Source organism: Arachis stenosperma, chromosome 10 (genome assembly GCF_014773155.1).
Source record: "Arachis stenosperma cultivar V10309 chromosome 10, arast.V10309.gnm1.PFL2, whole genome shotgun sequence".
Classification (NCBI taxonomy): Eukaryota; Viridiplantae; Streptophyta; class Magnoliopsida; order Fabales; family Fabaceae; genus Arachis; species Arachis stenosperma.
In genome coordinates, this window is record NC_080386.1 from 3918298 (window position 1) to 3990386 (window position 72089).

At 34.1% G+C, this 72089-nt stretch overlaps 5 protein-coding genes across 6 annotated transcripts in view; 4 read left to right on the forward strand and 1 right to left on the reverse strand.

Moving 5' to 3' along the window:
- The first annotated feature begins 11400 nt into the window (after positions 1-11400).
- On the forward strand, positions 11401-14772 carry LOC130955940 (receptor-like serine/threonine-protein kinase SD1-8). Of its 2 annotated transcripts, XM_057882954.1 has the most exons (7): positions 11401-12776; positions 12872-13000; positions 13124-13296; positions 13404-13614; positions 13789-14026; positions 14118-14268; positions 14371-14772. In XM_057882954.1, exons 1-7 carry the CDS (start codon positions 11510-11512, stop codon positions 14680-14682), a joined length of 2481 nt encoding a protein of 826 aa, XP_057738937.1. In that variant the 5' UTR covers positions 11401-11509; the 3' UTR covers positions 14683-14772. The 2 variants fall into 2 exon arrangements, with proteins under 2 accessions (XP_057738937.1, XP_057738938.1); XM_057882955.1 differs by lacking the exon at positions 14118-14268 and having other exon boundaries at positions 13404-13643; positions 13789-13842.
- A 15087-nt stretch (positions 14773-29859) lies between these two features.
- Positions 29860-34885, forward strand: LOC130955939 (receptor-like serine/threonine-protein kinase SD1-8). The gene is made up of 7 exons (XM_057882953.1): positions 29860-31233; positions 33036-33152; positions 33237-33421; positions 33515-33725; positions 33823-34060; positions 34144-34294; positions 34388-34885. The coding sequence occupies exons 1-7, from the start codon at positions 29952-29954 to the stop codon at positions 34697-34699; spliced, it is 2496 nt and encodes an 831-aa protein (XP_057738936.1). The 5' UTR covers positions 29860-29951; the 3' UTR covers positions 34700-34885.
- A 1257-nt stretch (positions 34886-36142) lies between these two features.
- Positions 36143-39524, reverse strand: LOC130955931 (receptor-like serine/threonine-protein kinase SD1-8). Its single transcript, XM_057882937.1, has 7 exons — positions 38153-39524; positions 37895-38065; positions 37640-37803; positions 37343-37553; positions 37019-37256; positions 36786-36933; positions 36143-36697 (listed from the first exon to the last, which is right to left on the reverse strand). Exons 1-7 carry the CDS (start codon positions 39438-39440, stop codon positions 36389-36391), a joined length of 2529 nt encoding a protein of 842 aa, XP_057738920.1. The 5' UTR covers positions 39441-39524; the 3' UTR covers positions 36143-36388.
- Positions 39525-52756: 13232 nt separating this feature from the next.
- Positions 52757-54786, forward strand: LOC130956597 (uncharacterized). The gene is made up of 3 exons (XM_057883635.1): positions 52757-53081; positions 53574-54569; positions 54653-54786. The coding sequence occupies exons 1-3, from the start codon at positions 52757-52759 to the stop codon at positions 54784-54786; spliced, it is 1455 nt and encodes a 484-aa protein (XP_057739618.1).
- Positions 54787-69478: 14692 nt separating this feature from the next.
- Positions 69479-72089, forward strand: part of LOC130956598 (putative serine/threonine-protein kinase receptor) — a 10187-nt gene continuing 7576 nt past the window's right edge. Inside the window, exons 1-6 of the mRNA XM_057883636.1 lie at positions 69479-70764; positions 70874-71002; positions 71159-71283; positions 71371-71581; positions 71701-71938; positions 72029-72089. The exon at positions 72029-72089 is cut by the window's right edge and continues 90 nt beyond it. Of these exons, the coding sequence (XP_057739619.1) occupies positions 69483-70764; positions 70874-71002; positions 71159-71283; positions 71371-71581; positions 71701-71938; positions 72029-72089 (2046 nt within the window). The 5' untranslated portion in view covers positions 69479-69482. The remainder of the gene's footprint in view (positions 70765-70873; positions 71003-71158; positions 71284-71370; positions 71582-71700; positions 71939-72028) is intronic.

Below are 72089 nucleotides of genomic sequence, written 5' to 3' on the forward strand. Positions count from 1 at the left end.
AGCTCCAGAAAATCCACTTCGAGTGCAGGGAGGTCAGAATCCAACAACATCTACAGTCCTTTTCAGTCTCTGAATCAGATTTTTGCTCAGAACCTTCAATTTCAGTCAGAAAATACCTGAAATCACAGAAAAACACACAAACTCATAGTAAAGTCCAGAAAAGTGAATTTTAACTAAAAACTAATAAAAATATACTAAAAACTAACTAAAAGATACTAAAAACATACTAAAAACAATGCCAAAAAGTGTACAAATTATCCGCTCATCACCTTCCTTTACCGAATGATCATCTCGATTATCTTGTCTTTGGGGGTCACCTTCCCTTACCGAAGGATCATTCCTTTAGTTCTTTAATGCACATAAGATTGTTATTATAATGCATATGAAGGAAAGAGACATTATATCATGATATGTAATGCTAACATCTATATCCAAAAACATATAACATATGAAATATAAAAATTAGCATAAAATCTCCTACCTCGAGTGAAGTTCCGATAGGTATTTCGATGCAAATAGATGCGGTTTGTTAGTGAAGAGAGACTTGTTTCATGGCTAGACTTTGTGTATACTATAATGTTTTGTATGGAAAAAGGAAATAGAATGAGAAGGGAATGATCAAATAGCTCTCAGGTATGTGTAGATTATGTTAGGAGGCATTTAGGTGAAATCTTCAATCTGAATAGTCACTTTGTGAGCCTTATAACATTTTCTACGTTTGGAATTTGGAAATAGCTATTAGAGACAAATTTATAGAAAATTGAATTAGATTTAAAACTAATCTTAAATGAAGTCAATCGAATAACCACAACTTGAGATATTTTCGAAATACTGTTAGTATATCAGGCTGGCTGATAAAAGCACGATTTTCTACTATAAACTTGTAACAGATTTATCTACCTAATTTAATTTGAATTTGATTTTATACTGAACTTAAGGAATAGAGCTAGTTTCTTATCTTTTCATATAACTATATATCATTCAAATCTGATAAATGTAGAATTAGTTATGACTATATTTTAAAAGGTTGTTTATTGTCGGTTAGAGATTTACTACCACTAGTGCTTTCATATGTTTAAATTTTAAATTGAAATCTTAGATCATTACTATTTTAATTAATTAATTAGTTATTAAATAATGATTTGATTCAAAAAGTTGGGATGTTACAAGTATTAGTTTGTTGGTATTATATTCATTCATGAAGTTAAAACAATATGATCAATGTTATTACCGGTTAATATTTCACATTTTATAACATGATTTTCAAGTTTCCAAACTTATAGATTTATGTCACTATAAAAGCTATTAGATTGATTAATATTCCTTAATAATATTACCAAAACACTATCGATGAGTATTAGTTTATATGAAAAAAAAATCCTAATAACTTTTATTAGTCAATATATAATTTATTCTATTGAAAAACAAATTATTTTTTTCTAGATTGATAAATGTATTTTCTCCTATTCTTACACTAGTTTATTTGACAATATTTACCATTATAAAAAAATAAATAACTACACTATTTTATAATATGATATACAAAATAATTTTTTATTTAAAATTAATTCTAGTCAATAAGATAAAATTAAAATAATTTTTTTATACAAATTTAAATTTGACTTTAGAATTGATTAACAACTCATCTTTTTTATTTTTAATAAAAAAACAAAATTAATTGGCTACAAAAATTTGGTATTTAATAATTTCAATCATTTAAATTTCACTTCGCAAAAATTGAGTTAGAAATTAATTATAACTTAATAATCGATTATATATATATATATTAGTATGCAAATAATAATATCTAATCTATAATTTATTTATTTTTTAACAGAATTAATGTATAATTTATTGAGAATTGATTTATTATCTAAATTTTTTTTATAACATCATAGTATGTGAAAATAGTGATCTTATTTTTTTATTATGATTTGAAAAATTATTCATAATTTTTTATTATATAATTAACTTAATTAATAACCTTTATTATTGTTTTTCTACCAAAAAGATCATATTTATACTATTTATATATTTTTCTAATACTAATAAATAAATTGGTATTTATACTATTATACTTATTGTCCTAGATAATAGCTTAAGTTGTATGTTAAATAATATAAATTATATTATATTAAATTCATTATTGAATTTATCCATATATATTAATAAGAAAAAATTATATAATAAATAATATGTTATAAAATGAGTTGATTTATCCATAAATTATCTTTATTAAAAATAAAAAAATAATTTATCATATATAATAATTCTTAATATATGTAATATCATGTATATATTAGGATGATCGATCTATTTTAATTACGTATATTATTATTATTATTATTATTATTATTATTATTATTATTATTATTATTATTATTATTATTATTATTATTATTCACTTTTTTATTACGTTAGTAAATAGTATTTAAGACTAAAAAAGAAAAAATATAATTAGAATCTTTTTATTTTGATTAAAAAATTTCTTATAAGTATATCTAATTTTATATATAGTAAATGTAATAATATTTAATAGTATAGTATTTATTATAGTAAGGACTAAAAATATGAACTCGAATAAGCAACATTAACCTAGGTCTATTGGTCGAATTCCAAATCCGAATTAGGTTCATTATCTTAGGGCTCAATACAAATGAAGTTAACGTGTCTCATCTCAAATTGGCTCAAATTGAATTTCTGTTTTTGGTTAGAGATGGTAATGGATATTCGTGTGTGTGCGGCAGACTTTCTTTCTTGTTCTTTACGCCTGTTTTAAAAAATATCTTCCGTCCCTTCTCTATCTTTGTCGCAAATCCCTATTTAATTAATTATCCTCTTAGAGAATGTAAATATCTACAGTTATCTATAAATATTATTTGATTTTTTTTTTAAATTAACAAAAAAGTTATAATATAACAATTATAAAATAATCAATTCAATATAATTCATAATATATTCATAATAAAAAATAATATTTTAAAATTAAAGACACGAGAGTGTTAATAGTAATTGAAAACTTAAAATTATAGGTAAGTAAATTAAAATGATGTATTTAATGTAATTTACAAGGAAAGTTTCTCATTATTCAAGTATAATATACGTTTTATTATTTTGTACGAAATAATATTAATTTTAATTTATTATATCTTATTATTATTGGGTATTAAAAATAAACCATGTTTGTATTATTGGTATTTTTCTTACCTTTCTCAACTTTAGCTGTGATTAAGTTTAAAAGCTCACTCACTTCGTTAAAAACAAATATAATCTAATAAATTTCTATGAGATAGTGTTATACATTGGGATAATTATAGGAGAATTAACTTCAAGGAGTTAATGCATGGTATGGTGTTTAGTCACTACAGGATTATTTTTATACAAAATTATCAATTAATTATGTATGACTTCTGATGAAAATAATATATTTAACATGAATGTTGTTTATTAGGTAGAAGATAACAAATTGACAAAGAAAAAATTTATTACAATGGATACATTCATTTTAATAAATATTCTTTTATCCAATGCTATAAAAAATACACTGATCACCCTAATTACTACAATCTAACTTTCATCGACAACAATAGAATGCTTAAATTGAGTTATTTCTAGGTCAAACAAACAATCAATTAAACATTCATCCATACATTCTCATTTTGAGAATATTTATACATAAAAGAAATTATACATAAAGGAAAAAAAAAAAGAGTTGAAATAGCAAGAGTCATAAAGATGATGAATCTTAGAGCAACTCCATAAAGATCAATTTTAGGTATCAATTTTGACCTGTATAATAAATGAACTGATTTAAAATTGAAACTTGCATTGAATATCATTTTTGAAATAAAATTAGTATCAATAAAAAAATACTGTATCACTTTAAGAAAAGAAGAGTAAAATATTGTCACTTGTCTAAATCTATCCATTAAATAAATGCTAATGATGTTACTGTAATGTTATTTTATTATAATATTGTAACAAAAACTCAAATAAAATTTATTCAAATAAATTAAATGTGCTTATTTATACTCTATATTTTATTACTTTATTTTTATTATTTGATCAATTTGATAGAAAAATGGATCCAAATCAATTTAACGTAATTTTTTAAATTATTTATAAAATTCTAATTTTTCTCTCAATCTAAATATAGTATATAATTATTAAGTTTATAATTTTATTTTAGTTAAACTTTTACAATTTAATTAAATTTATTTAAAATAGTAAAAAATGATTTAAAATTTAAATTGAAATGAAACCAAGCATTAGAGTGATAAATTTTACATTAAGTTCAAATCAAGTCTTATTATGATATATAGTCTACATATATTTATGTGACATTTTATGGACCTAAAATAAAATAAAATTAATACCATGTATTAGAGATATTATTTGACCATCTATATATAAAAGACCAAAAGATTATAATTATCTAACAAAAATAATTTATATTTATTACATTCAATTTGAATAAGTAAGAAATAATATTATTTTAATTCGGTTCTTAATTCACATGATTTGAATTTGACCCAATATTTCAATAGATATGATTTGATTTGATTTGATATGATTATTAATTAAAAATATCTCGGTTGCTTATTTTATTCATAGATTTATTATTTTAATGACTAATAAATTAATAAAATCAATTAATTAATATCCATAATTAATATAATTAATTTGGTTTAATAAATTAAAATAAATAAAGTAAAAAATACTAACTAATTATTAAAAGAAATAAATTAAAAAATACTACCAAAATAAATTGATATAAATTATAATAAATTGTGTGATATTTAAATATCTAATCAAATTAATTAGTTGATATGATTACTTTATTGTAGTAAATTATATTTAATGAGTTAAAAAAATAAAAAATACTCTCAGAAGTATGCCACATCAGCTCCATCATTAAATGCAAAAATTTGATTTTATATAATAGAATAGATAGAATAGATTTCTACCAAAAAGATCATATTTATACTATTTATATATTTTTCTAATACTAATAAATAAATTAGTATTTATACTATTATACTTATTGTCTTAGATAATAGCTTAAGTTGTATATTAAATAGTATAAATTATATTTTGCATATTAAATTCATTAAATTTATTCATATTAAGAGAAGAAAAATTATGTAATAAATAATATGTTATAAAAATTAGTTGATTTACACAAAAATTAACTTTATTAAAAATAAAAAATAATTTATCATATATAATAATTCTTGATATATATAGTATCATATATACATTAGCATGATCTATTTTAATTATGTAAATTATTATTATTATTATTATTATTATTATTATTATTATTATTATTATTATTATTATTATTATTATTCACTTTTTTATTACGTTAGTAAATAGTATTTAAGACTAAAAAAGAAAAAATATAATTAGAATCTTTTTACTTTGATTAAAAAATTTCTTGTAAGCATATCCAATTTTTATATATATACTAAATGTAATAATATTTAATAGTATAGTGTTTGTTACAATAATGACAAAAAATATTAATTCAAGTGAGCAACATTAATCTAGGTTCATTGCTCGAATCCCAAATTTGAATTAGGTTTATTATCTTAGGGCTCAATATAAATGAAGTTCACGTGTCTCATTTCAAATAGACTCAAATTGAATTTTTGTTGTTAGTTAGAAATGGTAATAGATATTCGTGTGGGTGCGGCGGACTTTCTTTTTCGTCCTTTACGCATGTTTTAAAAAAATATCATCCGTCTCTTTTCTATCTTTATCGTAAGTCTCTATTTAATTATCCTTTTAGAGAATATAGATACCCACAGTTATCTATAAATATTCTTTGAATTTCTTTTAAAAAATTAACAAAAAATTATAATATAACAATCATAAAATAATCAAAGACATGAGAGTATTAATAGCAAATGAGAACTTAAAATTATATATAAATAAATTAAAATAATGTATTTAATGTGATTTGCAAGGAAAAATTCTCATTATTCAAGTATAATATACGTTTTATTGTTTTGTACGAAACAATATTAGGTTTAATTTATATCTTATTATTATTGAGATAAGTCTCAAAGTGGTCTCTGAAATAGCATCGAGTTTCATACTCTGAACTTAAAAGTTACCCATATTCGTCCATGAAGTTGCATTCCGGGACTCAGATTTGTCCTTCCAGCACATTCCGTCCATCTGGCACCACCGGAAAGCTGATCTGGACTCCTCCGTAACACGCTGGCCAGGTAACGGCTAACTGATGTGGATTAGTAAACGTTTATGGTGCAATTTGGTCCCTAAATCAAAATTAAAAATTTTAGTTCCCAAATTTAATCATCATTCTCTCCAGTAATCCCTCTTTTCTCTACAGACATAGATCTTCATATCCCAAATTCACAAAATTTTTCTTTTTGTTTATTTTTAGTTGAAGTATCTTATAACAATAACAACAACAACCATTATTTGAACAAGTTTAACCACTTTTATCCCATCTTTCTTATAAAAAAAGGTGAGATTATAACATAAAAATAGTTATGTGATATATATAATTAAAGAAATAATGCAAAGTTTAGTTTCTAAAATTGTGAACACTCATAAAAATTTGTTGAATTTTAAAAATGACTAAATTGATTCCTAAATTTATAAATTGTGAATCTCAACTCATCTCTAATGCTGATATAAAATATTAAAATATCAGCATAACATTTGTAAACAAAAAGATGATATGATTAATATTTTAATATGATCAAATTAGTGTATTAAATTAGTTAATTATATTAGTCACCAAAAAATTAGTTAATTATATTTATTTTACTTAATTAATTTTTTATTAATTAGAGACTAAAATAATAAATATTAAATTAGGTAAATTTTTGTTATTTTTTTGTTTCTCTAATATTACCCTTAATTAATTTAAAATATCTATTCAATTATAATAAAATTTTAGACACATCATTTTAATGGAGATGTCATACGATTTGAAATGCTATAATATAATACTTTTATATTAATACTATGTGAATGACAGTTAAATTTAAAAAAATAAAAATTTACTATTTATAAATTTAAGGATCAATTTGATTATTTTTTAAAGTCAATGACTATTTTAACAATTACTAAAAATTTCAGTTACAAAATTAAGTATCACTTCTATAATTAAATTGAATAATTTATCTATAATGACCACTATATATAATTAAAATTATATACATGATCCTAAGTTATTATGTTGTAGCATGATGCATGGTTATTTTAGAACAGGATTCGAAAGAAAATGTAATGTAGTATATAATAATAACGATGTAACTTTTTAATTTCGTAAATACAAGAAATAATTTTTTTGTAAAATCATATAAAAATATAAAATTAAATTTTGTAAAACATTTTAATTAAACTAGAGTTAAATGAGTGCATAAAATATTAAATACAGAGATATAGTATGTGACTTTTAATTAACAAAACATATGTGTGCTTTCAATGAAGTTGTACTTTATAGTTTCTTTCACATCCATATGGAAAAGAGAAGAGAAGAAAAGAGATGAGTTACTACTGTAGAGAAGAGAATAATAATTAAATTTAGGAATTAAAATTTTTAATTTTGATTTAGGGACCAAATTGCACCATAAAAATTTACTAATCCACGTCAGCTAGCTGTTACTTGGCTAGCATGTCATGGAAAAGTTTAGATCAGCTTTTCGGTAGTGACAGGTGGACGGAATGTGCCGAAAGGACGAATTTGAGTCCCGGAGTGCAATTTCAGGGATGAATATGAGTAACTATTAATTTCAGGGATTACTGTGAGTTTCGAGTGTAATTTCAGGGATCACTTTGATACTTAACTCTATTATTATTGGGTATTAAAAATAAGTCGTGTTTGTATTATTGGTATTTTTCTTACCTTCCTCAACTCTAACAGTGATTAGATCTAAAAACTCTCACCTCATTAGAAACAAATATAATCTAATAAATTTTGATGAGATAGTGTTATACATTGGGATAATCATAGGAGAATTAACTTTAGCGTGTTAATGGTACAGTGTTTAATCACCACAGGAGTATTTTTACACAAAATTATCAATTAATTATGTATGACTTTTGATAAAAATAATATTTTTAACATGAAATAACAAATTGACAAAGAAAAAATTTATTACAATGAGTACGCTCATTTTAATAAATATTCTTCTATCTATCCAATACTGTCAAAAACACTCTGGTTACCCTAATTACTACAATCTAACTTTCATCGGCAGTGGTAGAATACTTAAATTGAGTCATTTTTAGGTCAAACAAATAATCAATTAAACATTCATTCATACATTCTCATTTTGAGTACATTTATACATAAAAAAAAATTATACATAAAAAAAAGAAAACAAAAGCATAAAGAAAAAAAGTAAAGAAGAAAAAAAGAGTTGAAATAGCAAGAGCAATAAAAATGGTGATTCTTAGAACAACTCCAAGAGGATCAATTTTAAGTATCAATTTTGACCTGTATAGTAAATGAACTGATTTAAAATTAAAACTTGCATTGAATATCATTTTTCAAATGAAATTGGTATCAGTAAGGAGATACCGTATCACTTTAAGAAAAGAAGAGTGAAATATTATCACTTATTCAAATTCATCTATTAAATAAATACTAATGATATTATTGTAACGACTTTTATTATAACGTTGTAACAAAAACTCAATTAAAATTTACTCAAATAAATTAGATGTGCTTATTTACACCGTACATTTTATTATTTTATTATTTATTATTTTATCAATTTAATAGAAAAATAAATTCAAATTAATTTAATGCAATTTTTTTAATTATTTATAAAATCCTAATTTTTTCTCTCAATCTAAATATGACATATAATTATTAATTTTATAATTTTATTTTAGTTAAATTTTTACAATTTAATTAAATTTATTTAAAATAATAAAAAATATTTAAAATTTAAATTAAAATAAAACCAAGCATCAGAATGATAAATTTTATCATTAAGTTCAAATTAAGTCTTACGATATATAGTTGACATATATTTATGTGACATCTTAGGGACCTAAAATAAAATAAAATTACTACGAGTAATGCTACGTATATATTAAAATCAGTCATTAAAATCAGCCACAAGTATAAAATATATGTTAAAATATAAATATATATATTGAAAATAAATTAAACTACATGCATTTATATATATAAATACATTAGTGGCTAATTTTAGTGGCTAATTTTGGTATACAAATAATATTTTTGAATTAATACCAAGTATTAGAGATACTCTTATAAGTTTGTTTGGCCATCTATATATAAAAGATCAGAAGATCATAATTATTTAACAAAATTAATTTGTATTTATTACATTCAATTTGAATAAGTAAGAAATTATCTTATTTTAGTTTAGTTCTTAATTCATATGATTTGAATTTGATTCAATACTTTAATATATATGATTTGATTTGATTTGATTTGATTTGATTATTAATTGAAAATATCTCAGTTTCCTATTATATTCATAAATTTATTATTTTAATGACTAATAAATTAATCAAATCAATTAATTAATATAATTAATTTGGTTTAATAAATTAAAAGAAATAAATTAAAAAATACTACCTGGATATAAAAAAATAAATTAAAAAATACTAACAAAATAAATTGATATAAATTATAATAAATTGTGTGATATTTAAATACTAATTAAATCAATTAGTTGATATAATTAATTTATTGTAGTAAATTATATTTAATGAGTTATAAAAAATAAATAAAAAAATACTCTTAAAAACATGCCACATCAGCTCTATTATTAAATGTAAAAAAATTAATTTTTATATAATAAAATAGATAAATAGATAATATCATTTTTATATTGAAGTTAATACTAATTAATTCTCTATTTTTATATACTAAAAATATTAACGCCTAATATTCTCCTAAATTTTATACTAACCAACAGATAATTCGTGGTAATTTTTTAATAAATTAATTTATAATAATAAAATAAATTTAATTTTAATACATTAATAATATAAAATATTTTTACATAATTATTTATAGAATTAATGTAAAATATAATTATTTTTTATAACGCAATGTTATATGAATGTAATTTTTTTTTACATTCGAAACTGTGTATTAAAATTAAATTTTAATTGATTTAGAATAAAAAAATTACAATAAAAAAGTATTAGCTAATTGAATATGAGTTTTTTATCCAATCTAAAAGAACTAAGAAAAAATACAGAAAATTAACTTTTAATTAGTTAAATTAAATAACATTATTTTAAAATTTAAAATTAATATTTAAAATAAAAAATTTATAATTTAGAATCTAAAATTTATAATAATTAAAATAATTGTTAAAAAATTAACTGACTAAAAAAAATTTCCTAACATTACTTAATAATTAATTAAGAAAGCAATAAAAAAAGGAAAAATCATGATTATCAATTAACTATCAGAATTTATTATTTTTAATTATTAATTAGTTATCAATATTTAAAATATGAAATAAAATATGATTTTAGATTATTAAATTAATAGAAGAAAAAATATAAAAAACCAACTCATTAATCAGCCAACTTTTTAAAAATTTAATTTAAAATTAAAATAAAAGAACATTCATATGAATCACTGATTATACTTAAAATCAAAGAACACCCATAAAAAACTACTAATTAATTAATTGAATCAGGAGCAGCTGTGCCGCGAGAAGAAAAGGAAAAATTCGATGCGGTCGGATGGTCGAACGAAGATGGCTACAGGACTTGAATGACAGTGAATGACAGTGGAGGTGAAGATAAACTGCAGCGGTGAAAATTGGGGTTACTCAAAAGTCAATGATAATTTCTGAATTATGGTGAATTAGAGCTGTTATGGGTAATTGTAAATGTTTGTTTTTTTATGTAATAAGCTCTGGTGTCTAATCCAATAAGAGTTAGTAGGAGTTGATTGAACTTTTTCTTAGTTATCGAGTGAAATTGTTAAAAAAATTAGACTAAAAAAGTGAATTAATGATTAAGTGATAGAATAAAATAATAAATTTTTTTTATTATAACACGAATAAGTCTAATCATATAATAATTATATAAAAAAATCTAAAAAATCAATATTTTTATTAAAATTTGATTAATATTTAATTAATAAATAAAAAAATAATTTTATACTATTAAATATAATCTCACATTATTAATAACTAATTAATAATTATAAATTATAAAATTTGCTGTTACCTAGCACTCTTTTAATTATGTTTATGTTGATGTAGCATCATCAACCGAAGATAATTACCTTTTGAATTGCGGAAGACGCTAGCTCTTAGTAGAAAAGTCAAAACAGATATATGATGTAAAGGAATATATTAAAGAGGCAAATGAATGCCGGTCAGCTTGTTCTGCTTCCTTGATGAACAATTCTATCAAGAAATTAACGAATTAGTCAACAGCATTAGCTTCTTCTATACTATCCTCCAACCGATCACGACAACCATCAATCACACACTACTCTTAACTTTCCACCAACATGAGAATCTTCTTCAACCACCTTAACTACCTCATCATCATTCTTATTATCACTCCACCAGCCTCTTCCGACACTTTAACGGGAAAACAAATCCTCAGAACTAACCAAACTCTATTGTCACAAAACCAAACCTTCGTGCTGGGCTTCTTCACAGGTTCCAACACCAATTATTACCTCGGAATATGGTACAACAACATCAATCCTCAAACAATAGTTTGGGTTGCAAACAGAGACAACCCCATTGACAACTCTACAGGCTATCTCAAGATCGGAGACAAGGGAAACTTTGTTCTTCTCAATTCATCCGGGAACCCCGCATGGTCCTCCAACCAAACCAACGCCATGAATCCAGTTCTCCAGCTCCTCGATACAGGTAATCTTGTTCTCAAGGATTCATCAGACACGACCAATAGTAACTACTTATGGCAGAGCTTCGATTATCCAACCGATACCATGTTACCGGGGATGAAGCTTGGTTGGAACTTGGACACAAGAACAGAGAAGCACTTAACATCATGGAAGGTCGCAGGTGAAGACCCTTCAAGCGGTGACTACACTTTGAAGATAGATTACCATGGTTTACCAGATATTTTCATCAGGAGAAACCAAACTATAATATTCCGAACTGGTGATTGGAATGGTGAGAGATTCACTGGGGTCCCAGGGATGGGAGACAACATAAATGAAATCAAGTACAATTTCACTTATGATGAGCATGGTGTGTGGTACTCTTACTCCGTTACAATAGCTTCCTTGTTGTCGAGGTTAATCCTGACATCTGATTCTGATGGCCAGTATCAACGCTACATGTGGATACAAGGAACATGGAGCAAGTTCTCGTACGTACCAGCGTATCAATGCGATTACTACAGAGTGTGTGGTTCATATGGAGTGTGTGACAATGATGCTTCGCCGATTTGCACTTGTGTGCAGGGGTTCAGGCCTAAGAACCAAGAAGCTTGGAACTTGAGAGATGGGTCTGATGGGTGTGTGAGGAAGACGGTTTTGAATTGTTCGACTGACAAGTTCTTGCATCTTGAGAACATGAAGATGCCGGAGACAAGCAGCGTGTTTGTGAATAAGAGTATGACACTTGATGAATGTGGGAGTTTGTGTAAGAGGAATTGTTCATGCACTGCATATGCAAACATCGACATCACAAATGGAGGAAGTGGCTGTGTTATGTGGCTTGATCAACTCTTTGACATGGTTGTCTTCCCTAAGAATGGCCAAGATCTCTATGTCAGACTGGCCGCTGCTGATATAGGTATCTATCTATCTCCCCATGTAGTGTTAGTTATACCCTTTAATCATCAAAAGAAAGTAACAGTGTAACACATGCATCAATTTGGTGACACACAGGATCTACTAGCTCCAACAAGAATCATAGAGTAGATCTGGCTATTGGCATCACACTTAGTGCACTTGTTTTAGTTTTGGGATTGGTTGCTATTTGTTACTTAAGGAAGAAGAGCAAACAAAAATCAAGAGGTAATGCATATATAATAATCTCCCCCACATGAATTCCTATAAATAGAGCTGTAGTGTATATCATTTTGGTATAGCTAGCACAAATAAATTTGCCTTGGTTATTATTAATAGCCACTGTTCCAGGTTTTGTCCACAGAAGTCATGAATTCTTAATGAATGAGGTGGTGCCTTCTGTTGAAAGGAACATGGATGATTTAGAATTGCCAATGTTTGATTTTGATACTTTAACAATGGCTACAAACAATTTCTCTCAAAATAATAAACTTGGAGAAGGAGGCTTCGGTAATGTTCATAAGGTATGTTGTTTTAATACTTTAATTTATGCACAGCTACCATTATTACTAAAATTAAGTATTAGATCATATCGTAAATACACTTTTATCGTTCTTATGATAATATTCAGGGTAGATTGGTTGATGGTCAAGAAATTGCTATAAAAAGATTATCAAAAGACTCTGGACAAGGAATAGAAGAGTTTAAGAATGAAGTCAAGTTAATTGTCAAACTACAACACCGAAATCTTGTTCGGTTGCTTGGTTGCTGCATTGAGAAGGACGAGAAGATATTGGTTTATGAGTATATGGAAAATAGAGGCCTGGATTCCGTTTTGTTTGGTAACTTGCATTGTGTGTTTCAATATTGTGTATGTTTAGGCTATTTTTTCTTTTTTAATTTGGTTGTTTTTGTTTGTCTATCTATCATTATCGTTATTATATATACTTATTTTTCATGTTATCCTTAATTAGTTTATATCTATTAACAATAACTAATAATAATTATTGTTGCAGACAAATCAAAAGGACCTTTGCTTGATTGGAAAAAACGTTTCAATATTATATATGGTATAGCTAAAGGGCTTCTATATTTGCATCAAGATTCAAGATTTCGAATTATTCATAGAGATCTTAAGACAAGTAACATATTACTAGATAGTGAAATGAATCCAAAGATATCAGACTTTGGGATGGCTAGAATTTTTGACGAAGATCAAATGCAAGCAAAAACACGTAGAATTGTTGGAACATAGTTAGTATTCCATCATAATTCACTAGATTATTTCTTGAAAAAATCCAATATAGTAGCTACATTATAATTTATGCACATTTCTATTTTGTAGTGGTTATATGTCTCCAGAATATGCTATGGACGGAAATTTCTCGGTAAAAACTGATGTTTTTAGTTTTGGAGTTCTAGTATTGGAGATCATAACTGGAAAGAAGAATAGAGGGTTTTACATTGATAACGATGAATTGAATCTTTTGGGAAATGTAGGTGAAAAAATTACTTTCTGAAATAGAATACTTTTTAGATAAAAAATAAACATTCTAATAATTGATATATTCTATTGATTGCATTATATGTTCTTGCAGGTATGGAGGCATTGGCATGAAGGAACTGTATTGACATTGATTGATCCATCCATTGGCAATTCATACATAGAGTCTGATGTTATAAGATGCTTACATATTGGACTTTTATGTGTTCAAGAACATGCAGAAGATAGACCAACAATGTCTTCAGTGATCTTCATGTTAAATAATGAAGTTCCATCATTGTCATATCCTAAAAATCCTGGATTTTTTGCAAGAAAAAGTCATCCAGAGACCGATTCATCTTCAAATAAACAAGATGAAATATGGAGTGTGAATCAAGTCACAACGACAATGTTAGATGCTAGATAATTAAAGAAAAAGGACATCATCCATGTTTACTTTTGTATATATTCTGATCTCAAACTTTAAAAAAGAAAATAGAGACACATTCTACTTCCATTTAAGTTGTTGCCTGTTTTATTCTTTAATCAAATTAGATTTGACAAATCAAATTTTTAGTGATAAAAATCAAATTAGAAAGATTCTATTAGAATACAGAGACAATATTGTAACTTTTATTTTGATACCTTGCTACTCTGGTCTTGTTTGATTGGTATAGCATGTAAGAAGAGATAATTTCATTAGTGAAAGAAACAAAACAGACATAGTTATCTCACTTATCTGTGTCTAGCATTCCCATTCTTCCCATGACTCCTAAGATCCTACTTTAATGCAATAGTTCACATACAATAAAGTAAATTAAAGGTTGCAGACTAGAGTTCTACTTTATGGGGTTGCCATTAAGGACAATAGAACCTTGTCATAAAATCAATCCACACAACAAAATTAGTTGTTGGCCGGTAAAAGATGGAGAAAAAGAAGGAAAAAAAATTAAAGAATACTTTAAAAATATCAAAATTAAAAAAACTTGATTTTTGTATTTTCAAATGATAGTCAAAGTTGATATTCTACGTTTGACGCTCTCTACAATCGGGACATTGACCTAGCTAAGTCACAAAATTTAAAGGTCATTAAGATAATGACCTGATAATAATAGCGACAAATTAAATATTCTTTTTGATAGAGAAATGCTTTCAGCATTTCTTTTTATATATTACTAATAAGGTACTTACGGAAATGGATCCTCTCCAGTTTTTTCAACACTTGATAAAATATAGTGCAATCTCTTACCTTTGATTTTAATAGTGGGACCAAAAATAAATAAGAGAGAGAGTGGTGAATGGTTAGATTAAACACTGCACACCATCCAGTTTTTTATTCACTGGAGAGGATCCACTCCCGGTACTTACAACTTAAGTATAAACAATTAAGAATTTTAGTTACACTTATACATAATGTCTTTGAGATTTTTTCATAAATAAATTTACAACAATAATAAATTACTATATTTGAAAACGAAAAAGAAAAAACACCCACTATATATGTCTTTAAGTCTTTTAGTTTCTAACACTATACGTACTTTTACATGTTCTATGAACTAGACTTGCGCATTATCCAAAATTTAGATGAATATATAAATTAATAATATTATTTTTTACACGACTTTTTTGCATTGTACTTTACATAAATTTGTAGAAAAAAAAAAACAAAATTCTCTCTATAAATTAATATAAACTTTAATACTATCATAGAAAATTATTTCTCTATAAATAAATAATTTAATTTGGCATTTTATATGACATTTATATTACTTTTTTTCTACAATTATCAATTTTAAAGTATATATTTTTTTTTACTTTAAACTCTTTTAGTTTTACATGATATATGTTACAGATTCGACCTCGAGTCCCGTGCCGAAACGGCCTCCGACCCGAACACCCGGATCCGGGTCGAACCCCCTCTTTCTAGAAGGCTTAAAACCGGCGGCATCCACATCTCTTAATCAATATTCAAACTCAAATACGTACCTCCCTTATCTTAGCTAAATAAGATAAGCTAAGATAACTTTCGCCTAGGGGTGTACATGGGCCGGGTGAAACCGTGTTTGATGTGACCCAGATCCGACTCGAAATATATACTGGGTCATTTATGAGATCCAAACCCACCCTAGACCCGATGAAACCTATATACTTTCGGGTCACGATTATACCAGGTAAAAATCAGGTGAAAATCGGGTCGTCAACATTACATTACCTTGATACCTTCTTATAAGCTAGCATGTGAAAATATCCAAATTTTCAAGACTCCAACCATTATTTGACATGGTAAAATTTACTTAGAAAAATATAACAAGAACCAACTTTTCTCTCAAATTAAAGCATAACCATAATCAATACTAATATTGTCTAATAACACCAAATATTTAAATCAATACAAATAACACAATATTATGCATTAATTAGTCTAAAATCTTATGCATTTTAAACATAAAATATTAACTTATAGTCTTATAATAACTAATAATACAAAATATTAAAGTTTACAATACTTAAATTTCACATAAAAATAGCTATCATCCATCACTAATAACACAAAATATTAATTCTGTATGATGACCAGACCACCGGGCTGATTTTGGGTGACCCGAGTCATGGCCCGAACCCGACCTGAAATAATGACCGGGTCTATTTTTGAGACTCTTACCCGGTCCTAGACCTTGTGAAATCACACCAAATTAGCCCCTAAAATGTTCGGGACTGGGCTGGGTCTTCGAGTCGAGCCGGGCCATGCATACCCCTACTTCCGCCAGCTATATAAAGGAGAGTCAGAGGCCCCGTCAGGTATTTACTCATTCCTCACACCTTATACCTCCTGAACCCGAGCCCCCGACGGCCTGGGAGAAAAGGCAGTACAAATAATCCAGGATCTGTACCTCCGGGTACAAGACCTCGAGGGACAGGTTACGACCAAAGAACGGTATGACACAAAAGACGGAAGCTATGTGACTTCCAGGACTCGATCTCACTGTGAAGCCAGGTACAACTGCTCACCCGAACGGCGACACAGCAAAGACACGACCGCATCGTTTTTCGAGACCCAGAACGCCGACATAAAGAAGATGACCAACGGCACCACCGGGAATCCAAGCGGCCAAGAAGCGAACATGTGATAATGGGAGCCACCCCTTTCATTGAAAAAATCTTACGAGCCAAACTTCCAAAGGGCTTTGACAAGCCCACAGACATGAAATACCACGGGACCAAAGACTCCCAGGAACACTTAACAGTCTTCGAGACTAGGATAAACCTGGAAGGAGCTACCGACGCGGTCCGATACAGGATCTTCCCAGTAACCCTAGTAGGTCCCGCAATCAAATGGTTCAACTCCTTTTCGAGCGGCTCCATAACCAGCTTTCACGACATCTCCAGAAAATTTATGGCCCAATTCACTACTAGGATTGCCAAAGCCAAACACCCCATAAGCTTGCTCGGAGTTACCCAGAGACAAGACGAATCTATGAGAAAATACCTCGATAGGTTCAATGATGAGTGCCTAACAGTCGACGGGCTCATGGACTTGGTCGCCAGTCTCTGCTTGACCAACGACTTCATGAATGAAGACTTTCAAAAATACCTTACTACCAAACCGGTTTGGACCATGCACAAAATTCAAAGCGTCGTAAAGGAATACATAAATGACGAAGAGGTAAGCCAAGTCGTGGCCGCCAACAAATGACAGCATGGTAACACGGCACCTCGCAATAACCCGCCACCAAAAGAGCACTCTAAGCCATCAAATGCAAACCGACAACCCAGGGTGGGAAAGTTTTCAAGCTACACCCCCTACCGGCCCCATCACAAAAATCTACCACCAAATAACAAAACGGGGTATCCTCCCGAAAGCATGACAACTGAAAGAGCGGATAGGCGGCAACAAAAGCCCATATTATGATTATCACTGAGGATACGGACACAAAATCCAAGACTGCTTCGATTTAAAAGACGCCCTCGAATAAGCCATCCTAGACGGCAAACTCCTCGAGTTTGCCAAGATTATTCAAGAATCAAGAAGAACGGAAAGGAAAAGTTCACCAGACCACGAAGGTCACAATCCAAGGACACTATGACAAACTCCACAGGAAAGTCCTGAGTCCAACACCACCATAGTAGTAAACATCATCACGAGAAAGGAGACGCTAGAAAAGTCAAAATCAGCACTAAAAAAGGACCCTAAAGTCCTAGCCGAAAGAAACCAAGCTCCAACACCCCCGGCCATAGAGACAATTACATTCTCCCCCATGACTGCCAATACGGCACCTCGACAGAAGACGTCCCATTTGTCATCTCGGCCAAAGTCGTGACCAGACTCGTAAAGAGAATACTGGTGGACATCGGAGCAGACTCCAACATCCTCTTCAGAGGAGCTTTCGACAAGCTAGGCCTCTAAACAAAAAATTTGCAAACTCACCGCAATGTAGTAATCAAACTCGGGGACAACTTTTCAAAACTAGACGGATCCATAATGTTACCACTCATTATCGGAACCGGGAGCCAAAAGAAGACCATACTCTCCGAGTTCATAGTCCTTAAAGACTCCACTGCCTATGATATCATCCTCAGAAGGAAAATGATCAATGACTTTTTCGCCGTTATTTTCACCAAATTCCTCCCCATGAAGTTCCAAGCCGATAACGGCATCATCAAAACAATTCACGGAGACCGGGAGGTTACGGTAAAATGCGACAACACCAGTTTGGCCCTTCGCAAGAGGTCCCGTAACGCGGCCGGCATCTTCCTCGCCGACCTCGACGCACTCCTAGATGGCCAGCCCCGACCAGAACTGGAAGGAGACATGGAAAAATTACAAATAGGAAAAACCAAGGAAGAATACACGTTCATCAACAAGAACCTACCCTATGACCTGAAAAGAGACCTAATCAAACTTCTAAAGCAGAACAGAGACTTGTTCGCGTTTACTCTGGCCGACATGCTGGGCATAGACCCCAATCTAATGTCCCATCATTTGCCCGTGGATCCAAAGGCCAAGCTCGTGACCCAAAGAAGGAGGAAAATGTCACCAGATCGGGCAGCCGAAGTTAGGAAGCAAGTCAAAGCCCTTCTCGAATCAAGCTTCATCCGAGAACTACCTTAAGCAACCTGGCTAGCCAAGGTCGTATTGGTCAAGAAAGCAAATAGCAAGTGGCGAATGTGCGTTGATTACACCAATTTGAACAAAGCCTACCCCAAAGACGCATTTCCCCTCCCAAACATCGACGGACTCGTCGACGCCGCGTCGGGTTATCAATACCTCAACTTTATGGATGCCTACTCGGGATACAATCAAATACCTATGCACCGGCCCGAAAAAGAAAAGACAGCCTTCGTAACTCCCGACGGCACGTACTGCTACACAGTCATGTCATTCGGGCTAACAAACGCAGGAGCGACATACCAAAGGCTCGTCATCAAGATTTTCTAAGACCTCTCCGGAACCATGTTGTAGTTCTATAATTGATATGCTCGCCAAATCCCAAACCGGCGAAGAGCTCATCAGTGACCTCGAACTCGTGTTGAATACCTTAAAGAAACATCGGATGTACTTCAATCCGACAAAGTACGCGTTCGGGATGGAAGCCAAAAAATTCTTGGGTTCATGATTACCCAACGAAGGGTTGAATCAAACCCAAAAAAATGCAGAGCCATCCTTGATATGAACAGCCCGACAAGTCTCAAGGACGTCCAAATTAACTAGACGACTAGCCGCCCTGTCCCGTTTCCTTGGGGCCTCGGCCCAAAACGCCATCCCTTTCTTCAAACTCATGAAAAGGGCATCAATTTCAAGTGGAAAATCGAGTGCGAAGAAGCCTTTCAACACTTCAAAAAAGTACTGGAAGAACCCCCCATACTCTTCAAGCCCAAAACAGGGGAAACATTTTACCTCTACCTATCCATAATAGAAGAGACATTAGTCGCAGCCCTCGTCCGAGAAAATGAGCATAAGGAACAAGAGTCAGTATACATAAGCAAGGTCCTCCAAAGCACGGAGACACGCTATTTCTGACTCGAAAACTTTGCCTTTGCACTACTCACGGCCTCGCGATGCCTCTGCCAATACTTTCAGGCCCACCCTATTACGGTCCGAACCGACCAAACTGTCAGGCAAGTGCAACAAAAGCCAGACATCGCAGGAAGAATGCTCGCATGGTACATCAAACTATCTCAATACCAGATCAGATTTGAGTCCTGAAATGCCATCAAAGCTCAAGCTATAGCCGACTTCATCGGCGAAATGACCTTGAGAAACGAACCTACACTACACGTGGATGGCTCGTCCAACACCAATTCGGGAGGAACATAAGTAATATTGGAAAATAAAAATGGAATCATCATCGAATAGTCCATTCGATACGAATTCCCAATATCAAACAATCAAGCCGAATACAAGGCCCACCTGGCCGGACCTGACATTGGCCAAAGAAGTAGGGGTGAGAGCGTTAGAAATCTGCAGCAACTCCCACATAGTTAGCTTCCAAATTAACGGGGACTACCAGACATGGAACCCCATGCTACAACAATACCTAGCAAAAGTAAAAGAACTGACGGCCGAGTTCGAGCAAGTAACCATCCAACACGTTCTTAGAGAACGGAACGCAAGAGTGGACTTACTCTCAAAACTATAAAGCACCAATCCGAGCCAGGGGCACCAATCACTGATCCAGGAGGTCATCAAAACACCGTCCGTCTCGGTCATGACCATGGTGGACCTCCCAATCTCAAACCAAAACTTATGGACCTCCCCGATCCTTCAATACCTCCTGAACAGAACGTTACCTAAGGATCCCAAGAAAGCAAAACGCTTGAAACAGGAAGCCGCGAACTACACCACAATAGCGGGACAACTTTATAAGCGCGAACTCTCGTAACCCGTTTTCAAGTGCGTGGAACCCAGCGACAGAAACTGCATACTTCGTGAAATCCACAAAGGATGTTGTGGTCACCATATAGGAGGGAAAACCCTGGCCCAAAAAGTCATCCGAGTAGGCTACTTCTGGCCTTCCATCATAAAGGACTCCCTTCAACTAGTCAAAAGTTGCGGCAAGTGTCAAATCTATTCCGATTTCCACCCAGCCCCCCTAGTAGCTCAGAACCATAACGACAGATCGACCCTTCGGAATGTGAGGGATTGACCTCGTCGGCCCTTTCCCAACGGCTCCCAAACAACTTCAATACCTTATCGTTTCCATCGACTACTACACTAAGTGGATCAAAGCCGAACTTCTGGCCTCCATCACAGCTCCCCAGTGTCGGAGGTTCTTTTGGAGACACGTCATAACTCGATTTGGGATCCCCGAAGTCATAATCTCGGACAACGGAACCTAATTTGCAGACAAGCGATTCAGAGAATTCCTGGAAGGACTCCACATCTCCCACCGATTCAGCTCAGTGGAACACCCACAGACAAACGGGCAAGTCAAATCAGCCAACAAGATAATAGTGAAGGGCCTCAAAAAGTGACTCGATGAAGCCAAAGGATGCTGGGCCGATGAACTCGGATTGGTCCTTTGATCGTACAGAACCTCCCCCCAAAATTCAACCGGAGAAATCTCTTCTGGCTAACTTACGGCCTGGAGGTTTTTATCCCAGTTGAGGTCGGGGACCCCAGCCCACGAAGAACCATTGGGGGAAACGACGAAGAGGCAAAACGGGACCTCACAAATGAGGTCAGGAGCATAGCCCACCTGCGAGAGCTAGCCTTAAAACAAAGAATAAGTTTTAGGTATAATTGCGGCCTAATCCTACGGGACTTCAAACTGAACGACCTCGTCTTACGAAGGAACAACATCCCCCACCCCCAACTCCCGAGGAAGGAAAACTCACCCTCAATTGGGAAGGCCCCTACCAGATAAAAACGGTAATTGAAATAGGAGCCTATAAGCTTGAAAGACTTGACGGAACCGATATACTGAGAACCTGGAATGCTGCCAACCTATGGCGTTACTACACTTAGGAACATCATACTAAAGCTGGAAAAAACTGCATCTTAATTTTTTCTTGTTTTTCTTTTACTTTTTGTTTGTTTCCCATTTTCGGGTACTCTTTCCTACACATTTTGAGAGGTTTTAACGAGGCCCAGCAACGTAACAAAAAGTTTGTTTTCTTTCTTTTTTCCTTCCTATCGCCTTAACCAACAGCACGAACTACGCACGGCTACCCCCAAGGACCGTTCACCCCCGAGGACAAATAAACACTACAACTACTAACGAAGTCACAAAACTGCTTAACGTGGCCCGAACAGCCTCATCAAAACAAGCAAGTCACAAAAATGGCTTAACATGGCCCGAACGTCCCAATCAAAACAAGCAAGTCACAAAACGACTTAACATGGCCTAGATGGCCCCTTTACAAAATAAGCAAAGTCGCCAAATCGGCTTAACAGTTAAACAGCTTTGACAACCACATCACAAAAAAAGTCATGAAAACGGCTCAAAATTTAAATTGTCACATAAACAAAGTCTTACAAGATAAAGCCGAGAAAGCAGCCTACAAACTTACCAGCACTTAAAAACAAAAATACTCTAAGTCGACAATCTGACCATCCCAAACGATCTTAAACGCCCCTATCACGGACACATCAGCGTTCGGCGCAAGAATCAAAGCCTGGGCCCTCATCGTCTCTTCGGTAGCAGGAATGGCCCCTTTCACATAAGCCAACAGCTCCGCCTTCTCCTTCCTTAAGCTCGCCACCTCGGCCTTCAAATCATTCACCTCGGCAAGAAGGATAGCAGCTTGAGACTCAGCATCCTCAGCCCGTTTTTGCTCACTCCCCAACTGGGATAGAAGCGAAGTCTCAGCCTCGTACAAGTAGAGCAGCTCGACCCCGGTATCTTCGGCATCCTTGGCTACCCTCAGCCGAGCCATCTTTGCCGCTTCTAATTTCTCCTTCATCTTACCGATTTCAGCTTGGGACTGGCGCAGCTTCCCGTCCAACACACCCACATGAGCCATCACCGGCTCAGCCTTCCAAACAATCACAACGGTACGGAGAAGGGCGTGATGCACCGACCTTGCCTGCACGACAACATCACAGTCATGAAAAAAAATTTTCGGTGCCAAGAAGGAGGTTCTAGTCAATAAAAGCCGGAGCAACAAAGCTCCGATCCATTACAGAAGGCATCCAACTTTCCTCCTCCAAATTTTCCTATTACCATCCACCGGTCTCCTTCGCTTACGAGAAGCATCAGCAGCAGAAACTACCATTACTTCCTCCTCAGGACCCACAACCACCAAACTCGGGGATATAGGACCCTCACCTCCTGCCGAGACCAACCTCTGAGAGACGGTCCGAGAATTGGTCTAAGGTCGGGACACAGAAGTAGTTGTGGAAGCATCTGGACCCGCCTCCTGCTCCAAGGCAGCCTTCAATCTCACCAAAGTGCTCAGACCACCGGCCATTTGAACTGAAAATATAAAAATAAAAAAGAACGTAAGTCATAAAACTGAGAAAAAAGAAATATAAACGAATATGTTACACACCAAGGTAGTCAGGCACGTCGCCGGATCCCCTACGATGTCCCAAGGGTTCAACGGATGCTCCCCAAAGACATGCCATAAAACATCGGCAACGTCTTCGTTCTCTGTAGACAACCCCTCGTACGTGACCCGCGTCAAATACGATGTCCCAGCACCGAAGTTCCAGTACGTTGCTAAGCGACATTCCCCCTCCAGAGTCAACCAAAAGGGATGATGCCCCCGAGCCGGGTGCACCCTGAAATACTCTCGCTTAAATTCGTGGAAAGAATCCTCGTATAAACTGAATATGCGTCGGTTAGGCTGGGCCTAAATGACACATATCCCTTCTTGTGCTTTTCCTCCTTGGTCAGCAGGGTGCACAAAAAGAAGAAAAGTCCTTGCATACGAGTTTAAAAGTCCTTATGGCTACCCAGCTGTTCGAGTGTAATTGAGACGGCACCACGGAACAACGGTTCAACAACGCCTGGACAAAACCCGAGAAAGGGAGCTGCACCCCTAGGCATGTGAACATTGACTCGTACACCCACACCGAGTTTGGTACGGTGGGCAAATTAGAATTTATGTAATAAACCCTCTCATTAGCACCCGAGAGAATAAGCTCGTATTGACGCTCCACTTCACCTCTCCCACAAACCGCTCCCTGATCATGGAGTTGTTGAAGACCCGCCTCCATCATTCGGGATGGCGTTCCCCAATAATACGTCGAGGGAACACCACTGGCCGGAACCACCGGAGCACCTATCCCCTCACTTTTCCGTCGAGACAAACCTAAAAAAAGGAGAAGAGTACCCCCAATCAACCTACTAGAGCCATACAAAAATGAAACACCAAGTCTAATATCTACTACAAAAACTAACACTACAGCGGTGCTCATTCCCTTTGTAATACCCTCACTATCAAAATGTCATGCTTCTGGTTGCGCCACTCAAATAGCTTGGGTATTACGACGACTCGTAAAATATTTAATACTAAAATATGAGCCTGTTCAAAACTTAAACCGAATTTTTCAAAACATACATCCATACTTACAATACAAATTACAATACTTACGAAGAATACATATATACACATATTATTAATTTACAAGCATTACATAATCAAATTTCTATCCCTCTTATAAAACCTTGTAAAGACAAAGGCGAGGGAAATAGTAACTAATACAATACAAAACATCGTTTAAACAGAAACAAAATAAATAAGCTCTTCCGAACTTCATCGTCCATAACCTGAAAAAAAAAGACCTGTAGGGAAGTGAGAACATCGTCCTCGTTGGTTCTTACTATGGGGTTAGAGAATTACTTTAATAGGATATGTGAAAATAAAATTGTTTTTAAAGTACGGTGATTAATAGCCGCCTTATGTATCCTTTCAAAATCAGAGATTTATAACCAAAAATCCAAAATCCTTTTTAAATGAGAAAACTGTTAACTCTTCAAAAATCCAAAATCTTTTTTTAAAGTTTTTTCTGGATAGCATGAATGACTAAGCTATTCTAAGCATATGTTCATTAAATCTATGATGAACCAGTTCAGTTTTTCATGCTTTACTAAACCAAAAACACAAACCATTCATAGCCTTCGGCCCACCATATAATCAATGACGGCCATAGGCCCAAGCAATTCAATCAATAGTCAATCCACCACGATCCAACCAATTTTCAGTCACAAACACAAGTAAGAAGGTTCAAACACAATCAAACAGTTATATCAAGTAGAACAATTAGCAATTAAACATAGTTATTCACATATGCAAACCAATTACAATAAACAACGTTACATAGATGCATATGATGAATGCCTGCCCTATAGCTGATGAGTCTCATCTGTCGGTTATTAAGCCAACCCGACAAGTCCGCCTGCTAAACCCTGGACTGTCTCCCGTCGTGTATCCCCAAGAGTCTATGCATAACTTTTTTCTCATATATAAAATCTGCTCAATGGGGGTATCCTTCCGGAGAATTTATAAGTGTCCGGTCACCCTTATGACGTAGGGTCAACAGAGTATTGAGTCTCAACTTGGAACACGTAGTGGCAAGCCACGGTACTTTATCCAGAAAAATTCATATCTCAGATAAAAGAAGTGCATAAGCCACATATTCATTCATAATCATTCATTCATCATCATTTTCGCACTTCATTAACAATCCATACCAATTCAAATCATCATTCATGCCATATATCACTTTTTCCTCAAATTACTTTACTTTAAAACCAAAAATCAAAATTCATCTTTGTCTCAAAATTCAAAATCCTCACATCTCAAAGTATTTCGAGCTCATAATCTAATTTTTTCTCAAAATCAATTCTCTTTGAAAAGACTCAAATCCTTCACTTTTAAATCATCCATTTAACTACTTTAAATTAGAGTTATCAAATAACAACCTTGGTAATGACTCAAGACACTAGGAAAGAATAACCTACCTCATTTCTTAAATTCTTTAGAAATCCTCGAAATCATAGCTACTTGAATTGAAATCGATTAAAATAAAGATTTAAAACCAAAACCAAGGCATGTAAGCCAAAAGTTCCGAACCAAATTCAAAACCAAAATTATTTAAGCCCAAAAACCAATTTCATTTCATTCTTAAGTCGGAAACCTTCCCAAAGGCTTGGAATTGTTTAGTCTTGCTAAGTCAATTTAAAGAATACTTCAAAAGCAAAACGAATTTAATTAATCAAAGTTCAATTTCTTTTAAAATCTACTAAAACTCCTCCAAAGGTACTTCTTTAATCAAACTTCAAAACATAGGTCCTTTCATATTTAAATTAATCTTAAAACATAAACTTTTCTTAAACAGATTAAACTCGAAACACCTATTTCTTAATAAATCAAGAATCAAATAATAGAATCTCAGATCCAATCTTTTTCTAAATCACATTTTAAAATAGAATCTTAAATCTCATAAAAATTCGACAGCATCTCCCCTAAAACTTGGACTTTGGCACCCTTTTCGGGTCCTAACCAAACCATTCTACAACCCCTTCCACGGGTTCAAAATCAAATCAGTTTAAAATCAGACTAATTCTGAGAATTCATATCATTCTCATATTTTAAACAGATTCAAACTCAATTCATTTTCAATGAGCCAAACTCGTTTCTAAAACTTTAAAGAAATAATTCAGCAACCATCCATTTAACAAAATCAAACCACAATCCAATCAAACAACAATGACATTCATCCTAAAATAGCTCGACAATACATAGGACTTATACAGTCACTAAAAGTACATTTATCACATTAATATCCATTTATAACAATTCCAAATTATAAAATTGAGTTCTTTGAAAAAGTTTCTACCTCGACAAGTCGAATCCCATAACCCAAACGCGTCAAAGAATTCCTTTCCTCTCGTTCTAAATTCAACGGCAACTTCAAATCACAGCCCCGCACACTTTTGCAACAACATAAACAACTTTAAAACACAACATGCAACCTCGGTTACTAACTCCTAACATATTAATATCGTGAAGACTTTATTACCCGTAACAAAACACTAACGCGGGGGTTATCAAAATATAAATACTCACTGTAATAAGAAAACGGAGCAGCAGCGGTCTCTGAACCGGTTTGGCGGCAGCCCCGGTAGCCATCCCAAGCGACAGTGGTGACCAGAATTCCGGTGATGGCGACTAAAACCAACATGCAGTGATTGTAATGTTTTCCCGAAAGGAAGAAGAAGAAGCGCGAGACAACAGAAAGGAAGAAGTGTGAAACAGAGGAAATAAGAACAAACGAGGGAAAAATAAAAAGCCAAAACGGTTATAGAAAGTAAAAGGTCAAAAATACCCCCAATAAAGACAAAAAGGTAAACGGAAGAAATGGAAAGACGGCCCAAGCGTCCCTTCACATTTAATGTCAATTATAGCTCCTGGAAAAGCGCAACTGACGAAACCCCTCCCGAAGAAAACATCGGGCAAATGGCGAGACGACCAAGACCATGAAACGGTTTTCTCATCCGGACGATGCGCCCCACGCCTGACCACAAAAATGGTCCAATCCTCTCTGTGTTCCCAAATTCGACCGGAAAAATCAAAGGATCTCCTTGCCAAACCGTAAATGGCAAAACAAAAAATCATCCAACGACGAGACCGACCTTACTCGTTCTCCTGCTGTGGGTTGGACCCCCTCTTTCTAAAGGCCCAAAACCACATCCACATCTCCTAACCATTATTCAAACTCAAATACCTCCCTTATCTTAGTTAAATAAGATAAGATGAGATAACTTCCACCAGCTATATAAAGGGGTGCCAGAGGCCCCCTCAGGTATTCACTCATTCCTCATACTTTATACCTCTTGGATCCATTCTGACTCAAGCGTCGGAATGTCTTTGTAGATACCCACCCCATTGCTCCAGTCAGATAATCTGGCGTCCGCCTGAACTCGCATGTCCCCGATCCATCTCATAACCCATACGAAAGACTTCTCGTATAATATATTATTCAATATATACTGCAATTTCAAATATATTTAGTATCTCAATTTATATTATTCATTTCATACAAATCTTATTATAAAGCAAATATTCAATAATTAATTGTTTTGAGCGAGAAATTCATCAATGAGTTATGAGTTATTATGGGTTTAAAATTTTTTTAAGACAATTAATCATTATATCTTCAGATCATACAATCGATTTCGTCAACGGATATATATTTCTGAACTTTTCAGTTTACATACAATCAAATGCTATATGCATGTCATGAAAAATTGTTCTCAAATGAAAAAGTATCCCCACACAACTATCCTGATTGAATAACTTTTACCATTCAATTATTTTTTAAATAAGTGCCGACATAATAATCTAACTAAACTTGGGGGATTACCATATTATTATTAACTTATCTTTTAACTACTTACTACAATTCATTTTATTTTAAGCTTAGTCTGTATCATATGATCGGCAGACAAAATTTGGGGGCTGTGGTCTGTCACCTTATAACTCGGTCTTTATTGTTCTTTATGAGTCATAACTCGACTTTACTTGCCTTCATTCTAAGTTTGTAACGGACGATCTTAATAACCATTATTCTGACTTAATGACCAACAGTCATAACATCAACTCTATTCATCAACTCTATGTCTATAAAGACATCTATTTCTATATCTTTGACATCTTATTCTCACTCCATTAAAAAAAATACATATTATAACAGCGTAAGAGACGAGCTATACCCCGAAAGTTTATTCACACAAGAATAGGTTTTAACTTTTATATAAATAAAATAGATATATGTATAAAAAAATAAACACTAACTTATGTATAGCTAAAATTATTCCAATGTTCAAGTTAATTTAGGTAATATATTTTTAATTTTTTTTAGTTCTAAGAAAAGAAATAATTTAAAATATAGCTATTGTATTATTTAGTGTTAAATGATTACAATGATGATTTTGAGTTTTTTTTATTCATTGTCAAATAAAAATAAGAGAAACTCTTGGAATAATAATTTTTAGTATTTTTAACCACTAATTAATCAGTATAAATATTAAATTATTTTTAATAAATACATTTTATAAATTTAGATATGATAATTCTAAAAAAATATGGATACAAATTGTATTAATTTATGTAATAAATATATATAAAAATTATATATTTTTTCTGTGTAAAAATTTTGTAAATATAAATACAAATTATTACTAGTCAAATACTGATAAAAAAAATATTTATTAATGATGTGACATTTCTTTACAAGTAAAATAACTATTTTTATTCCATGTGTATCTTGAATTTAATCGATTTATAATGATGGGATTATATACCATCTAATAAAATCAATATATTTATTAGTTAGGTTTTTAAATTGAAGAATATTATATTTACTATTTGTTTATATATTTTTGGTTAGTTTTTTATGATTTAAAAATTTAAATTTAATCTTTTATATAATAACAAATATAAAAAAAATTAAAAAAAATAGTCCATGGTTTCTCTTTTAAATTTGGGCAAAAGCCTTTGTTGACAAGATAGCACAGAGACAGAGACCAGGAAATAGAAAATAAGGTGGAAATGGATTCCGGGGTCAACTTGCTCGCCTCACCTATCCTCTGCTTTTCTCATATTTGATATATATATCATATTCATTTCAAATCATAATATATACGAAATCTACCAAGAAATTGTCATAACCCTCGATGAAGAAGCCAAAAACGCTTCATATACCCTCTCAACATTCACACACAACTCTCTCACCTTTCCACAAACATGCCAACCTCATTCACTAGTTTCCTTAACCACCTCCTCATTTCCTTCTTCCTCTTCTTCCTCACTTCATCAAACTCTTCCGATACATTAACCGGAACACAAATTCTTACTACTAACCAAACCCTCTTATCACAGAACCAAACCTTCGTTCTCGGCTTCTTCGGAGGTTCCAACACCAACTATTACCTCGGAATATGGTACAACAACATCAATCCTCAAACAATAGTTTGGGTTGCAAACAGAGACAACCCCATTGACAACTCCACAGGCTATCTCAAGATCGGAGACAACGGAAACTTTGTCCTTCTCAATTCATCCGGTAACCCGGCATGGTCCTCCAACCAAACCAACGCCAAGAATCCAGTTATCCAGCTCCTGGAAACCGGTAACCTTGTTCTCAAAGATTCAGAACAGAGCAATAACTACCTATGGCAGAGCTTCGATTACCCAACAGATACCTTGCTACCGGGGATGCAGATGGGTTGGAACTTCGACACGGGAATTGAGAAGCACTTAACATCGTGGAAGGTCACAGGTGAAGACCCTTCTTCCGGTGACTACACTTTCAAGCTAGATTACCGTGGTTTACCTGAGATTTTTCTGAGGAGAAACCAGACTATCATATACCGAAGTGGTTCCTGGAATGGTGAGAGATTCAACGGAGTTCCAGAGATGGACACCGATACTGATTCCATTGTGTTCAGCTTCTCCGATGACGCGCACGGCGTGTTCTACTATTTCTCCATCGGGAACGCTTCTTTGTTATCGAGGCTAACGGTGACGTCAGATTCAGACGGTGAACTTCAACGGCGGACGTGGATAGCGAGCAGCGAAACTTGGAACAAGTTCTGGTACGCACCGGCGGATCAATGCGACCATTACAGGGAGTGTGGTCCGTACGGAGTGTGTGACAATAATGCATCGCCGGTTTGCACATGTATGAAAGGGTTCAGCCCTAAGAACCCTCAGGCTTGGAATCTGAGAGATGGATCTGGCGGGTGTGTGAGGAACACCGATCTGGATTGCCCCACTGACAAGTTCTTGCATCTTGAGAGCATGAAGCTGCCGGAGACGACGACGGTGTTTGTTAACAAAAGTATGACGTTAACGGAATGTGAGAGCCTGTGCCATCGGAATTGTTCATGCACTGCATATGCAAACATTGATATCACAAATGGCGGAAGTGGTTGTGTTATGTGGCTTGGTCAACTCTTTGACTTGAGGAACTACCCTTCCGGCGGTGGCCAAGATCTCTATGTTCGATTATCTGCTGCTGATATAGGTATATACGTTTCTTTCTTTCTTTCTTTTTAAGATATTCTCTTGCTTATGGTGTGCATATATACATGATTAATTATTTGGAACTAGAAATCAACTCAAGCAAGTGTCGGATTTCGAACCTCACTTTAGACATACAGCAATTTATTGATTAGCAAAACTCAGATTAGCTACGGATTAATTATTTGGAACTAGAACAGTATTATTAAAGAGGTGAGAATTGAGAGGGGAAATGGGACGAATATGGCTAGCTAGTGGCAATAAATCGCAATAAGTGGTTCCAGCAGGACCCAGGATGGTAACGTAGTTATATCATATCGGGCACATGGAATGATTCGATATATAAATTGTCATAAATAAGTATATTCAAAATAGTCTTCTGGTAGGTTCCTCCCATTTGAATCTTCTTAAAAAAGAGGATGTGGGTGGATATTGTTCCACCCGACTCGATGATTCAAGATATTGAACCTCGGGTTGTGTCCCCCTAAAATTGTTGCGGGAGTTTTGTGGATGAAAAGAATGATTTGTTAAAGACTTAAAGGAGCTCTGTGTTGGGCCCACTAACCTTTTTATGCTTCGAGAATGACTGCGACATGGGTCTCCAGGAATTTTTAAACAATCGGCTCCTAAACGGTGTGTCATGGGCCGACCAATTTGACTTTCTAGGATTTCTTGGCCCAGCAGTCATAAAACAGAGTTGGAGTTTCTATTTAGAATATCAGCGCCTTTAGCTTATAATAATTGGTTGTTTTGTTATGTGACATTCTTTTAATGATGTAATTAAAAAAAATTCATTAAGTATTAACAATTTAATTTTGTTACACTGTAACTTTATACGTACATTAAATTAGGTATCATTATATCAATAAAAATAACTATCTTTTATATTAATTACATAAATAATTATTTAAAAGAATAAATATAATTGAACAACTATGTAAAATACTATCGGTGGTTAGTACATTAATATTAAATTCAAATATATTAAATATATATAAATTGTTCGTGAATATAATTATGACTACTTTTACTTGCATGACATTTTTTATGTTCTAATTGAGTGATTTCATGATGCTGTATGAATTGTTGGAATAATGATAAACTTCTTTTTTGCCACAAAATTGGTTCTAACTCTTCTCAACCATTTGTTTTTCTCTGACTTGTTACAATCGTCATTTTCATGTGAATTTCGTGAGAAAATTTTTACATGAAATAGCTAGCCCTCCAAATGATAGCCATATTCACACTCCCATATGGTTTTGTTGACTAAAAAAATATTGCTGTAAGGAAAAGAATTTTTCGCTTCTATAAATATAAAAAGCTATGTTGATTATGACTTATGATGAGTGTATAAACTGTAAATAATTATATATAATTGCATATTGATACGTGTTAATTTAATTGACTGCTTGAAAAGGTTAGTAGAAATTATATCAAATTAGACAAAGACTATTCTTTATTGAATGTGGGTAAAGGATTCAATAAGTTGGCAAGAGTAGGTAAAGAGAAAGAGCAACTGGGCAAGGGTAGGTGAATATGAATATGAATATCTCAGACTATTATGGCTGCTGTAACCGTGAGACTTAAACAACCACATAAATGCTTACATACTATGCTATATTTCATACTTGATAATGAGGATAGTTAAGTGGGAGTGTGACTTATTAGCTTTAGATCTTTGACTATTTTACTTTCCTTTGTTGAGTCTTATCTTCTCCTTGCAATAGCATATCTTAATGCTAGAAAAAAAAGTCAAATAGATATTTATACTAAAAGATTCTATCTTAATTAATCATGGTGACACAGGATCTGCCGGCTCCAAACATCGTAAAGCTGAGGCTATAGGCATCTCACTTAGTGTAGTTGCTATAGTTTTGGGATTGGTTGCTATTTGTTACTTAAGGAAGAAGAAACAACACAGAGGTAATGTATAATGTCCTTCATATGAATGCCTATATACATAGGATATGTTGTTTGTGCAACATAAATAAATTTTCACTATTCCAGGTTCAATCCACAGAAGTCATGATTTGCTAATGAATGAGGGGGTGCCTTCTAGAGGACACTCGGGTGACAGGAACATGGATGATCTAGAGTTGCCCATGTTTGATTTTGATACCTTAACAATGGCTACCAACAACTTCTCTCAAGATAATAAACTTGGACAAGGAGGATTTGGTAGTGTTTATAGGGTAAGTTGTTTTTTCATTACTTAGCTGCCATCATTCCTTAAAATTGCTGGTCACTCAACAAAACACCTATACTTATGACTATGACTATATCAGGGAAGTTTGATTGAAAGCCAAGAAATTGCTGTGAAGAGGTTATCAAAAGACTCTGGACAAGGAATTGAGGAGTTTAAGAATGAGGTCAAGTTAATTGTCAAGCTCCAACATCGAAACCTTGTTCGGCTGCTTGGTTGCTGCATTGAGAAGGATGAGAAGATGTTGGTGTATGAATATATGGAAAACAGAAGCCTTGACTCCATTTTGTTTGGTAACTAGCTTCAACACATACTTGTTTTGCTTACTATGTGCTTCATTGGTTTTAATTTGTTTGAATACTTTATACTAATGAGAATTTATGTGTTCAGACAAAGTTAAAAGATCCTTGCTAGATTGGAAAAGTCGATTCAATATTATATGTGGAATAGCTAGAGGACTTCTTTATTTGCACCAAGATTCTAGATTTCGGATTATTCATAGGGATCTCAAAGCAAGCAATATTCTACTTGACAGTGAAATGAACCCAAAGATATCTGACTTTGGGATGGCCAGAATTTTTGGAAGTAATCAAACAGAAGCAAATACAATAAGAGTTGTTGGAACATAGTAAGTACAACAATAGCTTATCATACTACTTCCGAAAATATCAAATATGGTAATTTTCTTATGTCTTTGTTTCTGATATGCAGTGGTTATATGTCTCCTGAATATGCTATGGACGGAAATTTCTCAGTAAAATCTGACGTTTTTAGTTTCGGAGTTCTAGTATTGGAAATCATTACGGGCAAGAAAAATAGAGGGTTTTACTATGCCAATGATGAATTGAATCTTTTGGGCAACGTAAGTGAAAGAGCTTCCTTAATTAGAGTATTACCTATTTACATGAAAATATGATTCTCCTTCCAAGAAATAATCTGTTGCACTTTCTTGCAGGTGTGGAGGCAATGGAATGAAGGAACTGCTTTAGAACTAGTTGATCAATCCATTGGCAATTCATATGCAGAATCTGAAGTTCTAAGATGCATACATGTTGGTCTCTTATGTGTCCAAGAACGTGCAGAAGATAGACCAACAATGTCCTCGGTAGTTTTAATGTTGAGTAGTGAAGCTGCATTAATGCCACGTCCTAAAAATCCTGGCTTTTCTCTAAGAAAGAATCATCCAGAGACTGATTCATCTTCAAGTAATCAAGATAAAACATGGAGTGTGAATCAAGTCACAGTCACAATGCTAAATGCTAGGTAGCGAAAGAAATTTGAAATCATATAATATACTTGTATATTCTCAAAAGAATGAAAATTTTTCTTAATTCATTTTTCTCATTTTATAGTTGCGGCTTCTTCTAGATCTATTTTGATATTATTTTGGTGTAATATGTAAGAAATGAATTCACTGATAGAAAAAAGGGAATATTCTCCTTGGTTCAAATTATCTGTCATTTACACATTTTAACAAATATTTATTACGAGCTTCCTTTATTTTTCACAGCAATATAGTTATGTGATTGTGTCTAGTAGTTGCAGAATTTATGAACTAAATAGAAACTAATATCTATTTCATTAAAGATTGCACAAATATCATATTCTTTCATAACAGCATAGAAAAATATTACATTCAAAGGCCTAAGAGCATGAGGAGGAAACTCAGTATTTATGAAAATTAAAATTAAGGTATCCAACGAGTTTACAATGTGGAAAAAGTTGAGTGAGGTGAAGGTGCAGAAGAGGTAAATATAAGGGTTTGTTGAAGCACTCATGTTACAGTACTAATTAGGTGAGAGTTTGTTCTTCAAAACAAATGGAGGAATATTAGACTTATTGATCATGTCCAAGATATTCTCTTGATATTTATATTGCTTGCTTCTTCTAAAAAGTTTAAATCTCTACCAGTTATTCATTACCTTTTTTTTTTTTTTCATTAGTATTGATCATAACTCATGACTTTTCCATGCCAAGGCAAGTGTATATTTTCTTAAAATTTTCATCAGTTAGAGTCCTTACCCAATGGCATGCACTCAGATTACTATACAATCACTTGGTATGCATTGTTATTATTAGGGTATTTGCTAAATTAATTAATGACGTTTATGTTATATAATGTAGATATGGCATGGTTTTAAGTTTGAAAATCCAAATTTTGATGTGGTCCAGACAAGGTCAAATTCTGAATAGAGGGCCACACGGATTGAAAACAATTTGTTGAGTGTTGACTGTGAAGGTGACTTTGATTGACTGAGGCCACAGGGTTACATTGCAATGATTGCATATTAAAATGGGTTTTTTTTTTTTTTTTTCCATTTTTACATTGCAAATAGTTTTAACAAGTCTACCACGTTACCATGGATAATTAATATTTCATAGTAGCCATACTTTGTGCATATTTTAGCGCCATTATTTTGTTAAAAAAAGATCTTTTTTCAATGAAAAAAGATCTTTTTTTATTTTTTAACGTGTTTGGCAAATTTCTAATAGTAAAAATAAAATCACTAATAAAATAAAAAAAAATCTTTTTTGAGAAGCTGTAATTTACATCTTTTTTTAAAAGATCTTTTTTCCTTAAAAAAAGATATTTTTCATGTAATAAATAAACAAAAAAGTACTTTTATATTGTTATACCCAAACATAATTGATAGATAAAAAGATTTTTTTACATGAAATATCCAAACATAAAATTACTTTTACTTCTTTATAAGATCTTTTAAAAAAAGATAATTCGAAAAAAGATCTTTTCTTAAAAGCTCACCCAAACAAGCCCTTTATAGTGTGTTGTATAGTTATAAGTACAACATACTGCAATAGAAAATTAACATTTAAAATGCTCATATTCACATATTATTGCTTGTGTCAAAATTCTGATTCTAGCTACTTACAATCTTGATTTCTGTGGACTTTTGCTCATCAACATGAACTTTGCAATTAGACTCACTTCAATTCCCTACCTGCCATCTACTACTGTTATTGTGACTTGGTTCACTGAGTATTCTTCTTCATTAGCTGAAGAAGAAACAGTTTCAGCAGGACTCCTTCCAAGGACAAACCCGGGGTTTCTAGGCTGTGGCATTGATGCATTTTCGCTACTTAACATCAACACCACAGAAGATATTGTTGGTCTATCTTCTGCTCTTTCTTGCACACATATCAGCCCAACTTGTATGCATCTCAGTACTTCTGTTTCTGAATAGGAATCACCAAATGATGAATCTATCAGTTCTAATGCCCTCCCTTCTTTCCATAACCTCCATGCCTGCAGTAATGCAAAAATAAATGTAATCTTACAAGATAATATATAACAGTAACACTCCAGTCTCTAGGGAATGTGGCTTTTCTCTTACATGTCCCAGAAGATTTATCTCTTCTGAGGAATAAAATCCTTTGTTCTTTTTGCCGCTTATGATCTCTAGCACAAGAACGCCAAAACTGAAAACATCAGACTTAACTGAGAAGAGTCCGTCCATTGCATATTCTGGCGACATATAGCCACTGCATATGTATAAGAACATGTTAATGATGAGTTTATCAGCCATATCATTTTTAAAGAAAACTATTGTTATTATGTTACACTCACTATGTTCCAACAACTCTCCTTGTGTTTGCTTGAGTTTGATCGCTGCAGAAAATTCTAGCCATTCCAAAATCCGATATCTTTGGGTTCATTTCTCTATCCAGCAGAATATTACTTGCCTTGAGATCCCTGTGGATAATTCTAAGTCTGGAGTCTTGGTGAAGATAAAGAAGTCCTCTAGATATTCCACATATAATATCGAATCGCATTTGCCAGTCAAGCAAACAACATTTGTCTTTGTCTGGAATAAGTTTCAAACAGTCAGTTATATATGTTTCAGAAGGAGGGATTTTCTAGTTTGAAGGTGCAAATGATAAAACAACTCACCAAATAAAATAGATTCAAGGCTGTTGTTTTCCATGTATTCATAAACCAACATCTGCTCCTCCTTTTCAATGCAGCAACCAAACAATCTTACAAGATTTCTGTGTTGAAGCTTTGCCATTGACTTGACCTCATTCTTGAATTCTTCATTTCCTTGGCCAGAGCTTTTGGACAACCTTTTCACAGCAATCTCTAGTCCTTCAACCAACCTACCCTGATATTACCACACTTTACATTATTTAGATTTCTTGAATATGAGTATATAACATAATGTACCAAAAAAACTCTTAAAGCATGTACCCTGTAAACACTTCCAAAACCACCTTCTCCGAGCTTATTTTCTTCAGAGAAGTTGTTAGTGGCCATTGTTAGTGTTGTGAAATCAAACAATGGCAACTCTAAGTCATCCATGGTGCGTTCACCTGAGAGTTCTCTGCTGGCTGAAATTACTCTCTCAAAGGAACCTGATTCAAGGAAAGGAAAACATTGCAGCCTAACAAGAAGGAAAAATATCACCTCAGTATCAAATGATAGACATTAGTATTCCATTATTACCTTTCTGATTGGTTTTCCTTTTCCATATACTTTTCAATTTTCTCTTCTTCCATAAAAGAAACAAGCTCAGGCCCAAAATTACACTAGCAACTGCACCAAATGTAATGCCTACTATTTTGCCTACATTATTGTTCTTTCCTGAGCTACCACCAGATCCATTGTCCATGTCAACTGTGGAAAAGATAAAAATTGAAGGACTATAACTAATTGTTAAGGTAATACAAGATTAGGAGGTAATATAAGATTAGAGATACTTGCCTACATCAGAAGATGCTAATCTGATAAAGAGATCTTCGCCAGCAACAGAAAACTTCCTCGTGTCTAAGAGTTCATCACTCCACATCACACAACCAGTTCCTCCATCTGTGATCTCAACATTAGCATAGGCAGTGCAAGAGCAATTTTTCAAGCACATAGCTTCACATTCTTGAAGAGTCATGCTTCTGTTCACAAACACTCTTGTTGTTTCTGGTGGTTCCACATGTTGCAGCTTCAGAAACTTGTCTCTCCCACAATCCAATCTTGTCTTTCTAACACAACCATTAGAAAAGTCCCTGAAATCCCACTCTCTCTGGTTCTTGACACTGAAGCCTTGAATACAACTGCATACTGGGAAAGCATTGGAGTCACAGATACCATATGGACCACAGATACCATACTTGTCACATTCACCACTTGGTGCAAACCATAGCTTCTTCCAGCTTTGGCTACTTTCCACCCACACAAGACGTTGAATTTCGCCATTCCAGCTCACAGTTTTTCTTGAAAACTTGGACTGATTGATAGCTGAAAGTATGTAGTACACTTCATGTGAATCCACAGACATATTATCTTGAAGAACAGCATTTGATGACACCACTGGTATTTCACTGAATCTCACTCCATTCCATGGTCCACTTCTATGTACCTTAACTTGCTTATTCCATAAAAAAATTTCTGGTAGCCCAAGTTTTTCCATCCTAAAAGAAAAATCACCACTTGAAGGGTCATCTTGGCTCTTCCATGATGTTATATAGAGCTCAATACCAGTGTCCAAGTTCCAACCAAGCTTCATTCCCGGCAACAAAGTATCTGTTGGATAATCAAAGCTCTGCCATAGATAGTTGCCATCAATTGCGCCATTTTTGTTTGCTTCTCTGAGAATCAAGTTTCCTGTATCCAAAAGCTGAAGAACTGGATTTGTAGCAGTGGTTTCATTTGAGGACCAAATAGCATTTCCTGCATGATCAAGAAGAACAAGGTTCCCCCTTGCTCCAATCTTGAGAGTTCCATTGGTATCCTTAAGTGGGGTGTCTCGGTTTGCAACCCAAACTACTGTTCTTTGAGGAATGTCCTTGTACCATATTCCTAAGTACCATGTGGAGATGTTGGTTCCATTGAAGAAGCCGAACTCAAACACTTGCTTTGAGGATACAAGTGTTTGGTTGATCCCAAGTGACTGTCTTGCACTCAAGGTATCCACAGAGATTACAATATTGAAAAAGGAACTGAATGAGAAGATGAAGGCACAGAAGAAATAGACAATAAGATTTGTAGAAGCACTCATATTATTGCAGTGGTAATTAGGTGAGAGTTGTTCCTCAAAACATTTATGATTGATACTTACATTATTGCAGCCTCTGAAAACGTGTTACTATTAGTTAACTTGTACCAATGACTTTTCCATGCTGTAAAAGGCATTTGTGTCAGTGTGTCAGAAATAGCCAACTAATCGATGTTAATAAATTATGAAATGGTAAATACTCAATTATGCCAGAAATTATTTTTAATATGAAAGGAGAAATGGTGTTTTATATTATGCAACACGTCCCCACGTGTTGGTTAAGATACTGCCACGTGTCCAACACGCCTTCCACGTGTTGACCAGAATACTGTCATGTGTCCAACACGCTCCCCACGTATTGATTTCTCACCTGAAAAATCTACTCATCTATAATTACACCAAATACTCCTATTTCCAACAAAAACACCAATATTTTTTTTCCATATAAAAAAATTAACCCAATTATGCCACCTATTAAAGAAATGAGCAATCTAACTTTATTGTTTGTTAGCACCATATTCACACCTTTAAACGCAGGTAACGACGAACATGCATGTTTTTTATTATACATTGAAAACAGTGACGTGTAAACTAATAATATATGTTATTACATCCCTTTTCCACACGGCAAAACCTCTGATGAGTTTATAAATTTAATATAAGATGAGAGTGATTGGTCCAACAGTGGATGATACAAAATTGATACAAGATTTTTTATTTTTTGGACGTCGATACAAGATTAACATACAATATAAATCAACAAAAGCAGACTTTGTCAGTTAGGTAGTGTACGGTATCCCTTTAACATCAAACGGATCTTGTTATACCTCAGCACGTCAACCCGCATTCGAAAATAAAATGACGTTATCCTAACAAATCACTCCTCACAATCTCGCTCAAAAATCGGCCACGATGATCTCGACTCAAACCGATGACTTATTCGTCACTGATCAGTCTATAAAAACGAGCGTAGAGCCGACTAGAGAGGGCAGACTATCAAACAAACAACTCACTAATTATATACTTGTTTTCTTAAGTAATTCTTTATTAACTTGAGTGTCGAAATCCATTTTGCAGGTACCACGTTCGAGTTCGAGTTCACGAGAGTATTCCAATTTTAGTTTGAGCTAATAGATGCACCAAGACTGATGTAAAGCCGACATATAGCTCGGAAGGAGTATTCTTGCTAGAACATTAGACGTCTATCGTGGGGCCGCGTCTCACTTTTAGTTTTGATTTAACACCACTATATTCATTTTGCATTTCCTCTTCTTTTCAGGAAGTCCAATCATAACGGATCATTCAGTAACACCTCAGGTCAATCCGACCAACGCCGAGCTCTTGGCAGCTAACGCCGTCTTTCAGGCCGAAAACCAGCGAATGGCCGAATTGTTAGCAGTTGTGCAGAACAAGGGCGGGGAAAAGGACGATCATAAGAAAGTCAATGCCGATCTCCATGAAGAACAACAATCAGAGTCAAACGCAAAGACAGGAGAAACTCTTCTCAAAACCAAAAAATGACGGAAGGGGATCAGAGATCCTAAAATTCACGTCACAAAATTTGAATTTATGATGTTCCTTAACAGTGACTCCGATCTCATCTTGTGCCGATCTTTTTCAATTTTTTTAGATGGAGCCACTTTATTATGGTTTTCCAACTTGCCTGCAAGTTCAATATCCAGCTTTGATGAATTTTCCAAATTGTTTATAAACCACTTTGCGGCATCCAAAATCTATATGCGAGATTCAGACTATCTCAGTACGATCAAGTAAGGACAACATGAGAGTTTGAAGGATTACATGACACGCTTCACCACAGCAGCCATGAAAATCCCTAATCTCAACCTAGAAGTACAGCTACATGCCATAAATAGTGGTCTCCAACCTGAGAAATTCCAAGAAGCAATAGTTGTTGCGAAACCAAAGACATTGGAGGAATTCCGAAACAAAGTGACTGGACAAATCGAAATAGAAGAATTACGCGAAGCTCGGAGGAATGAAAGACCACCATCTAGGAAGGAAGAAGAAAAACCTCAAAGGTCCCAAAATAAAGACTCCAAAAGGCCTTTCAAACTAACCCTGAAGTTTGACTCATATACCAGGTTCAACACCAAAAAGGAAGACATTATTAAGGAGACACTACACAACAAACTAATAAAACCACTGAGCAAAACAGGAACATACTAGGATCAGAAGTATGTCAATAGAAGCAAACATTATGCATTTCACCAAAAGTTCGGCCACACCACTGATGAATGTGTGGTAGCTAGAGACTTGTTGGAAAGATTAGCAAAGCAGGGCTTACTGGACAAATATGTCACTTGCAGAAACCAGAAAGAACCAACCAGGGACACCGACAGATCGAGCTATAGTTTGGATCATAAAGAAAAAGGGACTTGGCATGGACCGGTCGAAACCCCCACTTCTAAGGGAGTTATAAACTACATTTCAGGTGGCTTCGCTGGAGGATGAGCTACTAATACAGCCAGGAAGAGAAGTTACCGATCCATGATGACAATGGGAGGATCTCATCAAGGGCTGCCAACTTCGGCCTCAGCCGCCCAGATTACCTTCGGTACTACTGACTTTAAGTCTCAGGCCCCGAATTTAGATGATCCAGTGGTGATCTCAATACAAGTGGGAGAGCTAACAGTAAAAAAGGTCCTACTCGACCCTGGAAGCAGTGCCGATGTCTTGTTCTACTCCACATTCAAGAAGATGCAACTAAGTAACAAGGCATTACAACTATTAGGCGGAGAATTGGTAGGGTTCTCCAGCGAAACAGTCCCTGTATTAGGTTACGTATGGTTAAGAACAACATTAGGGGAATCCCCAAACACAAAAACGCTAAATATTCAATTTTTAGTAGTCGACTGTGTTAGTCCTTATAATGTTATTTTGGGACGTCCGTCCCTTAACTCTTTCGGAGTCATTGTCTCCACAATTCATCTCTGTATGAAGTTCTTTGTGCAGGATAACATAGTGGCGACAGTGTATGCCGACCACAAAGAAGCCAAACAATGTTACAATGCAGGTTTGAAGACCATCTCAAAGCAGAACATCCCAAGAATCCATTCTGTATACAACTCGAAAAACATCCCAACTCTAGCCGAGATGGATCCAAGAAACAACAATAGTCACCCAGCCCCAACAGAACCTCAAAAAGGACAACTCAGACAGACAAACCAGTTCACTAACATCAATTCCGCTTTTTCTACAGGAACAAAACAAAATCTGGTAGATACACTAAAGTCCAACGCTGATTTGTTTGCTTGGACACCTGCTGATATGCCAGGAATCGATCCAAACTTCATATGTCACAAGGTGGCAGTCAACCCCAATGTCTGACCTATAAGACAAAAGAAACGAAATCTGGGCACAAAGAGAAGAAATGCAGCAACAGCAACAGAAACACAAAAATTACTTGATGCAGGTTTCATCCGAGAAATATGCTTTTCCTTGTGGCTAGCAAACGTGGTAATGATGAAGAAGAGCTCGGGAAAATGGCGAATGTGTGTAGATTTTACAGATTTGAGCAAGGCTTGCCCGAAGTATTCTTACCCACTGTCAAACATTGATAGGCTAGTAGACGACACCTCAGGATACCAAGTGATAAGCTTCATGGACGCCTATTCCGATTATAATCAAATATGAATGCACCCAGATGACGAAGATAAGACGGCATTTGTAACCGACCAAGGTAACTTTTGCTATAAAGCAATGCCTTTTGGACTAAAAAATGCAGGAACAACTTATCAGAGACTGATGGATAAAATTTTCAAAGATCAAGTTGGGAGAACCATCGAGATATACGTCGACGACATGGTTGTCAAGTCAAGATCAGAGAAACAGCACGAAGCCGATCTTATTTAAATTTTTCAACAGCTTCAAAAATACAATATGAAGCTAAACCCAGAAAAACGTGCATTTGGAGTACAGAAAGGTAAATTTCTTAGATTCCTGCTCACAAACAGGGGAATAGAAGCCAACCCCGACAAGTGTCAGGCCGTCATAAGCATGCAATCACCTCGGTCGGTCAAAGAAGTACAATGCCTCACAGGTCACCTAGCCGCCCTGTCCCGGTTCTTACCAGCAGCAACTACTAAATCATACCATTTCTTTAACACCATGAAGAAAGCCGACAAGTTCATCTGGACGGACGAATGTGAAAAAGCTTTTTCCGAATTAAAACACATCCTAGGAAACAGGGAAAGAGCAACACCCAGTGTACTTCGTGAGTAAAGTCTTACAAAATGCCGAGATAAGATACTCGATGGTAGAAAAATTAGCATTTGGTTTGGTCATCACCGCTCGGCGTCTGCGACATTATTTCCAAACACATCCCATTATAGTTCGGAATGGTCATCCCCTACGACAAATATTATCAAGACCAGACTTGGCAGGCCGACTCACAAAATGGACAATAAAGCTCTCTGAATTCGATATCTCATACCAATCACGAGGATCTTCTAAAGCCTAGGAACTGGCAGACTTCATCTCAGAGTTCATAAACAAAGATGAAACACTCAAAACATGGGAGCAATACGTAGATGGCCACCAAACGAGAACGGATGTGGACCAGGAATCCTTCTGAAAGACGTTACTGGAGTTCGAGTCGAGCAGTCAATCAAATTCTTCTTTGGGACAACCAATAACCAAGCCGAATATGAGGCGCTCTTAGCAGGCCTAAGGCTAGCCAAAGAAATAAAAAGTCACAAACTTAAAGGTATATTGCGATTCTCTCCTCATAGTACAGCAGGTAAACGGCCACTTCTAGATACGAGATCCACTCTTAGAAAAGTATTTAAACTCGGTCAAAACTATGATACAGCTTTTCCAACATTTTGAAATATCACACATACCTAAAGAACAAAATCATAGGGCCGATATTTTATCTAAACTAGCCACATACAGAGTAACCGATTTATCAGACAAATTGAACCTCACACTAACAGAACTAAGTCTAGATACCAAATCTGTTCTAAGTATGTCACAGGATGAAGATTGGCGAACCCATTTATTTGCTACCTAAGAAATACAGAAATACCAGAAAATAAAAACCCGAAATCACACAGATACAAAACAAACCATTATACTGTGATGGGAACGGACCGATACAAACGAGGTGTTTCTAGACCATTACTAAAATGCCTCAGCCGAACAGAAGCAGAAAGCGCCATGGAGGAAGTACACAACGAAGCCTATGGACACCATGCCAGAAGTAGAAGTTTAGTAGCGAAAATCCTCCAAGCAGGACACTACTAGCCGACGTTAAGGGAAGACTGCAGGAATAAAGTACAAAGGTGTGATGCATGTCAAAAATGCGCACCACTCATTCACAGCCCTGCCAAACTGTTACATACCTCCGATGTTAGCTGGCCATTCCACAAATGGGGGATGGATATACTCGGACCATTTCCAGTCTCACCAGGACAGGTAAAGCTCCTCTTGGTAGCTATTTACTACTTCACAATTCACAAAATGGATAGAAGCACAGCCACTTGCGAAAATCACAGCAAAAAAGGTACAAAGTTTTATTTGGAAATCAATTATATGTAGATTCGGATTACCTAGAGAAATTATATCCGATAATGGCCGGCAATTCACAAATAAAATTGCTTCATACTTAACCGATCTGCATATCAAACATCATTTTTCCTCCGTCAAACACCCAAAAATCAATGGGCTCGTGGAGGTAGCTAACAAAGTTATTTTGCAGGCCTTAAAAAAGAAACTAACATATGCTAAAGGACGTTGGGCAAAACTTATACCAGAAGTGCTGTGGAGCTATAACACAACACTACAGTCCTTAATAAAAGAAAGCCCGTTCTGCTAGTCTACGGCGCCAAATGCATGATCCCCGTTGAAATTAGTCAAGGGTCTACCCAAACCAAGTACTTTGACAAACAAAACAATACGGAAGCCAGGATGGCCGAGCTTAATCTAATAAGAGAGGAGCAAAGTCTAACCGAACTCAAACAAAGAGCCATGCAAGCAGCTATGCAAAAACAATACAACAAAAAAGTACGGCCGAAAACCCTAAAAGAAGGAGACTTGGTGCTGAGACAAATCGAAGAAGTTCGGAAACCACCAGGACATGGAAAACTAGTTGCTAATTGGGAAGGCCCCTTCCGAGCTTCCAAAGTCATTGGAAAAGGAGCACATTCTCTTGAAACGTTGGATGGAACGGCCCTCCCCAACACTTGGAATATTTCATCTCTAAAGATCTATTACAGTTGAACTTCCCTTGTAAAAGTGGAGTGGCCAGGTACTCTTTTTCCTGATCACGAGGTTTTATCCCTAAGGAGGTTTTTACTCGGATAGGTTTTAACGAGGCCGACCACTTCACACCTTCCAAACGGAAAGGCCTTTTTTGCATACAAATAAATCTAACTCTTCGTCTCTATTTGATTACTTACAAATTATACTTGTTAATCATCAATATCTAACCAACAAAACGGAAGTTGGAAACATCATTCATCCATATGCAATTCATAAAATACCATATAGTCAAAACCGACACCAAAACGTCGGATAAAACAGTTCAAAATATCCCAATCGAATCGGAAAGCAAAATACAGACTTCCAAATAACTACAGTCAGATGAACAAATACAATTATCCAAATATTTTTCAAGAAGGGGGAGGAACGTTTTCAGTGTGCCCTTCGCTTGCCTCGACTTCCACAAGCTCCCGACATCAAACTCGGGATAAAATAACAAACTTGACTGACGGCACGATTGAAGCCAGCGACGAACATGTCCATTCCTTCCTCTTCAAGCTCGTGAATATGGGCAGTCATATCTCCTTTGGTCTTATTATTCTCCCTTATCTCATTCTGAAGCAACCGAATCTGATCTTGAAGACGAGAAACCTCGTCTTCTATGTCCTTCATCTTGGAAGTGTTATCAATAATCACATCCTCTTTTTCCTTAATAGAACGGTCGAGGTTAACCACCTTCTCAAAGCAACCTGCTGCTCCGAGCCTAGCAACTCGGTAGCACGTCCAACATACAGCAAACGAGAAGCGACAATCTGCAAAAGGCAACGAGGAACATAGTGAGACAGTTCCATAAAAAGGAGCAACTAAAGAAACGACGAATAGAAAGCCTACCTGGATAAATTTCCCATCCCTTCAACCTCAGTCTGACGAGTCAGACTCATGTCGCCAAGATATTGGGACACACAGTCAACAAGCTCGGAGATCGGGAATTGGTCACTCCAAACAGAGTGAGAATTCACCCCAGCTATAAAACCCATGCAATTTTCTTTGCCTTCCAAAAACATACTTGCCAGAAACACCATGATCACCTTTAAACAACACCTCGAGAGATTTTTCTGACTCAACTCTTCTCCTTTTTGGAGAGGGAGGAGGTTGATCAGAAGAATAGGCGGCGTCCCCACCCGCCTCCTTCACCACTCCAGGAGTGCTCCCCCCTCTTTCACCTTTCTTTTTTAGATACGATTGGAACCGAGCTGTGCTCAAGTTCGGAACCCTCCCACCTACAAGAAATGCAAAGAAAAACATTAGTAATCAGAATTCATAAAAATTAAAAATATAAGATCACAATTACCTATATACAATCTCAGTCCTTCTTTATCATTCTCTTTATCAAAACGCAACAAATCATAAATAGACAAACATTCACCAGCAGCAAAACTTTCTATAAGAAAATCCAACACGAGTTCATCTTCCTTGCTCCTCTCATCAGCCTCAAGTATTTGCATCGGCTCTGAACAATAATATAGGGGAAACTTTTCTACTAGCTCGTCATCTAGGTAGAAAGGGTACTCAGCCTCTATAGATTGAACTTTCAAAAACAAAGATTTAAAATTTTTAAACGATGATTTATACAAAAGGAAAAGGGAATGCCCAAGGTAGCCACTTAAGAAAACCCAAAGGCCTTTCCGCACTCCCTTGGACTGAAACAGAGAAAAAGAAAATATTAGAGAAGGAGGATATCCTAAAAAGTCCATAAAAACCTCATAGGCGGGCAAAAACGCTCAGGAATTAGGATGTAATTGTGAGGGTGAGCAGTTAAGTTGGGTCAAACTTGACATTCAATATTAGTAAAGGAGAACTTCACATGCAACTCAGTGAAGCAAGGGGTGTACATGTAAAAATACCCCCAATCGCCCTTCCTCTCGCAGACTCTCTCCTCACTAGTGCAGGGGAGTGATACGTGAAAATTATAATTCACGTAATTACCGGCAAGTATACCGGGTCGTATCAAGTAATAAAACTCACTAAGAGTGAGGTCGATCCCACAGAGATTGGTAGATCAAGCAACTTTAGTTAAATGGTATATTTAGTCAAGCAAACATGGTTTTGATTTCATGAGATTTGATTCTTGAATGTAATTGCAAGAAAGTAAAGATTGCAGAAATTTAAAGTGCAGAAATTAAATAACAGAATGATGAATTGCAAGAATGTAGAAGGGAATTGGGTAGTGGGTATTCAAAGAACTAAAGAACAAAAGAGATGAGAATTAATGGTGGAGAAATCATTAGAGATCAGGGATGTAAATTGTCATGAATTGACTTTGCTCATCTCTTTCTCAATCATGGGTATAGATCCATGGCGGATTGTGAATAATTGAATTCCAATCTCTTGGCAACTCAATTTCTCTCAACACAATTAATTTCCACTCTTGTGATCTAATTGGTCATGAGAAGAGGTGAAGTTCAAATTTCTAATCCAAGCCACACAACTTCCAGAATCTCAACTAAGGGAGGTTACATCTCACATACCAACCCAAAGTGTATTGATCAAAGAAATCATGAAAGGATAACTCTAAACTGAATTATATGGATTCTTTCTCAAGTTCACCATATAATTCATGTAGATTCAACCCTTCTCTCGAATGTAATTGAATCTGTGAAGAACAAGAGTCTCCTCTTAGATGAACCACTTGAATTGAGAAGGAAAAGAATAGTTGTCAACCCATTCAAATAAACAGAGCTCCTCCCCCTAATGAAGATGGGGTTTAGTGAATCATAGCTCTAAATTCAACAACAAGTATAAAAGTAGACATTAAAAATTTAGTAGTAAAGAAAATGAAGAATGAAGAAGAAGAAGTTCTTAGAAAACTAAAATTCCAAATTGCTTCCGAAAGTAACTTTTACAAAATCTATCTAAAAGTTTCTAAAAAATAAAAAAAAAAGTAAAAAGTAAAAAAAAAAAATCTAAGTGTGAAAAGTTCAGAAGCTCTCTTTTCAAGAACAAAACTCTACTCTATTTATACTACTCCTAAAACTCATTTGGAGGTCTTCAATTGGATTAGCAATGTGGGCTTTTCCCTTGTTGAATTCTTTGTCCAATGGAGGAAGTATTCCCTTTGAAGAGAGCAAAGAGCAGAGCAAGTTCTATCAATTCTGGCCAACTGGGCGTTACTGGCAAACACTCCAGTTCACAGCACTTGGCAATGTGCTATTGAATTCCTGGGCACCAGGCTTGGGCGTTGTGGCCAAGTTATTGCCAAACACTTGACTCAGTTTTGATGCCCAAAGTTGCCTCTGGTTTGAGCTTCAATTTTGTGCTTCACTATAGACTATTATATATGGTTGGAAAGCTCTGAATGTCAGCTTTCCAATGCAACTAGAAGCACCTCAATTAGATCTTTGTAGTTCAAGTTATGTTCCATTGAAGAAGACATGGTCAGGCTGCCTGGGCGTTTTTGGTGAACACGCCCGTGACAACGCCCTTAGTTTCTGAGACTCTAAATGAAGCCAGCTTTTAAAGCTTCAAATGAATGCCAAACCCATACTATGATAATGGTTGAAGCCAGCTTTTAATGCCATGAATGCACCATTTAAAGTTAAAGCTCAAGATATACTCCATAGAAGGTGAAGAGGTCAGCTGGCCTTACTACAGGTTGATACCATGTTCATCTATGTACTTTCGGGGTAAGTTTCCTCCATCAAATTTAGTGTTCACCATGTAGTACCATATATGCTTGGAAAGATCTTGATTTATACTTTCCAATGCCACTAGAATCACTTCATTTAAAATTTTGTAGCTCACGTTATGTTCCATTGAAAAGGGCAAGGTCAGGCTACCTTGGTTGGTCTTGGCTCATTCACACTTCCTTGAATCTCAACCTCATTTCCTTGTTTTTGGGGCCTAAAGATAACTCTGATTCGAGCTTCCATTTCATGCTTCACTATAGACTGTTATATATCGTTGGAAAGCTCTGAATGTCAGCTATCCAAAGCAACTGAAATTATTTAAATTGGATCTCTGTAACTCAAGTTATACATCCTTGAAGAGGGTAAGGTCAGGCTGTCTTGGTTGGAGTTGTTGTTGAAGTTATTGTCAAACACGCCACTAGCAACGTTCAATCCTCCCTTGGCCCAAGTTCCTAGCCTTGGCGTTGTTGATGAACACGCCACTTCAACTTCAAGGGAACAACGCCTTCGAGCTCTCCTTGGCTCAATTTCTTGGCCTTGCGTTGCTAAGGAACACACATTTAACTTCAAGTTGGCAACGCCCAAGATCATTTTCTATAGCCACCTTGCAGGGACCAGCATTGTTACTGGCGTTGTTGATGAACACGCCAGTTCATCCCTCACTGGGCAACGCTCTCGAGCCTTCTCTAGGGGTGCTTGAAGTGGCCAGCGTTGTTGCTGGCGTTGCCAAGAAACACGCCCTCTCCAACGTGCTAGTGAGCTCCTCTAGCCAAAATTCTTGGCCTAGGCATTGTTATGGGCGTTGCCAGGGAACACGCCAGTTCATTCCCTACCTGGCAATGCCCTCGATCCTCACTTTGTGGCTCTGTTTCAAGCTTCCTTTCTTGCTCGGTTTCAAGCTTCCTGGCGTTGCCCACAAACACCCTGGAGTTGGCAACTTGCTTCCTCTGTTTCCTTGCCAAGATTGATATATCTTCAAGCCTTCTTGCTCCAATTCTTGCTCCATTATATTCTTTCTTCATCACCTAACATAAACCAAAGAATTTTCCTCAAAGTTTTGCCATCTTATGCATTAGTTTTCAAGGGAATCATTCACATCAACTTGCATATAATCTTCTTGAATCATTTGCATAGATTATGCCAGATTTCACTTAGTTCTTGGTTCGTGAATGCATGGAGGAAAAACTCACAAAATTGCTCATTTATTTCAAAGAAAGTGAATGAAACTAAGCCAAAACTAACTAAACTAACTAGTTAAAATGGAAAATATGCGAACGCATCAAGGAGGAGTTCGACGCGAACACCTGAGCCATCTTTAACAAGCTTCAAGGCCTGAAGCTCGCGAAGCGACGTGATGTCGCTGTACGATGACGCATGAGTCCTTACGTCATCATGAACCCAGTGATAGAGTTCTCTATGTTAACCTCAACAACCTTGATTTTATCTTTCTCTCTAACCATTTTTCTACAGAGACTGAGACAAAGAAAGGGACAGGAAGAAGATAAGACAAACCTCTTGAAGACATGTCCTTTTCCAATTAAGCAAAAATGATTCCAAGTCGCACGTCGTGTTTCTTCCCAATGACAAAACGGAAAAAAAGTTTTAATTACAACCCACTTAGTAGGAAGTTAATTAGTAAAAAACCATTAATGTGCCCAACACAAACGGTCCATATCCCAATAGGCTAAGAAACTAATTTCAGCCTAATTGCCAAGTTTTAAATTGTGGCAACGCGTGTTGCGCTTGGGGGCTACATACTTGCCATTAAGCACCAAGGTATAACTACACAGGGTAAGCTCAACTTGCTAAAACAACGTTTTCCAAGTCAAGCTTGGGGCTGTGTACGGTATCCCTATAACATCGGACGGATCTTGTTATACCTCGGCACGTCAACCCATATTCGAAAATAAAATGACGTTATCCTAACAAACTACTCCCCACAATCTCGCCTAAAAGTCAGCCACGACGATCTCGGTTCAAATCGACGACTTATTTGTCACTAACCAGTCTATAAAAATGAGTGTAGGATCAACTAGAGAGGGCAGATTATCAAACAAACAACTCACTAATTATATACTCGTTTTCTTAAGTAATTTTTTACTGACTTAAGCGTCGGAGTCCCTTTTGCAGGTACCACGCTCGAGTTCGAGTTCGCGAGAGTATACCAATTTTAGTTCGAGCTGACGGATGCACTAGGACTGACGTAAAGCCGACATATAGTTCGAAAGGAGTATCCTTACTAGAACATGTAGTATTTGTTGGATCAATATTGTGTTTAGTAGTTAGAGATCAAAACTAAATTTTCAGTTGTGAAACATAAAATTTCAATTTTTTAATATTTTCAGAGTGAAAATACAAAAAATTAAAATTTTTTAAGATAAAGATTGAAGTTTTTTAATTTTTTAATCACTAAATATATTTTTATTTTATTTCTATATTTATCTTAAATAAAATAAAATACTAAAATATAATTTATTTGTATATACTATAATATAAAAAAATTAATTTAATTTCTATTTTTTATCTCTCTCTATCTAATCTCTTAGCCTCAATCTTCCTTTCAACTTTAGATAACTAAATATCAATTCCTACACTGAAAAATTCACAGAAGTAATCGGCTAATTTTTTGCATATGATGCTTAGTTTGGTGTAACGCAGCTTTATGGAGTTCAGAGGTGTTTAACAAGTGTGTGACGGCGGTTAGTTGACGGATGGAAATCAGACGGTCCGATTTCTTGCAGGGGTGGGGGGACACAAATCAGACCGTCCGATTTGTGGGAAGTGTTGCATCGTGCATGGAAGTCTGACCATGCGATTTGTAGCATGCGTATGTTGGTGTTTTAGGCCCCAGCAAATCGGACCAACCGATTTTGATGGCTGAATTAAAAAAAAAACCCAAATCAGACCCAGCGATTTATGGGTTTCAAAAATTTTTGGCGGGCTGTTTAGTAATCGGACCGTCCGATTTTTTAGTTCTAAAAATATCGAATGATCATACATGCGGTCGGATGGTCCGATTTGAGTGTCATATATATATATAGATGTATAGTCCATTTCATTCTTCTTCTTCGTGCTTCAACTCTCCAAATCTCTTCTCTGCAGATCTCTTTTTCTTCTTTCTTTGTAGATCTCTTCTTCTCTATTATTATGGATGATAGAGTAAGATTAAAAGTGTATTATCATGGCCAAATTTTATTACAAACATCAGAAGGAGTGAAATTTGTGTGTAAAAATCCGTTAGATATTATTATTCTATTCACACTGTCATTTGAAGAATTAAAAGGTATCATTTGTGAGAAGATAGATTCTCAAACAACTAGAAGAGTGTCGTGTATTCTGTACAGATATCCTATATCTGTCTTTGGTGGGTTCGTGCAATTTCAAACGAAATACGTGACAGACGAAGCGAGAATGCAAGAAATGTTTTCAGTGTATCTTGAAAATCGGTCGCGAATATCGTTTATCGAACTGTATATCGAGTTCGAGCAATCTGCAGCGGACCGAGATATTGAATTGAAGGATTACAACAATGATAGTGAAGAAGAGTTTGAAAGTAACTACGAGGTCGTTGATCCGGGTGTAGACGAAGATCAAGCTGACGAGGCTATAGTGGCAGATGTGGCAGATGTGACAAATGCACTAGCAAATCAGCAGCCGTTTCTGGAGCCGAGTTTCATGCGGTCGTTGGATTTGGAGGCCATGCATGCACCGGAGTTTCCTCAATATGTAAATGCAGGTGCACCATTAATTTAAATTAAGATTTGTGAAAGTATGATTTGTGAGTGGATTTTGAGTTTAGGAGAAATAGTTAAGACAATAGTAATTAGCAAAATATAGCATGTAATTAGTAATTCCTTAACATTGAATTATGTAGTGTACATTTAGGCTGAGAAATGTACTATTTTTTGTCCGTGTTGAAAAAAGGAGACTGGAATGGCCGGTTCGACCGGTTGACCGGTTCAACCGGATCAGTTGGTTAGACCGGACTGGCCGGTTCGATTGGACCGGCCGTTTAGACCGGACCGACCGATTAGACCTGACTGCCCAGTTTGTTCGGACCGGTCCGTTCGATCGGACCGGCCGCTTTGTCCTGAGCGGCCGGTTCGTTTGCACCGACCGGTTCGTGCGGACCGGCCATCTAGACCGAACCGCTCTGTCCGACCGGACAGGACATTAATTTATTAGATTATTATTGCTAAAAACTGTAAAATTTGTGATGTGATTGCAGCAGAGCTTCCACTTCTGCTGGATGGTGAATTTACTGTGGGAATGGAATTCAGTTCTAGGGAGGCAGTAATTAAGGCGATGAAAGATTATACAGTCCGCAGAGGTGTAGATTATCGGGTGCATGAGTCAGAACCCACGACATTCTATGCTAAATGCACCCAGTATGGTGCAGGATGTGATTGGTTGATCAGGGTGAGCAAAATGTCCAGAAAATTCTGTTGGGAGATAAGGAGGTACAATGGTAGTCACACCTGTACTAGGGCCACCATTTCTCAAGATCATTCGAAGCTGGATTCCAACACAGTTGCAAAAGCAATAAAGCCATTGGTAGAAGTTGACCCGTCTATGAGGGTGAAATCAGTGATTGCGGAAGTACAGTCAAAGTTTAACTACACCATTAGTTATCGCAAAGCATGGTTGGCAAAACAAAAGGCAGTGGAGTCAATTTTCGGAGGGTGGGAAGCTTCGTACGAAGCCTTGCCGATATGGTTTGAGGCCATGTTGCACAAGGAGCCATCTGCAGTTGTTCATTTTCAAACAATGCCTGCGTATCAGGGAGATGACTTGGTTCCTAATATTCGTGTATTTCAGCGAGTCTTCTGGAGTTATTACCCTTGTATTAGAGCCTTCAGACATTGCAAGCCAATAGTGCAGGTAGACGGAACTCATTTGTATGGAAAATACAAGGGTTGTTTGTTGGTTGCAGTCTCACAGGATGGCAACAACAACATCGTGCCGATTGCATTTGCGATAGTTGAGGGAGAGACATCTGAGGCTTGTCACTTTTTTCTAAGTAACTTGCGACAGCATGTTGTGACACGTGACGGTGTGGGCCTTATATCCGATCGGCACGATTCCATTAGGTCTACTATTGATCGTAGTAACGGAGCTTGGTCTCCTCCCAGAGTATTCCACATGTTCTGCATCAGATATATAGAGTCCAACTTTCTGAGAAAATTCAAGGCTCCGTATCTGCAGAAGCTTATTGTCAACATAGGTATGATAGTTACGATTACATTTACTCCTGAACTCAGTTATTATGATGAGGTTTTTTATGGTGGGTCCTTTTTTAATTGACAGGTTACTCACGAACAATTCGCGAGTACGAGACGCGTTATCAGCGTTTACGTGAGCGGGGTGAGGCTTATACCAACTGGTTGGATCGAATTCCGCGTGAGCAGTATGCTTTAGCATTTGATGGGGGATATCGATGAGGTCATATGACAACCAATCTAGTGGAATGCATCAACTCGGTACTGAAAGGGGCTCGCAATCTTTCAGTCACTGCACTTATTAAGGCAACGTTTCACAGGCTTAATGAATTGTTCACCCGGAAAAGAGCCGAGGTTGAGGCTCGAATTAATGCAGGACATGTGTTTTCTGAGCTTGTAACCTCCAAACTGCATGCAAATCAGCAGGCAGCTGGTAACATTCAAGTTAGTTGCTTTGACTGACAAAATGAGGTATTCGAAGTGCGTAAGTGTCCTAGTGGTGTGGAATATGCAGTGGATCTCCGTCAACAACAGTGTGACTGTGGATCTCCCATTGTCATTAATCCTTTATTAAATATTTATGTTATACTTATATCAAAAATAATTAATTTAATAATTTTTAAATCATAATAATTATTTTACTATCCTACCAACATTTAATCATAAATAAATATTATTACTACAAAAATTTATTTATTACTAACAATTAATACTAACTAAATAATTTATTATCACACGTTGCTATCTATTCTATTCTATTAGAGTCGTATTCTAATAAAAAAATAAAACCATTAGTATGAGCTATTATTATTATTATTATTATTATTATTATTATTATTATTATTATTATTATTATTCCAATAAATTCAGTAATAATAACTAATATTAATTATTTTATTTATTATATCTCCATTTTTAATAACAATATTATTATTATTATCATTATTTTAATTATTTTGTTAATAACAATAATTAATTTATTATTTTATTATAATGTATCATAATCCTTTCTTCTAAATAACATTATTACACTAATCTCTAATCTTTGCATCATTATAATCTAACATTACTAATTCCTAAAATTATTTTAATCAGATTAAAATACTGAGACGCTATTACTACACTAATTTCTAACACTATCATCATAATAATTTACTAATCTCTAACTTAATAATAATTATTTTTTTACTTGAAATAAAATTTTCTACAATAAAAACTTACATAATTAGGATGATTAAGATAATTAACAATGTAGAACTCCGGACGATTAACATCTTTTATTCTTCTTCTTCTAGGCATTGTTAGGGAGTAGTCCAATTTTTTTATTTATTTAAAAGTTCATCGATGGAGGGCCATGGAGAAGCTGCTGGTGGGGTTGGAGAAGAAGAAAGTTTGTGTTACTGAAAATGAAAGAGAATGGAAGAGGGGCGTTCAGCAATCACCAAAGTATTGCTACAAGGGAGTGGGGGGACACTTGTATGCGTGACACTTGGTTGGGAGCACAAATTGGACTGTCCGATTTGTGTTCCTTCCCAGTGCCGAAAACGGACCGTTTAATTACCGGATTCAAATTGGTCCGTTCGATTTTTTCAGCGCAGTCGTCACATCTGTGTGAAGCACCATGAACATCCATAACCTGGTTATACACCAACTCTTCTCCAATATGTAAAATAAAAAAGTGGAAGTAATCTATGGGGCTAGTGGCTAGACCGCTAGTCTACTATTTGATTAAATAACAGTTTTGGTCTACTCTGGCGGCTAAAAGTGATTGACCTTGTATTGCGGGCGGTTGTACCTTACACTGCTGACTGCTATAGATCGTTATTAGAACAATTTCAATTATTGCCTATTACTTTCTTTCCTATTAAAGTGACATCTATATTATATTTCCATTTGGTCTATTTATTTCTTAGGCGTAGAAATCTTGTCAATGTTGTATCAAAGTTTAGCACAGCTAAGCTTGTGCGTGTTTGGTGTGTCTTTTGGCGATATTTGACCAAATTCCTAAGCAATAACCGTTTTTTTTTTTTTACCTAGATTGACACCCGCATCATTCGCGGGGGATGAATTTAGAATATAATATATTTTAATATTATTTAAAAATTAATAATATATAAATTAATATTAAATTTAAAGAGTTTATATAAAAAACATTTTATATTTAATAATTTATATATAATTTTATATAATTATTCAACTAAAATATAATACAATTCGAATTATAATTTATTATTTTAGAAAATTAAAATTATTTACTTAAAAAATTATATAAATTTTTTATATTAAATCTTTTTTATTTTTTTAAAGATAATTAGTTAATTTTCATATATTGTCATATATTTAAAAATATTGATGTGATATCATTAAAAAATAAAATAGTTAAATTTTACAGTATAAAAGATTGGTATAAATTTTTATAAATTACAAAAGGATAGAATTTTTTTTTTACAGTATTTTCTAATTAGATAGGTGAAAGAATACTTATTTAAGTAGGCAAATGAATTAATTTTTAATCAATTTAAATTGATTATATATTTCTATGTAAAGGAAAACAATATTACAATAATTATGTGCCCTATACACTCACACGCATAACATTTAGGTTTTTATCCGCTATTGACCTAACTAAATTTTGAAACCGAGTACATTTATTACAAGAAAAGGAATTTTATCACCAAAGCAAAAGCATTGTGCGAAGTTTTTGTCTTTGGTAAGTTATCAGAGTCTAAGCCCAAGAAAACAAAAACAGAAGCTCTATGGGAGTTGACTAACAATTGTCACCCCATACGAAAGTCCAAAAAAAAACAATTGTCACCCCATTAACATCATCATCAAGCAAACTCATCAACTCCCGTTGAGGGATATCTAGAAAACTAAAGGGATTGTCGCAGATAAAAGACACTTACTAGACAAGAAGCAAAGAGCTAAGCCCAAAGCTTAGGGGGTTGATGTTTAATGTGGTTTAAGCCCCAATAATTTGCCTTGCGATTTCCCTTCTTGTTCGGGCTCAGTTTATATGTTGGGCTGTGTAAATGGCCCAAAACCAAAAACCATTTCAGACCACATATAACATATTAGTGTTGACTGTTGAGTGTATAAGTGTGTAGTGTAGATGTATTCATGATTCAATGCCTAAGGTTAAAGATTGTCCACTCTATTTTACAAGAAAAAAAAAAACATATTAATCCCTGCCAAAAACATATATATAATATGTTAGTCAAAATCTGGAATTAGTTGGCTCAACGTTTCTCAGTATAATTGACCTGTGAAACTCTAAAAATTCGTATATCGTCGTCAAGAAAAAAAAAATGATGACCTACAAGGTTACAACCAATAAAAGTGAGATAAGTGATATATATTTATAAAAAAATATAGGTAAAAAATAAAAATACTAAATAATATAAATAATTGATATATTGAAAGTTTAATTTACTAAGTATGCAGATAGTTATCATAATATTAAAATTTAGGTAAATAATTTAAAATGTAATATGTTTTTATTTTATTGAGCCAATTTCAAAATCTATTATTTACACTGTTTATAAAAACTATTATTTATCTAGCAAAATCTATATTTATATTGTAGTTGTTAGTGATTTTAAAAATTGTGAAAGGAATCAAAATTTTATATTTTTTAACTGAAAATGGATGAACTGATTTCGTTTGACAAATTTTGAACTGATTTCGTTTGACAAATTTTTTTTATAATTTTAGACTTTTAGTGGTGCAAATCGATCCGAACGATTTGTGAATTTATTTATTTTTAAATAAAATAACTAAATGGAGGGTTCCATTAGGCATCTTTTTAAGCTCTCTTTTTCTCAACTCTCTGGTGAAGCTCCCTTCCTGTTATTGTTTGAGGTTTTTTTTAATATAAAAAAAAACAAAATAAAACAAAGAAAAAGAAAAACAAACAAAAAAGGAAAGAAACATAGGACAGAGAAACAGGGTTATGGTAAGCTATTATTTTCAATCAATTAAATACATGAATCTTACAAAATTCACACAAAAAATTCTGATTTAAATATTTTTTTCATTTTTTCAAATTAATTATGATATATAATCTTATAATTTCTAAGAAAAAATAATTATTTTATGGTTGTTTTATAAATTAATATATTATGGTTCTCACACAATAAAGGCATGTAAATATTATGTATATAATAAGTAAATGATATCATGCTAATTTAGAATTAATACTGAAAAATCGATATTCAATGTGTTGGAGTGCATTTTGGTTGGAATTAATGCCACAAATTAAAATTGGTCTTTTATGTTTTTCACAAAACAAAAAAAAATTACTCAACAATTATTTAGTAAAGAAATCCAATGTAGCGGCTAGCAGCATGGATCACCAGGTTCAAGGCCCATACCCTCCCAATGGATGCTCGTGTTCTTCTTCAACGTAACGGAGACCACACTCTAATAGCAATCAATTTGTAGTTTGTCGAGTGATTAGCTCACTTATCCATTTAAATAAATGTTGAGGATTTAAATTTCGTCTTGTGCATGCAGTGCAATTCATTGACCACTAATAAATTTTTAACTAAAATTTAAATTCGCAACCAATCAATTTTTAATCTGTGTTATTAAGAAATATACTAAACAAATTTAACACTTTACTGTACAACAAAGACACCTGCCAAAGAAAGGAAAAGCTCTGTATTAATTAAATTATGATTAGAAAGCTGTACCATACAAGGCACCCAATATAGTAATATTTCGTTATGCAGAGTAATTAATTATTAATTAGATTACGATTAGAAAGCTGTAATGCCTCTGTCGAATAAAGTGATTTTGTCTTAGTTGCCAGAAATTCCAAACCATGTTCCTTCGTTCCTACTTCTCCATTTAGCTTCAATGTCTTTAATTCACTATTCACGAATATTTAACATGCTCATTTTTTATAAAATATTACAGTGATTTTATTAATTATACATTATTCAATAAAATATGAATTCTATTAAACTTTAGTATTATTTCTGTGTAGGTAGTCGATTTCAAGAGATAGTTCATTCTATTAAAATTTTGTATTTATAGAATTGTTGTGGACCTAATATTGCAGAACTGACAGTTTGCTATCGTGTTTGCGTGTTGAACATGAATACAATACTCACTGATATTCGTCTGACATGTTGATGTGTTCAACCGTATCTTAATAAAAAATAAAAAAAATTTAAACACTTAACTATCATCACTTATCAGCGTGTTCAGTCTTATTTTTAACATATATTCTTAAAATAAATTTAGACATAATATATATTATTATTAATTAAAATAAAAAATATTTTAAATACTTGATATAATCAAAATAAGACATTAAAAATAATTAAAAAAATTTATTAATATTTTAATATCAATAAAATATCAAAATATCATTATGATTTAGTTAAAAAATATTTTATATTTTATATGTATGCACGTCCTCATGTCTTATAAGATTTTAAAATTTGTGTGTTTCGTATCGTGTCGTGTCCGGTGTCCGTGCATGATAGGTTATAACTGTTTTTTAGTGATGTTTGACTTTATAAGATAAACCCGTTAGAAGAGCAAAATACGTTCTCCACGTACTCTTAAAGTAGCACGTATTTATTTAATTTTAAACCGATTCTGATTTATAATTTTAACTGAACGGGTTATAATCGACGGATTAAGTATAATAATAAAAAATTGACCAATTAACGCAATAATTCCTATAGCTCAGATTGATGCTAATGGAAATACGAGTAATGCTACTGTGGCTGCTAAAAAAGGGGAAGATTCCTAGGCTGAAGCAAATGGCAAGAGAAGGAGGTAACTATATCAAACAATGGAGAGAAAAGAAAGAGTGTGGGTAAAAAAAATAATGATCAGCAGAAAAATTTTTGCCTTGGTATTAATCAGATTTTGGATAATCAGGTGGAGGACATCAGCCTTCAATTAGCACCTAAGAACCAGGCTTGCAATGTGGAGCAAAAATTAAGCGCAGCTGGCTTTAATAATTGGTTTATCGTAGACCCTAATGGTGTGGCGGGAGTAATGGCGTTGGCTTGGAGAGAAGGGGTGACAATGCAGGTCGTGCAATATAACCAATTTTTTATTATGACAAGAATTACTAATCATGGTCTTAATGAGAGCTGGAGTTTGATAGGGGTGCACTTAAACACCAACGAGCAGATACGTTCATTGCAATTCTCCCAATTATAGCTGGTTATCCAACAATTTGGAAGAAAGGTTGTAGTCATCGGAGTCTTTAATGCCATCACTTCACAAACTGAAAAATTGGAAGGTATTACTAAATTGGCATCCTTCGTCACTGCATTTCGCAATTTTATTGATGATGGAACTCTTGTGGACCTAGGAATGGTAAGGAGACCTTTCACTTGGTCAAATAGGCATCGCGGAGATGATTTGGTATAGGAGAGATTGGATAAGGCTCTCGCCGGGATTGTTTATCAATATACGCTAATTCAGTAGTCCTTAGGCTCTCTGAGTTGGATTCAGACCATACCCCACTTTTGATAGATTCTAACCGGAGACCAGAGAGATCTACGAGACGATTCACATTCTAAGAGAGATGGTGCTCAAAACCTGAGGTGCGACAGATTATTTATGATACTTGAAAAGAAAAAATTTTAGGCTCCCCAATATTCGTTCTGGCCCAAAAGTAAAAAAGGTGTAGACACCGTCTCGTTCAATGGCAAATGGAGGGAAATCACAACTCTAAAAAATAGATTGAGCAACTAAACTACTAGATGGAAGAGCTGAGATCAACGGACGTGTATGGTGAAGAGGAGCTGTTGAAACTAGAGTGGAAATTGGAAATAACTTACCATGATGAAGAGATATATTGGAAGGCGAAGTCCAGGGTTAAATGGCTTCAAGAAGGAGACTGCAACACTCAATTCTTCCATTAAAGGTTTAGAAATAGGATGAGAAGAAACAAAATTTGAAAATTAGAGACTGTAAATGGTGAAACAACATCTATTAATTCAGAAATTGCAGGAGTAGCTGAAGGATATTTTAAGGAGATTTTCTCTTCCACATGCCAAACTGATCCGGAGCCTTATTTCATAGACTTTGAGTCTAAGGTTACAGCTTCTATGAACCGTAGGTTGCGAAGACCGATTACTATAGAAGAAGTTAAGAGAGCTACCTTCAGTGTGTATCCCCAAAGTGCCCCGGGAGAAGATGAAATGACAGCCAAGTTCTTCTAGTGTTACTGGGACATTATTAGCAGTGACTTATTTCGTGCAGTTCGTGGTTTCTATACAGGTGGAAGATTTTTTAAAAGTTTAAATCACACTCATATTTGTCTCATTCCTAAAGTTCCGGATGCTAACAATATGACTCAGGTGAGACCTATTAACCTCTCGACGGTGGTCTATAAAATTATTTCTAAAATTCTAGTTTTTAGACTTCAAGGTTTGATGACGAATTTGGTGAGTCTTAACCAAAGTGCATTTATTAAAGGTCGCTTGATCTCAGATAATATCTTAATTGCACATGAATATATGCATTATCTTAAAAATAAGAGACAAGGGCTGGAGACTAAAATGGCTGTGAAATTAGATATGAGCAAGGTTTATAATAGGGTGGAATGGCATTTTCTCTGGTTCATGTTATCTAAATTTGACTTTGATGGTACTTTGACTGCTTGGATTCAAGAGTTAGTCACAACTGTTTCTTATTCTATTATCGTGGAAGGTCAACCCTATGGTTTCTTTAAACCAAATAGAGGTATCCATCAAGGAGACCCTCTATCTCCATATCTTTTCTTATTTTGTGCAAAAAGTCCCTCCTTTTTGCTACACAAGGCAGAACAAAACAATCTAATTCAAGATATTCAAGTGTCAAGGAGATGCCCCAGAGTCAATCATCTAATATTTGCGAATGATTTGATCCTAATTTGCAAAGCTTCTATGGACTCGTGCGATAATATTTTGGAAGTATTACATACATACGAGGTTTTAGCAGACAAAAGGTGAATCTCAACAAATCCTCAGTCTTTTTCATTCGTAATACTCCGGATTTACTCAGAAATTAATGGGCAGCGGCATTAAATATTAACCACATTAGGGCTACAGACAAATATTTGGGCCTTCCTTCTATTGTTAATAAATCTAAAAGAGCTACCTTCAGCCTCATCAAGGAGAAGATCAAGAAGCAAATTCTAGGATGGAAATGAAAGCTACTGTCAGCAGGAGGTCGACATATTCTAATCAAGGCAATAGGAGAAGCAGTCCCTATATATACACTTTCCTATTTTAAGCTTCTTGATGCACTCGTCTCATAAATTCATAGTATGCTCTCTCAATTCTGGTGGGGACAGCGAGATACAGAGAGAAAAATAGTGTGGATCAGCCGGAATACCATGACCGTCATAAGAAGGAAGGGGGCTTGGGATCAAGGACTTTAGGGCTCAAAATCTAGTCTTATTGGGGAAGCAGTTTTGGCGAATAACAACACAACCAAATTCACTCCTATCTAGAGTTTTAAAAGAAAAGTATTATCGATATGGTAATGCACTAAAAGCCAAAATTGGAAACACACCTTTATGGGGTGACGCAGTTTGTTAGAAGGACACAAAGTAGTTGAGAGGGGACTCTCTTGGAGCATTGGTATAGGCTCAGAAATAAGAATTTTTTGAAGACTCGTGGCTTCCAGCTCCCTATCCTTTCTCTGTCCCACCACAATCAGCTCATCAAGCTACAAATCCAACAATTTTCTGGGTTAAGGATCTGATTACTTCAAATGGCCAGTGAAATATAAATATGATTCAACATGTTTTTACCAAAGACATTAATAGCAGAATTTTGTCAGTACCGATTGAAGAAGATAGAGATAAAATTAAATAGGCCTTGCACAAATCAAACACTTACAATGTTGTTGCAGGCTACTTGATTGCTTACAACTTTTTTCATGAGCCCTTGGAGCTTTGCCCTCCAACTCTACGCCTGAGAGACCTATGGACGTCCCTGTGAAAGCTCTCAATTCCCCACAAAATCCAAATCTTTCTCTGAAAAGTTTGCCATGAACGTCTACCAGTCTCCTCTCTTCTCCGTCATAGATTCCCATCCACTAGTGAAATTTGTCCTTGCTGTCATGAAGAAGAAGAAGAAACCCAGCTTCATTGCTTGGTCAGATGCAGAAAAATTCAATAAATCTGGGGCCAATTTCAACTCAATTGGTGCTTACCTGGTTCAGATGTTCTCGAATTCAACTCATGGTGCTTGACAGTAATTCAAGCGCACGGTAGAACAAGAGGTGAATTGCTGCTGCAACAGATTGCTATAATCCTTTAGATGATCTGAAAGGAATGGAATAGCTGGATTTTTTAGGGCAAACACCGCAGCCCAGCGGAAGTAGTAGCATCGGCGAGGAAGCTATACCAGGAACAGCAAGATCTTCTGCGACACTCTTCCTCTTAGTTCTTATTACTAATGTTCGCTTCCCCTTTTGATTTTACATTTTGGTCTGTTCAGATGCCTTTTGGGAGTCCTTCTTTTGCTTTCTTAAGTCCTTGTAATGTGGATGTTGGCTCTTTTCTATTTCTTTAATAAAATATCATTGCTTTGGAAAAAAAATTAACGCAATAATTCATATAAAATAAAAAAGTAAAGTATCGTTTTTGTCCCCAACGTTTCAATCATTCTATTTAAGTCCCTAATGTTTCAAAATTGACTCAATGTTGTCCTGCCGTTAGGGATCCGTTAACAGAATTGACGGCAGAAAAAAATTGAGACGATTTTGAAACCTTAAGGACTTAAATAGGACGAAAACGTTGGGGTCAAAAATGATACATAAAAATAAATTTTATTTTTATCCTTCAATAATATCAATTTTTTACTATACATAGTATTCAATTATTTTTTAATCTCATCTAAATAAATTACACTTAATCATATTACTTTCATTCTAAATAAGTTAATTTTTTTATAATTTTATTCTTAAAGATTTTTAGTTATCATGAAATGTTTGTAGAATGACTAGTATATAAACTTGCAGAAAAGAAAAAAATAATATATATACAATAAAATTAAATTATACCTTTTGTCTCTAAAATTCTTTAAAATTATAAAAAAATTTATTTAAAATGAAAGTAATGTGATTAAGTGTAATTTACACTTAGATATAATTAAAAAATAATTGAATACTATATATAATAAAAAATTGATATTATTGAAAGATAAAATTAAATTAATTTTTTATGTATCGTTTTTTGTCCCTAACGTTTTCGTCCTATTTAAGTCCCTAACGTTTCAAAATCGTCTCAATTTTGTCCAGCCGTCAATTCTGTTAATGGATTTCTAATGGTAGAGCAACATTGAATTAATTTTAAAACATTAGAAACTTAAATAAAATGATTAAAATGTTAAGAATAACTTTGAGATTTACTCTAAACATTAGAGATAAAAATAATACTTTACTCTAAAATAAATACATATAATAGCATTCCTTGCGTTTTTGTTTGATAAGTAATGAAAAAAAGAAGGAAAGAATTTCAGCCCATGACTAAGATCTAGCACTATAATAAAATAAGATAGTGAGTTGCTTGCTTGCCTATTTGACTTTTTTTTTTAATTTTTTTTATGGTCTTGGCCTATTTGACTATAAATCATGATTTGGTGATACATAAAGTACACCAATTTTAATATCCACATGTTCTAACCTAAGGATATTAAATTCTTATATAATATTATGACTGCGCCTTGTGTATTTAAGAATTTATTTGATGAAAAAATAAAAAAATTATTTTATTAAAAAATTTAAAAAAATATATATAACAATAAAAAATATAATTATAAAAATTAATAATAAAAAAATAAATTGACTTTTGTTAGTATTTTTGTGTTTTTTTTGTTCAGATGGGTATAAATTATATAAAATATCTCTATTTATGTCTCATCTATTAAATTTATGTCCCTATCTCAATGTTTCGTATTTAAATAAATGCTAATTTTAGAGAGACAAAAACACTAAGACATGAGACACAATCTAATATATATTTATTATTATTTATTTGTTAAGATACAAATTTTTGTTAAACATAATAATATATAAATACATATAAAATACATATGTTTAATATTTTTTTAAAGCTAAGACACAATACATAATACACAAAAAATAATTTTTTTATTCGTAATTATTTTTAGATTACCTATTTAGTTTTTTTATAAGAAATAAAGTATTAGCTAATTGAATGAGTTTTATATTTAATTTGACTTTAAAAAACTAAATATCAAACCGATAAAAAAAAATTTTTTACTTAAATAAAATAAATATAACCTAAAATTATTTCATTTTCCTAAATCAATTTTCAATGTCCTCTTCTTAATAATATATAAATCGTCCTAAAATTTTAAGGGTTATATAATATATAAATCATAACAGCTTTAGTCTTTAGACTATTTATACATAAATACTTATAAGAATAACTTATAAATCGTGTCAGGATTCACAGTTTTATAAAACTACCTATATATCGTTCTAAGAAGGTGGGAGGAGTTAAAGCCATTAGAGGCTATATTACATAGGACTGTCACAATTTACATGCCACGATTTACCTTTAAATTGCTAATCCTGAGGAAAATTAAGAAACTCCATAGATGAGTTTTTTCCTAGACGTGTTCTTTTTTAACTTGTCAATTACACATATAGTTTGAAGTATAATTATATCTTTTATTGAGATAGGTCATATTTAAATTTTAAAATAATAAAAATACTTTTATTTATAATTTTTTAATTTAAAATTAATACACGTACATTGATTTTTTTTAATTTTTTGTGGCTTTTAATTTTTTTAATTTAAAATTATTAATTTTACAAAGTTAATTTTCTGAAACTAAATAAACATAATTAATCATATGAAGGCCATTACATTCGTTTATTGTTATCAAATTTAATTAAAATTTTAATTTAAATTATATCTATTTAAATTTTAACTTAAAAAAAAATATATATCTTTTTATAATTTCAATTATTAATTCTATTTAGGAAGACCAAATTAAATAAAAAAATATTAACAAATTATAATCAAAAGAATACTAAATTTTAATATATAAATTTAAGTTTTTTTAAAAAAATGAGTCAAAAGGATGTTAAAAAAAATATAATTTTGTATAACATAAATTCATGTCATTTGTAACAAATTTAAGTTTTTATGAAATTTTTAGTATTTATTGTTCATATGATTTTTTTTAATCATTTTATTGACACATATTTTTTATAGATTTTTTTTATCATTATTTTATTTGGCTTTGTATAATTTTTAATTATTTTTTATAATTCTAATTATTAATTTCATTAAAAAGATCCAATTAAATAAAAAAATATCGATTTGTATTGTATCAATTTATTTTTAAAGTAAAATATAGATGTATATAATCTTTATTGATATTTATTTTTAGATTGGATTAAATAAATATTCTCTTAAAAATAATAGATACAACCACATCTATTTTTAAATAAATAATTGACAAGTTAGGAAATAACAGGTTTATGAGATTCCCTAACTCTTCTCAGGATTAGCTAGTTGAGGGTAGGGGTGCTCAAATTCAAACCGATTTAAATTAAACCGCTCATCCAATCCAATTCAAATCGAAAATCGATTAAAACCACACTAATTCGAATTTGATTGGATTCTATTTTTTGCAAACCGTTAGATCGGATCGAATTTTGGATCTACTTTTTATAACCGATCCAATCCAATCCAAACCACACAATGTGCTATAATATTATTATTTTATTATTATATTTACAATTATACTTATATCATGTTCAATTTGTTATACATTTTTATATTATTCATATATTATTATTATTTAATAAATATTTTATGTTCAAAATATTATTTATTTATTTATTTTAACTAACTTATAATTTTATTTCTATTGTTATGTTATGACTGACTTAGGGATGTCAAAACTCTCCGAGACGCGGGGATCCCTGCGGGGACTGCCCCGAATGGGGATCTGATTGTGGGAAATTTTCCCTGCGGAGATGGGGATGGGGGACAAAATTCCCCCGAAGCAGGCGCGGGGACCCGAGCGGGGATCTCCGCCCTATCCCCGCTATTCCCCGAAATTTATGAATTTCCTAAATTATCCTTAATAATTTATTTCTCGTATATATTTTTTAGTCATTTCTCACACACACGTATATATGGAAATTCAAAACTCGTAATCTTATTTGCATAACCTTTCTTCAATTCAGAGATCCCTAACGTTGTCCATACTCCATCCAATCTCTCTGCAGCCACCCTTCTCACCGCATCGTCACACTCACTATGTCATCACCCTTACCGCGTCGTAATTTCTATTTGCGGCGTTCCTTTTTGTAATTCTGCCGTCGTGTTCATTCTCCTCTCTGTTGCCGCGTCTCCCACCTCGTCCACTGCTTTGCCTTTGGCTCGTCGTTGCGTTCCCCTCTCTTGCGTCATTTCGAAAGAAGTCACCATCGTGTCATTTAGACTTTTTGTATAAAATCTTGCAGTTTTTGTATAAGATAGATACTTGCAGCTCTATTCATATGGAAATTAATAATTAGTTAGAACTATTATGTAGATGGGGAATGGGGTCCCCGCGGGGAATGGAACTCTGTGGGGAATGGGGATGGAGAGCAATATTCCCCCACGGCAGGGAATGGAGAGCAAATCTGAGGGCGGGAATGGGGAGCAGGGAGGCATCCCCCGCCCCCGCCCTGCCCCATTGACATCCCTAGACTGACTTTTTAAAATATTGTTGAGACTTGTTATATTATTGTTGATTATTTAAAATTTGATGTTGAGACTTGTTATATATATTTAATTTTTTTAATTTATAAAACCGCAAATCCAATTCATTTAATTTTTTTAATTTATAAAACCGCAAATCCAATTCAATCCAAACCGCTTGAAATTGGATCGGATCGGATCGGATTTTTTTAAAAGATTATCCAATCCAAACCGCACCGCAAGTAAAATTAGTATTCGGATCGAATGAATTTTTTACTCAAAACCGATCCAAACTGCACCGCGAACACCCCTAGTTGAGGGTAAATCGTGACAGGATATTGAGAGTCTCCAAATATTATTAGACATCTTTATTAAATCGGTTAATAATTTATTTTTTAATAAACCAAAACAAAATCGATTTATTATAGCAACAATAATAAACTCAATTGTCTGTACTATAATTATTAGATCTTATTTGATCTGACCGATTTACACAATCTAAACTGAATTATGTTTATATTTTTTGATAAAAAGACAAATATATTCTTGATTTTTATTTAAAAAAAAAACAAAAAAATCTATAATCTAGTGGGTTATGTAAATTAATCGGTTCAACCGAATTTGATAACAATTGAATTTATTGTTATTGTTATAAAAAAATCAATTTTATTCTAATTAGTTAAAAAATTAAAAATAAATAATTTATTAATATATCTAATAATAATGTCAAACATAAGTATATTTATAAAAAAATATTTTACGCGTCTTTATAGGAACATCCTCCAAACATATTATATAACGGTTTATATATTATTAAGATTGCGTTTTGAAAATTACTTTGAGGGATCAAGTAGTAATTTTGGTTGTGTCTATTTTATTTAAGTAAAAAAACTTAAAAAAAAATCAGAGTCTCCCATTATTATTTTATTTACAAGAGCTTTGATATATATATATAGATAAAGTTGGTTGTCCTATTTTATTGTGAACTCCTCTAATTACATCACGAATAACCCTGTAATCATACAATAATTATAAGAGTGAATACCCCAACTGGATGATAATGAGTAACATCAACGGATGATAATAAACTTTTGAATTATGGAAAACGCTAACTGTTGGTTCAAAAGTCAAAACAGATATATTGATCAAAAGGAATATAAAAGGTCTAGGTTGCTATACGATCAGGACAACAATCACACACTGGTCTTAACTTCCCGCAAACATGAGAGTCTTCTTCACTCATCTTAACTCCCTCATCATCATTCTTATTAGCTTCTTCTTCTTCATTACTTCATCAACCTCTTTGGATAATTTAACCGGAACACAAATCCTCAAAACCAACCAAACCTTGTTGTCAGAAAACCAGACCTTCGTTCTAGGCTTCTTCAGAGGTTCCAACACCAACTATTACCTCGGAATATGGTACAACAACATCAGCCCTCAAACAATAGTTTGGGTTGCAAACAGAGACAATCCCATTGACAACTCCGCAGGCCATCTCAAGATCGGAGACAACGGAAACTTTGTCCTTCTCAATTCATCCGGCAACCCCGCATGGTCCTCCAACCAAACCAGCGCCAAGAATCCAGTTATCCAGCTCCTCGATACCGGCAACCTTGTTCTCAAAGATTTATCAGACACGACAAATAATAACTACTTGTGGCAGAGCTTCGAATACCCAACGGATACCTTGTTACCGGGGATGAAGGTCGGTTGGAACCTGGACACAGGAACGGAGAAGCACTTAACATCATGGAAGGTCGAAGGTGAAGACCCTTCAAGCGGTGACTACACTTTGAAGATAGATTACCATGGTTTACCTGAGGCCCTCCTCCGGAGAAACCAAACTATAATATACCGAACTGGTCCTTGGAACGGTGAGAGATTTAGTGGGATCCCAGGGATGAAAGACAACACCAATGATCTCAAGTACAATTTCACTTATGATGAGCATGGGGTGTGGTTCTCTTTTTCCGTTACAGAACCTTCCTTGTTGTCAAGGATAATTCTGTCATCTGATTCTGATGGCCAGTATCAACGCTACATGTGGATACAAGGAAGATGGAACAAGTTCTCGTACACACCAAAGGATCCATGCGATTACTATAGACAGTGTGGTCCGTATGGAGTGTGTGAGAATGATGCTTCCCCGATTTGCACTTGTATGCAGGGGTTCAGGCCTAAGAACCAAGAAGCTTGGAACTTGAGAGATGGGTCTGATGGGTGTGTGAGGAACACGGGTTTGAATTGTTCGACTGACAAGTTCTTGCATCTTGAGAACATGAAGCTGCCGGAGACAAGCAGCGTGTTTATGAATAAGAGTATGACACTTGATGAATGTGGGAGTTTGTGTAAGAGGAATTGTTCATGCACTGCATATGCAAACATCGATATCAGAAATGGAGGAAGTGGCTGTGTCATGTGGTTTGGCCAACTCTTTGACATGAATGTCCACCGTCCAGGCGGTCAAGATCTCTATGTCAGATTGGCAGCTGCTGATATAGGTACTGTCTAATTGATTAAGTGGTTGCACATTTTTTCTATGATGATGATATTGCAAGTTCCTTCCTAATTGATTAAGTAGTTCTTTCTGATGAATTTAGTGACACACAGGATCTACTAGCTCCAACAAGAATCATAGAGCAGTTCTGGCTATTGGCATCACACTTAGTGCACTTGTTTTAGTTTTGGGATTGGTTGCTATTTGTTACTTATGGAAGAAGAGACAACAAAGTTCTAGAGGTAATGTATAATAAACTCCCCGATATGAATGTCTCTATAGTATGGTTTTTGTGCTGCATAAATAAATAATTTACCTTGGTTATTATCAATAGCTGCTATTCCAGGTTTTGTCCACAGAAATTATTATTGGTTAATGAATGAGAATGTGTCTTCTAGGTGACCAAAGGAACATGGATGATCTAAAATTGCCAATGTTTAATTTTGATACCTTAATGATGGCTACAAACAATTTCTCTGAAGATAATAAACTTGGAGAAGGAGGCTTCGGTAGTGTTTATAGGGTAAGTTGTTTTAATACATTAAACACAGCACAACTATCATAATATACTTATATATATACTAACAGTTTGTGCCTATGACAATTTCAGGGTAGATTGATTGAAGGTCAAGAAATTGCTGTAAAAAGGTTATCAGAAAATTCTGGACAAGGAATTAACGAATTTAAAAATGAAATCAAATTAATTGCCAAACTCCAACATCGAAATCTAGTCCGATTACTTGGTTGCTGCATTGAGAAGAATGAAAAGATGGTGGTCTATGAATATATGAAAAATAGAGGACTTGATTCCATTTTGTTTGGTGAGCATTGTTTCTCTCAATATCTTGTATGTTTATGCATTTTTTTAATTATCATATATACTTGCTTTGCTTGTTAAACTTAATTAGTTTATACGTATTAATAATAACTAACATTGCAGACAAATCAAAAAATCTCTTGCTTAATTGGGAGAGACGATTTAATATTATATATGGAATAGCTAGAGGACTTCTTTATTTGCATCAAGATTCAAGATTTCGAATTATTCACAGAGATCTCAAGATAAGTAATATATTACTAGATATTGAACTGAATCCAAAGATATCAGACTTTGGAATGGCTAGAATTTTTGACAAAGATCAAATACAAGAAAATACCGTAAGAATTGTTGGAACATAGTGAGTATACCATTATAATTTTTTAGAACATTTTTTAAAAATTTGATATGGTGTATTTAATTTTAACTTAGACATATTTTTATTTTGTAGTGGTTATATGTCTCCTGAATATATTATGGATGGAAACTTTTCAATAAAATCCGATATTTAT

Bases quoted from the DNA above. Each gene is read 5' to 3' on its own strand.
- LOC130955940 (XM_057882954.1), top strand. From the start codon at position 11,510: ATGAGAATCTTCTTCAACCACCTTAACTACCTCATCATCATTCTTATT. The intron at 13,297-13,403 runs GTATGTTGTTTT...GATAATATTCAG, and splicing joins GCTTCGGTAATGTTCATAAG to GGTAGATTGGTTGATGGTCA. The intron at 13,615-13,788 runs GTAACTTGCATT...TTATTGTTGCAG, and splicing joins CCTGGATTCCGTTTTGTTTG to ACAAATCAAAAGGACCTTTG.
- LOC130956597 (XM_057883635.1), top strand. From the start codon at position 52,757: ATGCAAGAAATGTTTTCAGTGTATCTTGAAAATCGGTCGCGAATATCG. The intron at 53,082-53,573 runs GTGCACCATTAA...ATGTGATTGCAG, and splicing joins TCCTCAATATGTAAATGCAG to CAGAGCTTCCACTTCTGCTG. The intron at 54,570-54,652 runs GTATGATAGTTA...TTTAATTGACAG, and splicing joins GAAGCTTATTGTCAACATAG to GTTACTCACGAACAATTCGC.
- LOC130955931 (XM_057882937.1), bottom strand. From the start codon at position 39,440: ATGAGTGCTTCTACAAATCTTATTGTCTATTTCTTCTGTGCCTTCATC. The intron at 38,066-38,152 runs GCAAGTATCTCT...TCTTTTCCACAG, and splicing joins ATTAGCATCTTCTGATGTAG to TTGACATGGACAATGGATCT. The intron at 37,804-37,894 runs GTAATAATGGAA...TCCTTGAATCAG, and splicing joins AAGGAAAACCAATCAGAAAG to GTTCCTTTGAGAGAGTAATT.
- LOC130955939 (XM_057882953.1), top strand. From the start codon at position 29,952: ATGCCAACCTCATTCACTAGTTTCCTTAACCACCTCCTCATTTCCTTC. The intron at 33,422-33,514 runs GTAAGTTGTTTT...TGACTATATCAG, and splicing joins GATTTGGTAGTGTTTATAGG to GGAAGTTTGATTGAAAGCCA. The intron at 33,726-33,822 runs GTAACTAGCTTC...TTATGTGTTCAG, and splicing joins CCTTGACTCCATTTTGTTTG to ACAAAGTTAAAAGATCCTTG.